The 72089-nt window shown below is 40.3% G+C and overlaps 3 protein-coding genes and 1 long non-coding RNA gene across 6 annotated transcripts in view; 1 reads left to right on the forward strand and 3 right to left on the reverse strand.

Annotated features, from left to right (window-relative positions):
* Positions 1–6133: 6133 nt before the first annotated feature.
* Positions 6134–11570, reverse strand: adra2b (adrenoceptor alpha 2B). Its single transcript, XM_062025627.1, has 2 exons — positions 11436–11570; positions 6134–11331 (listed from the first exon to the last, which is right to left on the reverse strand). Exon 2 carries the CDS (start codon positions 11305–11307, stop codon positions 9742–9744), a length of 1566 nt encoding a protein of 521 aa, XP_061881611.1. The 5' UTR covers positions 11308–11331; positions 11436–11570; the 3' UTR covers positions 6134–9741.
* A 13908-nt stretch (positions 11571–25478) lies between these two features.
* LOC133632865 (uncharacterized) lies at positions 25479–46855 on the forward strand. Its single transcript, XR_009821718.1, has 3 exons — positions 25479–25576; positions 36530–36756; positions 46463–46855. It is a non-coding gene; the product is annotated as an uncharacterized LOC133632865 (long non-coding RNA).
* dusp2 (dual specificity phosphatase 2) lies at positions 31236–42761 on the reverse strand. Its single transcript, XM_062025632.1, has 4 exons — positions 42251–42761; positions 36820–36932; positions 36521–36740; positions 31236–31655 (listed from the first exon to the last, which is right to left on the reverse strand). The coding sequence occupies exons 1-4, from the start codon at positions 42627–42629 to the stop codon at positions 31438–31440; spliced, it is 930 nt and encodes a 309-aa protein (XP_061881616.1). The 5' UTR covers positions 42630–42761; the 3' UTR covers positions 31236–31437.
* Positions 46856–50287: 3432 nt separating the features above from the next.
* The window catches only part of LOC133632863 (izumo sperm-egg fusion protein 1), a 32513-nt gene continuing 10711 nt past the window's right edge, over positions 50288–72089 (reverse strand). For 2 of the 3 annotated variants that reach the window (XM_062025630.1, XM_062025628.1), the window contains exons 7-11: positions 71935–72059; positions 57759–57909; positions 53572–53728; positions 51072–51130; positions 50288–50761 (exon numbers count right to left, since the gene is read on the reverse strand). In XM_062025630.1, coding sequence (XP_061881614.1) covers positions 50706–50761; positions 51072–51130; positions 53572–53728; positions 57759–57909; positions 71935–72059 — 548 coding nt within the window. In that variant the 3' untranslated portion in view covers positions 50288–50705. Of the gene's footprint in view, positions 50937–51071; positions 51131–53571; positions 53729–57758; positions 57910–71934; positions 72060–72089 lie in introns of all 3 variants that reach the window. The other variant, XM_062025629.1, reaches the window with a different exon arrangement.

The raw sequence follows: 72089 nt of genomic DNA on the forward strand, positions 1-72089 counted from the left end.
GTTGTCCGACTTTTTGTGTGGCCATAAACGCACCTGTGGTTTAGTGGTATGCGTGTTGGTGACAGATGACAAGTTGGTTTTGGCCTAGTTTGTACGGCAGAAAATGACTAGTTTTTCGAGATAGAAGTGTTTTACTCATGTTTTTGGAGTGGTTATGGCCGAATACAAACAGTTTTGCTCAATAAAGTGATCGATATAATTCCTGGCCTCGAAACATCTCGATAGGCGTTACAATAATTGAACGGTGTTCAATTGAACGGTGTTGACAAACACCGTTAGGGCCGCTTGTTGTCACTGCCACTCAAAGTTGGATTGCAAAATTACACAGAATAAATGTGTTTATTTTGTTTAGAATTCAGATGGGATTTGATTTGGTGCGCGGCATATACTAGCAGTGCGCAGAAGACGCTTGAGCAGTGCGCAATTGCGCAGGCGCGCACCTTAGAGGGAACGTTGCTTGGCAGTCCATGTCTTGTTGAAAACACGCCATTCGTCATCAACTTTTCTCTTTTTAGCGTTTCGGGTGTAAACCGTGCATCACTTGTCGCTGTGCACCTTCACTCACAGGTTACACATGGACATACGCACATAAATAACACTTTTCAAAATAAAAGCAGCACAGTTGTATTGCGCGCACGACATAGATGTTTTTTCAACTTTATTTTGTAATTTGTGATTGCAGCTGTTCACATTCACTCACAATCACGCACACGCATACGTCCACACGGAAGTAATACAAATAACGCTTTTCAAAACAAAAGCAGCACCGTTGTATTGCACACTCGACATAGATACTTTTTAAAATCTATTTTGTAATTTATAATTGGCCTCACGAGGGCCGGACAGGGACGCACAAAGGGCCGGATGTGGCCCGCGGGCCGCAGAATGCCCAGGTCTGATGTAGTCTCCAATTAACCCAACAGGCATGTTGGAGAAAACCAATGCATGCAAAGCGAGAATAAAGCAAACTCCCACACACACAGAGATTTAAACCCCCAACCTCCTGAAAATGCGGCCAACAGGGTAAAAATCAGTGGCGGGCCTTTCATTTCCCACCTAGGCCTTCAGTGAGGTCTTGCTGAGTCCGACTTCAATAAATACCTCTCAAAATACAATCATGTATGTCGCCACATGACCACGGCTTGAAAAAACTATACAGAAACACACTTGCGCATTGCTGGGCATTGAATCGCCTCAATTTGTCACCAGTGTACAAAACGGGCTATTTTTTGGCACATTTACAAATCATAGGACGTGGTACTGTCAAAACAAAAATAATTGTAAAAAACATATTGGATGTGAAAAAATTTATTTGAATTCACAATTTGTAACGGCCGTTAGATGCCGTATAAGCCATTGGTACGTAGTTGGTTGATTCGAGTGGAAGTGGAAGCCAAACCATTTCACCGCCAGGACAGCTTAACTTTTCCAGGGTCGGCTGACCTCGTTTCACAAGATCTAGTTTCTCTTTAAATATCCTTCTTTAAAATGCCCTTACAAATATATATCTGCCACTTAATCAACGTTTTGCTTTGCTTCTTTGTTTGGTTAAAAAAGTGAGTGCCGCTGATTTCTCCGCTGGCCGGGTATGGCTCTGGTGCCACTTTCTGCTTTCGTAAATCACAACTTGTGATTGGATACTTGGGAGTGACAAGTGAGTATCCAATCACAGTCACGTTCAACGTAAGGCTACCTGGATGGGCTACTGTCAACATCTTGTGATCTGATTGGCTATCGCAACTGTCTGTTAACTGAATGTCCTCCGTTCGTTAAACTGCACAGCCGCCGCTAATGTTGGTTCAGAAGGCCTCCGGCAGAATTCACACAGCGCTAGCAACAAGCAAGCTGAATTCAGATTGGATAAAAGCTCTAACTTAAAAACAGCAACACTGGAGCAGAATATGACATGAAGAGAATATGATGAATACTTGTATATATGTATGGAAAGTCAATTAATAATAAAATCAACCTCTATTAATTTATGATCATGATTTATGTTAGGCCAGCAGAGAAGGCCTTGCTGGCCCTGACGGCACACCACTGGTCAAAATTAGGCCATCTGTAGAATTAACAAGCAATTATATGCAGCACACAAATGAACTCTACCAAGCAGGTGCTAACATACAGCAAATAGCATGGACAATACAATATAGTTTTACTGTATTTTAGTATTTGGTGTTTTATTGTGCAACTTAATAAAATGTTACTTAACCCTTGTGTGGTGTTCGGGTCTGTGGGACCCGTTTTAATTTTTTATTAAAAGAAAAATGATACAATTAATTAATTTTTCAAACTGAGACTCACTGACTTTGGCTCATTTTTTGTGAAGAACATATACCAGAATACATATTTAATGACCACACACCATACACCCCCCCATACATTTCTATTACATATAAGATGTCCGGGTCCACTGGAAGTGTGGAAATTGATGTTCTGTGTATCACACACACACACACACACACAGCAGGCCTAGATAGGATGAGGACAGAGTGTAGGTACACAGAACATCAGAGGGTCAAATGTGCGAGAAAATGAGAGCAGACAGTGTTGACAAACAATGTTGCAACTTTGTGTGGGAACCGCAGGTGCAGAAACACAAAAGAATAATCCCTGTGGGATGCAGAAACTGGCAGAGAAATTTACAGTGCAACATTCATATTGTTGTTACTCAGCCAGCGTTTGTGGGTCTGATGGACCTGTTGCATTTTGTGGCTTTTAATGCCTCACAATCAAACACTTTTATGTTAAAATACTGCATAACAATAAAGGACACCAGGGATGCTTTTTCCAAATAATTTTATTTTTCAAACAGAAGGGGACAGGGCGGCAATGATCACAGATGCAGGGATGACAGCGCCAACGCTCAGAGCATGTGTCTCGGTCAAAACGCAGCAGGGGAAGGCTACTGTACACGACAGGCACTTTCCAGGGAAAAGATGCCTTTAAGAGCCAAGTTACTGCACCTTATATGTCTACTGTTTTTTGTTTTGTTTGCTTGTTTTAAGAAAAGCCGTAGATTCACTACAAAAAAAGCAATGAAACAGGGACGGGCAACTTATAATGAGCTAGAATGGCCGCTAGAGTGATTGAATTGCAGTTTTTCTGGAAAGAAAATTAATTAGTAAGTCAAAGTGATAGCCTTTTGTTCATTAAGCGATACTCACTACAGGTATTAACATCTTTTTTTGCAGATATTTCTGTAAAATGTGCTTTTATTTACTGTATATTAAAAAAAAAAGGATGCTATATGTAAAGTTTCCTTTCACGTAAATCTCCATCTCACAAAAAGCCACAGTTTAATGTTTAAAATCAATAAGGCTCTCGCTCGTTGAAAAGTAATACAATATTTTTTACCCTCTGAGCAATCCGATATTGTTTGACCCTCAGAATAAAAGCTCTGCAATGGAACAATAAATAGAGAGAAAACAGCCACTAATTTGAAATAAATATTACAGTCTTATATCGTTACCTCCCATCACACACACACACACACATTCAAAATATGACTTAGTAAAGCAACAATGGAGCCATATATCAATGAGACAGGCCTTCAGTGGTCAGAAGAATGCGCACATGCACACATATGAACATGACTCTCTCAGTGCGTTGACATTAGTCTGATAATCACAACTATAGAAGAAGCAGTCACGTGACAAGCAAAGCCTCTTCTCTATTTTAGAGCTGTATAGTCGATTGTAACCGGAAGAGGTACACACACACACACACACACACACACACACACACACACACACACACACACACACACACACACACACACACACACACACACACACACACACACACACTCATTCAGGTCAGCAGAATTAGACTATGTGCCGCTGACAGCCCTTGTCCCATTGAGTCAATAAGCATGTGTGCCGTTTAGAACAGTGGTCCCCAACCTTTTTGTAGCTGCGGACGCTTGAAAATTTGTCCCACGGACCGGGACATTTTTTATTTATTTATTTTTTGTCATAAAGAAATACAATCATGTGTGCTTACGGACTGTATCCCTGCAGACTGTATTGATCTATATTGATATATAATGTATATATTGTGTTTTTATGTTGATTTAATAAATAAAATAAATAAATAACTTTTTTTCTTTTTTTTTTTTTCTTGTCCGGCCCGGTACCATTTGGTCAACGGACCGGTACCGGTGGTCGGGGACCACTGGTTTAGAACACACACATCTTGTCAAGGAAACGACAAAAAACACCAGAGAAAAACAAATCCAGTTGCAGTCAGAAATGTGCATACACTCGTCATAGATGGACTTCATATTAATTTTAAACCACTAATGATTTATTTGAACTGTGCTTTGTTCACTGTAGAATAAAAGCATCAACAATTTATATGACATGCTGTAGAATCTAAATTATATGTACAAGTCCTTAAGCAGTGCTAAATTCCAAAATGTCTTTGGACCACTAGCCTTATTCTAAAGCGAGGGTCAGCAACCCGCGGCTCGAGAGACGCATGATGCGACTCTTTAGCTCCCTGGACCTCTTTCAGAGATGTGTGAAAATGGAAAAAGATGCAGGAAAAAAAAAAAAAATTGTTTTAATATGTTTTCTGTAAGAGAACAAACATGACACAAACCTTCCTAATTGTTAGAAATCCCACTGTTTATATTAAACATGCTTCACTGATGAGAGTATTTGGCAAGCACTGTTTTGTCCTACTAATTTCAGCGATCCTTGAACTCATCGTAGTTTGTTTACGTGTACAACTTTCTCCGACGCTGCCACAGAAAGACGTGTTTTATGTCACTCCTTCTTTGTCTCATTTTGTCCACTAAACGTTTTATGCTGTGCGTGGATGCACAAAGTTGAGCTTTGTTGATTTTATTGATTTGCTGGAGTGCTTATCAGGCATATATGGTCAATCCATGACTGCAAGCTAATCAATGCTAACTGCTATGCTAACATATTGCATCATTATGCCTCGTGTGTAGGTATATTTCAGTTCATTTAATTTCCTTTACTTACGTCCTCAGTGTATTTAATTTATATTTGCATGTATCATGACACATTATCTGTATGTAATATTGGCTGCATTTCTCATAGTTGTTTGTGTGCCATGTTGTTCCAGACCACAGCAAATGTTACCCAGCTTGCAAATATTGTAATAAATCCATTAGAAGAAGACAGCATGTTGTTTCCTTAAACTTGGACACACACATCTGTCCCTTTGGCCATTCTGAGCCAGTAATTTCCAGAAGTTATCTCATCCTGTGAGAAGTCTCCATTTTACTAATGATTTTTAATGTTGCAAAAATGTGTAGAATAAAAATCAAAATACAACATTTCTGTCAACAAAGATTTGCGTTAGCCTTTGATAGTAGGCTAATATAGACACGTACATCATGTGTTGCCTTCATTATAACATTTACATAAGGCTTTTAATTTTGGGGGGCTCCAGACAGATTTTTTTGGGGAATTTTTGGTCCGATATGGCTCTTTCAACATTTTGGGTTCCCGACCTCTGCTCTAAACTGTGATCATGGTTTTGACTATTGCTGATAGTTTCTCATAACTACAGCAGCCTATTGGAGAAAAACAACCCATTTCAACAAACTCCACCAATTCTGCCAAGAATAGCGGTCAAATATGCAGCCAGAATTTTGCCAGATGATCGGTGATGGTGTCTGGTCGGGGTGAAACATGCTAAGAAACTTTTAGTCAAGGATACTTGGCGTTGTACTGTATGTACACTACCGTTCAAAAGTTTGGGGTCACCCAAACAATTTTGTGGAATAGCCTTTATTTCTAAGAACAAGAATAGACTGTCGAGTTTCAGATGAAAGTTCTCTTTTTCTGGCCATTTTGAGCGTTTAATTGACCCCACAAATGTGATGCTCCGGAAACTCAATCTGCTCAAAGGAAGGTCAGTTTTGTAGCTTCTGTAACGACCTAAACTGTTTTCAGATGTGTGAACATGATTGCACAAGGGTTTTCTAATCATCAATTAGCCTTCTGAGCCAATGAGCAAACACGTTGTACCATTAGAACACTGGAGTGATAGTTGCTGGAAATGGGCCTCTATACACCTATGTAGATATTGCACCAAAAAACAGACATTTGCAGCTAGAATAGTCATTTACCACATTAGCAATGTATACAGTGTATTTCTTTAAAGTTAAGACTAGTTTAAAGTTATCTTCATTGAAAAGTAAAGTGCTTTTCCTTCAAAAATAAGGACATTTCAATGTGACCCCAAACTTTTGAACGGTAGTGTATATCCTGCAGTGTCAGTGGACATACAGTACAGGCCAAAAGTTTGGACACACCTTCTCATTCACAACACAACTGATGGTCCCAACCCCATTGATAAAGCAAGAAATTCCACTAATCAACCCTGATGAGGCACACCTGTGAAGTGAAAATCATTTCAGGTGACTACCTCTTGAAGCTCATCGAGAGAATGCCAAGAGTGTGCAAAGCAGTAATCAGCGCAAAGGGTGGCTCTTTTGAAGAAACTAGAATATAAAACATGTTTTCAGTTATTTCACCTTTTTTTGTTAAGTACATAACTCCAAATGTGTTCATTCATAGTTTTGATGCCTTCAGTGATAATCTACAATGTAAATAGTCATGAAAATAAAGAAAACACATTGAATGAGAAGGTGTGTATAAACTTTTGGCCTGTACTGAATATTTTTGGTCTTTTTCTTTTGTCAGGAAAATAAAAATAACAAAACACAAATGTCCAATGCAGACGAAGCTGGTTCTGAGAAGGACATTTTTGAGCATTTGTAATGAGAGAACATTTCAAAATAAATTGGATATTTTACCTGGCTTCATACTTGACAGAATTCATTTAAAATTGGTTGTTTCCCCCCAAGAGAAACCACCAAAGAGAAACCACCATTTGCAGTCAATCTTGATCACGAATGAGAATAACAGGGCCTGCATCCATCAATCCATTTTCTACCGCGTGTCCCTTCCGGGTTCGCAGGAGGTGCTGGAGCCTATCTCAGCTGCATTTGGGCGGTAGGCGGGGTACACCCTAGACAAGTCGCCACCTCATTGCAGGGCCAACACTGATAGAAAGACAACATTCACACTCACATTCACACACTAGGGCCAGTTTAGTGTTGCCAATCAACCTATCCCCAGGTGCATGTCTTTGGCGGTGGGAGGAAGCCGGAGTACCCGGAGGGAACCCACGCAGTCACGGGGAGAACATGCAAACTCCAAACAGAAAGATCCAGAGCCCTCGGGACCTTCGTATTGTGAAGCACATGCACTAACCTCTGTTCCACCGTGCTGCCCCGTTAATAGGGCCTGTCAAATTAAAATACATTACAATATGCATAGGCGCCGATCCCGTGGGTGCTTCGGGGCCCGAGCACCCACGGACAATGCCGAACACCCACGTGGGATTGACGCCAACTTTCAATTTTTATAATAATTGTTTTTTTTAACCTATCTTTTTGTAGTTAATTTTGTGTCGAGTTTGGTCTGTTTTCCAAAATAATAAAGCCACATATGGGATATTAACTTCGCTGAACATCTTTTTTTTTTTTTAATACACACACAACGAGCAGCCACTGGCATAAATGTAGATCGGCGCCTATGACAATATGTAAGTAATTGTAGGTCAATATTTTAGCCTGATACATTTTGACACAATGTAAAAGAGAGAAAATCTTAAATGAAATAAAAAGGATGCAGCCAATTTTAATGTACATTGTCATTCCACCCTGTAAAAAGTTTTTTAAAAACTCATTAGGAGCCCAGCATTGACAAGCGTATGCAAACTTGTGAGCGCACCTGCAGACATATTCTGTGCCGCTGTAATGAGAGGAAATGCGAGTGAGTCAGGCAAACAGTCGGCCTAAATGGCTGCCAACGTTACACCAACCTCACTACATTGTGTCCTTGGAAGAGGGGAAAAAAATAATTTTTCAGTGTGTATTCCCCTCCTCACTCTGGAATGGCGCGCATAAATCGGCGGATGAAACTCCCATGACATGGTGTGGAGAGCCTCTTAAAGAGGCCCGTTGTTGATCCTGCTTTGATTAGAACATTGCTTAAGTGTTCTCGTCCTTCCAGTCTGTTTTAGGTGCTGACAAAAAAAAAAAAACAATAACCTGAGTGTCCGCTATGACTCGCTGGCAGCTAAGAGCAGAAGCATCTGACACTTTTCTAACACGCATGTCCTTTTTTTTTTGAAGGATTCCTCCCTCCCTCCTTTATCACATAGTGGGTCTTCAGATGCTTCTTTTTGTTGCTCTTTTAGATAGAAATCAAGGAACACATGTTTGCCCTGCAGCTGCGCAAGAAATCACCACTAACCTTGTGTGCTCCTTGTGCTCTTTGCTGATAAACAAAAGGACCCCCGGGCTTGTCGGAATCTAAGGTCAGTCTGCCTCCTGTTTACCTGTTTTCTCTCTTCAAAAGCATCACCGTCCTAAGTAATAAGTGCAAACAATACATTATATGTTTGTATTTCACAGATCTCTTTGAGACCTTTTGTCGACATTCATTCCGTGTGATGTGGTTCAAATGAGTCCTGAACCACACCCTACTCTTACAGGGTTTCCCAAACCGAAGGTCTTTGCACTGGGTCTGAGTTAAATGCTGTAAGGCAAACCTTTTTCCACCAAATAAACTTGTTCTCGGATCAACGATAACATTTCATTTGAATTCAAATTCAGCTTATCTTTGGTTCATGAATATATTAACTAATTAATATATTGTTATGTCTTTCGAATATAATTCTATATCCTGAGGTTCGTCTAATTCAGGCCTGGGCAATTATTTTGACTTGGGGGCCACATTTAGAGAAAATAATGTGTCTGGGGGCCGGTATACCTATTTTTAGGAACACTAATACAAAACTTCACAATAATGTCTGATTGAATGCTAAAAACGTTACGACAGACCGCCTTAAAAAACGTAATGGAATTTTTACATTTTTCTATGAATGATAAAACACTGAATATTGACATAATATGAATGTCACACCCCAAAAATGCAACAAACAGTGAAATATAAACGCGAAGGGTACAACATAAACCCACCTACTGAAATTTGCTGAATTTCCCCCAGGGATTAATAAAGTACTTTATATTCTATTATATTCTATATATCACTAAGCTTTAGAACTTTGTTGTGAAAATCTCCTTCCGCGTCTGTGGAAACGCTTCCCGCCCACACGGCTCGGTGCCTCGTCTGAGCTGCTGTGACGTACATTACCATAATAACTCATTAGATGACCATGGTAACTAATTAAATTACCATAGTAACTGGTAAATCATCCATAAGCGCAGATTCCAAACATTGAAATACTTTGTATAGTTCAAGACTTACGGCCATTAGAAAACATCACTGCACATCATAATGGCAGCTACAGTTTCCATCTTAAAGATCTAAAAAAATATTTGGGAATGTCCGGCGGGCCAGATTGAAAAGCTCAACGGGCCGCATGTGGCCCCCGGGCCTTAATTTGCCCAGGCCTGCTCTAATTGGAACTTGCCTACCAACATGTTTGAGAATCAAGACAATCAAGCAGGCACACAAATCTTAAATTCTTGATTGTACACTGTCAAAAAGATGATATATCTGACTAAGTTTGGGAAACCCTAGTAGTCCCAAACGGCAATTAACAGAATTTTATGGCTGTCTCTGAGAAATTTGGAGTTGTACGCGTAAATTTCAATGGCTCATAGTACTGTTAATCCAGCCCTTTGTCGAGAAAATGTGGCAAGCAAGTCCTCACCTGTGTGCGCTAGAAGAAAGTACCCTTAGTGTTGCTGCACAAAATCTTTTTGAAAGCCATCCTAAATTCTTTGTTGAAGATGGTGTAGATGACTGGGTTGAGACAAGAGTTGCAGTACCCGATCCAGAAGAAGAACTTAAAGAGCGGGTCTGGGATAGCGCAGGTCTCGGGGCACACGGCCTGCAGGGAGTAGGAGAAGAAGAAGGGGAACCAGCACACCACGAAGACCCCGATGACCACGGCCAGGACGAAAGTGAAGCGCTTCTCTCTGTTGAGCATGGCTTTGCGCCTGGCCGCCCCGGGGTTGGTCTCTCGTCTGGACTTCCTCCCCGGCACCAGCCGAGCTCCCTTTGAAGTGGCGATCATGTTCCTGTATCGCTTGATGGAGCCAGGGGAGTGGATGCCCCCTCCTGCGGGTGAGCCCGGCATACTGGCGCTGCCCCTGCCCCCGCCGTGGCTGGCCTCGCTGTCCGTGCTGGAGATGTCGCCGTTGTTGTTGTCAGATTTGTTGCCCTTTTGCTGCTTGACCTTCTTGGCGGCCTCTTTAGACTTGGCTGGAGAGGCCTGGGGCGCCGGCAGTGGAGCAGCAGGTGGTGCATGGAGCGAGGTATCTAAGGAGCTGGTGACTGGGCTCATGGCTGGAGAAGGGGGTGGAGGTTGGAGGTTATTAGGGTTGGGGTCCTGGGAGGGTTGCGTCTTCCCCCCTGAAGGAGACGGTGTAATGGCGAGGGTGGGGGGTCTGTCATTGTACATTTTCTTAGGGGCAGACTGTTTTTCGTCCTCGTTCTCCCTGCCGTTGGCTTGTAAGTGCCGCTTCGCTTGACTCGGCGTGGCGCCGCCGACACCCTCCTTGCGAGGCTCCCCAGGGGGGCACCGTGTTCTCTGCTTTGCAATTTGGTAGATTCTCACGTAGACAAGGATCATGATGAGGCACGGAGCGAAGAAGGAGCCGATGGTGGAGTAAAGAATGTACCAGCGCTCGTCGTTGAGCTGGCACTGAGGACCCCTCTCACTCGCCAGGTCGCCTCCCTCGCTCTTATTGAGGGACAGCAAGGGAGGGAAGGAAATAATGGCGGAGATGAACCACACCACCACGATGGCAGCTTTGATGCGTTTGGGAGTCCGCTGGCGACCGTAGGTCACCCTGGAGATGGACAGGTAGCGGTCCAGAGAGATGGCGCACAGGTGCACGATGGACGAGGTGCAGAAGAGCACATCCAAGGCCAGGTAGATCTCACACCACAGAGACTTGAAGTACCAGTAGCCCAGAAGTTCATTGGCCAGTGAGAAGGGGATGATAAGCGTGGCCACCAAGATGTCGGCGGCGGCCAGTGACACCAGGAAAAGGTTTTGGGGACCTTGCAGGGCGCGGCTGGTCAGGACGGCGATGATGACCAGCACGTTCCCCACGATGGTGAAGAGCACCATCAGGGTGATGGCGGTGGCGAAGGCCGCCGTGGCTTCGGGGGAGTAGGGTGCCAGCTTGAGGACGCTCTGGTTGCAGGGGACGGAGGCGCCGCTCACATTCCAGCCGTTTAGCTCCAGAGAGCAGCCGCCCTCTGGCACCGAGCCCATGCTTGGGTCACCTCTCCTGAGGTCCTTACGGATAAAAACGGGACAAGCGGTAGAAAATGGATGGATGGATGGATGATCACTTATTATTTCTATTTGATCTCATCCATGCACAGTGAACAATCATTTACCTCTGTTGTGTCTGCTGCTTCCTCCCAACGTTAGCTCCCTTGCATCCTCCACGACGGTGCTTCCAATTCCATTGTAAGCTGGCAAAAAACACTTGTGGGGTTTTCTTCTTGCGTCAGGACACGGTTCAACGCCTTTTAATTACAAAAAAAAAAAAAAAAAAAAAAAAAAAAGAGCCCTGACTCCATAAAAACACAGAAAGCTCGGACTCCATAAAAAAGAAGAAAAAATGGCTGTGACATTGCACAGTTTGTCCGTGCGTAAATCAAAGTGCGCGACTCCAACTTGTCCCGGCTCGTAAACACACGCGATCATTCAAACTGTCAAGAAGTGGATGAGAAAAGGGAGGAGAGGATTGTCACATTGTCTCTGCGCGTCTTCGCTTGAAAACGCGCCTTGTTCGGTGCGCGAAAAAGTCCGCGAAGCTCATCTTTGGACAATATTTACCGCGTGTCTTCCCCACTTACTCCATGAGCACCTTCTTCCCGCGTCTGCTGGCCACATCAAACCCACGCACACGCATTCAATGATCGGCCCGTTCCTCGATGCGTAGCTGGAGCGGCTCCTGTGGAAAACATCAGCATGCAGCCTCTGAGGCGCATCTTCACTTGAGGAGTGGACTTGGGTCTGGGTTCCTCCCATCTCCTCCCCCCCCCCCCGCCCCCTCCCAACTACCGCTCTCTCCAGTGCCCTTCTTCAGACCCAGTGACGTCACGGCGGAGCTGCAGGCGTCACGGGATCTTAACAACCATCCACCCAACTGATTCTATACCCCACTAAATATATCTATCTATCTATCTATCTATCTATCTATCTATCTATCTATCTATCTATCTATCTATCTATCTATCTATCTATCTATCTATCCATCTATCTATCTATCTATCTATCTATCTATCTATCTATCTATCTATCTATCTATCTATCTATCTATCTATCTATCTATCTATCTATCTATCTATCTATCTATCTATCTATCTATCTATCTATCTATCTATCTATCTATCTATCTATCTATCTATCTATCTATCTATCTATCTATCTATCTATCTATCCATCCATCCATCCATCCATCTATCTATCTATCTATCTATCTATCTATCTATCTATCTATCTATCTATCTATCTATCTATCTATCTATCTATCTATCTATCTATCTATCTATCTATCTATCTATCTATCTATCTATCTATCTATCTATCTATCTATCTATCTATCTATCTATCTATCCATCCATCCATTTTCACCAAGTACCGCTTCAGAAAACACTTGGCTTTCCAAATACCACCATAATGACCAAAATTGAAATACAGTAGCAGTGTAGGCCTAAGTGTTCATTAAAAACAAGGCAGATTTAAAAAAAACAATTTTTAACAAGTATATCAAATATTTTCCGCCATTGTTTGAACAGTAACACCGTGTTTGAATATTAAGTAAAGTGCTCCTTTGATGTAACACCAGTGGTTGGCATACTGCAGTTTGAGAATCCCTGGACGAGAGCAACCGGCGTGGGGTAAAAAACAAACTTCCAGGATAGTTTCGTGCATAAAAGAGTTGAACTTTTTACCAAGAGTATTGCTTTGCATGCTTTTCATCGCTTCCATCTATCATCAATGCTTCTGAAAAGGACCTTGCTGTGAGAATAATGTCCGTCTCTGCGCATTTATAGCCTTTGCTTTTCTTCGCTTCGCAGCCATTTAGGGCCATCAGGCGTCTTTTAATGGCCAAGGACAAACATGTTCACTCTTGTTTTATATGCCATACATTCACTTATACACATATATCCTACCTCCAGGCTCTATATTTCATGTGATTTCTCATGGATCTTATGAACAGGCAGTTTGTTTGTGTCTTCTTGGGACGCCGCGAGAGTGGGACCTCCCAATATATATATATAAAAAAAGGAAGTCTCCTTTATGAAGAATGCCTCCCTTCAGTTATGGCTGTGCTTATTTGTCAGTGATACCAACCTCGCTATGAATCATGGGATATGCTCTGTGTACTTTTCTGGACTGGTCACATTTTTATATGAAAAAACATTATTCTGCAAAAGGAATTGTAAGTACCTCACATATAAGCAACCAACTCACAGTTTATCTTGTCAAAGTATTGAAATTAAACTAGAGTAGTCAATGTATAGCTTGTAAAGACTACTATGCACTAGGGTTGTACGGTATACCGGTACTAGTATAGTACCGCGATACTAATGAATCATATTCAGTACTATACCGCCTCTAAAAAGTACCGGCCCCCGCCCCTCCTTTTTTTTAACGGGCATGAAGGCGCCTCGTCACGTTGTGACATTGTTAGTTTTACGAGCAGAGGAGCATGTTCGGCAACGCACAATCATGGCGTACTTACAAGCAGACACAGTGTGTAGACAGAACAGGGAGAACGGATGCATTTTGGCTTAAAAACTAATGATAAAGGTGAAGTTATAACACTAAAATGCCCTCAGGAAGAGGTGCTTTAAGACATGGCTAGCTAGCTAGCGGCTAATGTCCAGCCGCCGTCTGCAGTGTTTTAGCTACTTCTAAATCACTAATCCTCGCCTCCATGGCGACAAATAAAGTAAGTTTCTTACAAGTATCATCCCTGCAGGACGAGGAATAGCTAAACATGCTTCACTACACACCGTACCTCACCGGCGTGACAATGTAAACAAACGCCAAAAGTGGATCTACACCTGACATCCACTGTAATGATACCAAGTACAGGAGTGTATCTAGTCGATACTACTATGATTACATCAATATTTTTTTAGCATCACAAAATCTTTTTTTGTTTTTTTAAAATGTATATTATGTTTATAAACTCAGGAAATATGTCCGTGGACACATGAGGACTTTGAATATGACCAATGTATGATCCTGTAACTACTTGGTATCGGATCAATACCCAAATTTGTGGTATCATCCAAAACTAATGTAAAGTATCAAACAACAGAAGAATAAGTGATTATTACATTTTAACAGAAGGGTAGATAGAACATGTTAAAAGAGAAAGTAACCACATATTAACAGTAAATGAACAATGAGATTAATAATCAATTTTCTACCACTTGTCCTTAATAATTTTGACAAAATAGTAGAATGGAAAATGACACAATATGTTACTGCATACATCAGCAGACTAATTAGGAGCCTTTGTTTGTTTACTTACTACTAAAAGATAAGTTGTCTAGTGTGTTCACTATTTTATTTAAGGACACAATTGCAATAATAAACATATGTTTGATGTACCCTAATATATTTTGTTAAAATAAAGCCAATAATGCCTTTTTCTGTGGTCCCCTTTATTTTTGAAAAGTATCGAAAAGTATCAAAATACATTTTGGCACCGGTACAGGTACCAAAATATTGGTATTGGGACAGCCCTACTATGCACTAATATGACTCACCACACAGCCACGGGTGTCTAAATAACTGGCAACACACATGAGGACACTTCACTGTGACAATGTGCAAATTGGTGTGAGCATCATTATTATCTTCAAAGATTCTTTATTGGCAATTTTTCCATACGTGCAAAACATAAGAAAGAATCGAGATACCGCTTGTGCTCCTCCACCTTCCTCATGTGGACGCTCCACTTCAGGTTTGGAGGAGACATGCTTGGCCACTCCATCCCCTTCCCTTTCAGCTGCGTCAGCAAGACACTTGTCGTCCTGAAGGTGTGTCTGGGTTCAGTTTTCCACGAGAAGGAACATGGTCTGCTTCACCACTTCACAAAGCTTGTTGGAATTAATGTTTCTGTGTCGGCAGCATGTATGCATTATGATTGGAAAACCACTCTTACCCTGGTACTCACTCAGCCAGCTGTTCAGACAATAATGGCTGTCTGTTGGGTACTTTTTTGTGGACAGTACATCTAAATTATGTTCAGGTTTAATTTCAATACTACAGAAGGGAAGGGATTCATATGGCCCCATTCCTGAGTGGATCTCAGGTGAGATTATATATATATATACTGTATATATATATATATATATATATATATACACATACATATGTAAAGCCTGTTTCGCCGGTTTCCCTGCTCGTCAGGGGATTTTATAATAATAATAAAATCCCCTGACGAGCAGGGAAACCTGCGAAATGGGCTTGTAGGGATGATATAGCCTCTGTGTTTTTTCCTGACCTAACGTGTATTCCTCTCTATTGAGCACTGTATAACGGATAAACCACAGAAACCTCGACTATATATATATATATATATATATATATATATATATATATATATATATATATATATATATATATATATATATATATATATATATATATATATATATATATATATATATATATATATACATACACTGTATATATAATATGTAAATATTACATTTATGTTATACTTTATATTGCTACTATGGTACATTTTTAGTCTACTTAATGCCTGTTTTATCCTTTCCATCCTTATCCTTTCTATCCTTTGTAACTGAGCTACTGTGTGGAACAATTTCCCTTGTTTGTAAAGTTTGTCTAAGTCTAAGTCTAAGTCTAATGTTGCGATGCAGTCTGCTTAAAATGATGGAAAGCGCCACTCTACGTTGTGGTCAAAGTTGGAATTGCCACAAAATACATTTTAAGAAATTTTGTCTGGCAGCTTAACCCTGTAAGACCCAAATATAGAAAATCCTGAAGAAGAAAAAATTTGACCTTTCAAATGTTGTTGTAGGAGGCATTTGATGCAGAAATTGAAGAGTTAAAAAAATGTTTATGTATGTTTTTAGAGAAATGTTGTAATATTGCAACATTGGGCTTTGATGGGAGCAGAATTTCTGTATTTGTACTCACGTTGTCTGAACAACTAAGGGTTCATTTGCAGGGTTGATTGCTTACTTATCCCCATAACGGTATATACCATTAATAATAATCACGCATTAGTTATATTTTTTATGAAGTCATCTATTACAAATATAAAAAATATGAAACAAGATAAAACTCTTAAAAAACACTTTTTCCCCCTCTTTTTTTCTTTTCATGACATTGGTCATGAAGACTTTCATTGGTGGTGAAAGTCCTAAAAACAGTCCGTGTCGTCTGTAAAACAAAGGCGAACATCACACTTTCTGCATTGTGTGTTGGTGTATCCTGTATTGCAGTGTCTGCAGCATCATCATCTCATCCACAGAGTTGTGCTCTTCTGGTACCACCTGCAGGCATTTCTCTCTGAATGAATCAAGCCAGAGTCTGAGTTTCCATAGTTTGTCTTTCTTTTCCATCTCAGATACTGTCATGTTGTTTACAAAATGTAATGACGTCAACAGGGATTTGAATCTGTTGCATGGCATCACATCAGCAACAGGTGGTGGACCAAGTTCTCAGGGTAGACAATAGTGTCTGCCTGGTAAGTCGCTTTGGACAAAAGTGTCCAAATTCCATCAACGTGTAATGTAAATGGTTTAATGGCTCTAATTATTATACTAAAAGGAAAACATGCATACCCCCATTACATCCACACATTCAGGAACATTACTTTCCCCAGAACTGAATTGTCTGTTGATATCCTTGACCAAAGTCATGGATTTTTAGGTCAGGCTGATCAATTAACTACATTTTTTAGAGATAAAACTTTTAAATCAGTCACCAGAACACAACACAAGGGTAAAATGTATACTATCCATGTATAAAGAAAATACTTCAGGCAGTGATGTAGTGGAGGGAATACAACCTGTTTGAGCCCACTGTAACAAGCCAGCTATTTAGACTACCACATTCACCCAGTGTTGTATAATTGCAACAATTATATAACAAGCTCTAAATGAAATGTGATGCATCTGTTCCACAATAACTACATATGTACTTGCTCTAGACATTGTAATAACAACCAAAAAAAATATAAAAGACATTTTACTTACTTGAATCTGATTAATCCAGTCCAATGAAACTAATAGATGTTGTTCGAAGGAAACCTTGAGAGGTTGTGTGAGTTCATGGCCAGAAGGCGTGAGTAAATGTGGTCAAATAAATATATATATATATATATATATATATATATATATATATATATATATATATATATATATATATATATATATATATATATATATATATATATATATATATATATATATATATATATATACTACCGTTCAAAAGTTTGGGGTCACCCAAACAATTTTGTGGAATAGCCTTCATTTCTAAGAACAAGAATAGACTGTCGAGTTTCAGATGAAAGTTCTCTTTTTCTGGCCATTTTGAGCGTTTAATTGACCCCACAAATGTGATGCTCCAGAAACTCAATCTGCTCAAAGGAAGGTCAGTTTTGTAGCTTCTGTAACGAGCTAAACTGTTTTCAGATGTGTGAACATGATTGCACAAGGGTTTTCTAATCATCAATTAGCCTTCTGAGCCAATGAGCAAACACATTGTACCATTAGAACACTGGAGTGATAGTTGCTGGAAATGGGCCTCTATACACCTATGTAGATATTGCACCAAAAACCAGACATTTGCAGCTAGAATAGTCATTTACCACATTAGCAATGTTTAGAGTGTATTTCTTTAAAGTTAAGACTAGTTTAAAGTTATCTTCATTGAAAAGTACAGTGCTTTTCCTTCAAAAATAAGGACATTTCAATGTGACCCCAAACTTTTGAACGGTAGTTTATATATATATATAACAGATTGCTTTTTAGGATGGTTAAATGTAACGTTGTAATTTTACAACAAGGGGTCTTACAGGGTTAAGTGGATATTAAGTGGATAGTGCACCCCCCAATTCGTCACGTTTCATGTGTCAGGTAAACCGTGAGGAATGGCATATGAATCCCCTTCCTGCTGTATTTTCCCTTGAGAATATATGCAGTAAATGTACTTGCTTTGAGATACATGAAGTGCTGATGTGTTCTTTGATATCAGGCGTGTCAAACTGGTTTTCATTGAGGGCCACTTCGCAGTTATGGTTTCCCTCAGAGGGCTTTAACAGTGAATAATATACAGTATGAATATAAATGTGTATATGTAAAACATCTGTATAATTGTCTGTCTTTTTTTTAACGTACGCTGTACAAAACCAAACCTTTAGATTGTACTGTATAAAACTGGCAGCTCGATCGCCACAATTTTACCGTAATATTTGCAGGTTTTTAAATTATTTTTTTTACAGTATATAAAATAAAAAAATAAATGCAAATAAATTAAATGGAATGGAAAAATGGTACCACTGGTTTTTTAACGTAAAAATTCATGCATGTTTTTTATACTGTAATATCTACAGTTGTTGTGTTTTATAGTGCATTAATACTCCATATTGAAAGTGGATTTTACTGTAAAAAAAATTTTTACTATAAAGTTTTGACATGAACAGTTTGTTGGATTATTTGCTTTGAAATCATAAGTCAAGCAGATATTGAAGTATTTATCTTTATTTGAACAATAACATTGTTTTGAAATGTATGATGATATAATATTTTGTTTTATTATGAGAGATGATTAAATTGTAAATATGTGTAATTGTACGCAGTACATTTATTTTTGTAATACATTTATTAAGAAAAGATAAGGCACTTTATTTACACATCGTCATGATTCGCTGCCCAGATCATTTTTGTTTAGTTTTCGATTCCCTCACTTCCTGTTTTGAGCACCCCTGGGTTTGTGTTTTAAGTTGCCATGACTGCAGATTGTTTTCACTTGCCTCTGATTAGTGTTAGGGACGCTCACCTGCTCCTGGGCACTAATCAGAGAGCTATTTATTCCCGCTGTTCTCCACACTCTCAATCAATCAATCAATCAATCAATCAGGCAAAGTTTCTTTATATAGCCCTAAATCACAAGTGTGTCAAAGGGCTGCACAAGCCACGACGAGATCCTCGGCTCAGATCCCACATCAGGGCAAGGAAAAACTCAACCCAATGGACTACAATGACAAACCTTGGAGTGGACCGCAGATGTGGGGACCTATCCATTGCTATTCTTTATAAAGTAAGACACATGCTGAATAAGACATGTCTGCATATGTTATATTATTATTTTATTTTTCCATATTTAACATATTGTGTTGAAGTTTGGGGAAACACAGACCTAATAATTAAACTTCAAAAAAGGGTAATTAGAACAATACACAAAGTGTGCTACTAAGAACCTACCAATCCATTATTTATAAGTTCTAATGAGTTACAATTTTTAGATATGTTTTTAAAAACATTGGAAATTATGTTTTGAGTAAAGAACAACAGCCTTCCAGCTGGTATTCTTAGGTTATTTAAATTAAGAGGAGAAAACTATAATTTACGGGCGATATTGATTTTTGAAATAGGTAAAGTAAGAACGAATATAAAATACAAATGTATTTCAGTTTTAGGAGTTAAATGGTGGAACAAACTCAAAATCAATGGGATGAAAGTAATTTTCCATTATTACACCTTTCAGCTTTCTTAAACCTTAACAAAGAACTACATGTCTTCAACTCATTGAAGACATGTAGTTATTTGTTAAGGTTTAAGAAAGCTGAAAGGTGTAATAATGGAAAATTACTTTCATCCCATTGATTTTTTGAACGTTGATGTTCCAGGTAATCTAATTTTCAGTAAATGTACAGGATAGGCCAGGGGTCGGCAACCCGCGGCTCTAGAGCCGCATGTGGCTCTTTAGCGCCGCCCCAGTGGCTATCTGGAGCTTTTTTTTAAATGTATGAAAAATGGAAAAACATGAGGAAAAAAAAAAGTTTTTGTTTTAATATGGTTTCCGTAGGAGGACAAACATGACGCAAACCTCCCTAATTGTTATAAAGCACACTGTTTGTATTAAACATGCTTCACTGATTTGAGTATTTGGCGAGCGCCGTTTTGTCCTACTAATTTTGGTGGTCCTTGTAGTTTGTTTACATGTATAACTTTCTCCGACTTTCTAGGACGTGTTTTATGACACTTCTTTTTCTGTCTCATTATGTCCACCAAACTTTTAACGTTGTGCATGAATGCACAAAGGTGAGTTTTGTTGATGTTATTGACTTGTGTGGAGTGCTAATCAGACATTTTTGGTCACTGCATGACTGCAAGCTAATCGATGCTAACATGCTATTTAGGCTAGCTATATGTACATATTGCAGCATTATGCCTCATTTGTAGCTATATTTGAGGTAATTTAGTTTCCTTTAAGTCATCTTAATTAAATTTATATCTCATGACACACTATCTGTATGTAATATGGCTTTTAATTTTTTGCGGCTCCAGACAGATTTGTTTTTGTATTTTTGGTCCAATATGGCTCTTTCAACATTTTGGGTTGCCGACCCCTGGGATAGGCAAATATAAGCCTTGGCTTAAGCCTATTCCTTTTTCGGTCATTCTTTTTCTTTTCTTTTTGTGTGTGAATGTGTATGATTGTTAATATGTATAATCTGTGCTGTTAAATTGATCACACAAAATATGACCGAAATAAGCTCATTTCAATCATTCATTCATTCATAATTTGCAGACTATAATTACTGGTTTGCAAAAAAATATTTTTAACCCAAATAGGTGAAATTAGATCATCTCCCATGGCACGCCAGACTGTATCTCACGGCACACTAGTGTGCCGCGGCACAGTGGTTGAAAAACACTGGACTAGAGGAATGGACCTGCCTATTTCAGTGCCTGTGTAATTGAACCACGTTAGCTCCGACCTGGAGCCCTGCGAACGCTGCAGACACATAAGGCACTTGTGGCTCTCTGTGCTCATGCATTTTCATCATTACTTGACTCCCGTTCGAATCCCTATGCATTAAGCACCCTGCAGCACCCCCGCCATGCCTCATCCCCGCCCCACCACTAGCCCTAAAAAGCACCCCTCGCAGAATCCCTGGGTCAAGTATGTGATTGCACATTTAACAAGTCTGCTTGCGTCATGGCCCTAAAACCAAGCCGAACGATGCTGCGAGTTTGTGTTGTGCCAGAGTGCGTAGGTTGCCTGTGCGACATAAACACACACTAAGCTTCCCACGCATCCAAACACCTCATGAATGGTCCGTGGGTAGGAGGTCCTGTTTGTTTGCTAGCGCTCCCACCCTGCACACATTATTCATTAAATTAAAGAGAAGCCCTCCTGTGGAATGGCAGCTGGAGGCCCTGTTGAAGTAGGCTCCGATAATGGTTATTCATTTCCCCCCTCTCCATGCTACTCATTCTGGCTCAAAGCTTTTAAAGCGCCAAGCGCACTCCAGTGACGTTTCTCATGGGTGGATTTGCCTTCGGCGAAATATACACGAGGAGGTGTGCATGGTGACACCAATGGCACAGCAGTCAATGCACAATTCCCTGCTACTCAGGAGCCTTATTAGACTTAGACTTAGACTTAGACTTAGACTTAGACTTAGACTTCCTTTTTTTTGTCATTCAAATTTGAACTTTACAGTACAGATAAGAACAACATTTTGTTGCATTAGCTCATTGTAGTGCAGGATAAAAGAGTAATAAGGTGCAGATATACATAAATAGATTACTGTAAGATAAATATATTGCACTTTTGCATATGCATCCACGTTTATGGATGTATGTTATATTGTCTTTATATTCCAGCGAGTTAATCCATTTTTGGGGGGAATTGAGGGGATTATTATGATGCGTTCAAGAGTCTTATGGCCGGAGGAAAGAAGCTGTTACAGAACCTGGAGGTTCTGCTACGGAACCTCTTTCTAGGAAAAAATGCATTCTACTATTTTGCCACCACACAGTGGAATACACTACCAGCAGACCTTAAAATTCGAACTCCATCCATCCATTTTCTACCGATTGTCCCTTTTGGGGTCGCGGAGGGTGCTGGAGCCTATCTCAGAAGCCTTCGGGCGGAAGGCGGGGTACACCCTGGACGAGACGCCACCTCATCACAGGGCCAACACAGATAGACAGACAACATTCACACTCACATTCACACACTAGGGCCAATTTAGTGTTGCCAATCAACCTATCCGCAGGTGCATGTCTTTGGAGGTGGGAGGAAGCCGGAGTACCCGGAGGGAACCCACGCAGTCACAGGGAGAACATGCAAACTCCACACAGAAAGATTCCGAGCCCGGGATTGAACTCGGGACTATTCAGGACCTTCGAACTTCCCTGCTAAATTTTAAAACTGCCATAAAATCCTGGCTCAGCTCAACCTCTACCTGATCTGAACCAAAATTGATCCCCAGCAACTCTTCGAAGCATCAGGCAGGTATATGTGGTTATAGTGTATAGATATTTTCTCATTCTGTTTTGCACACTCTTGGAGTCAACATGTGCATAGTCATGTACATAGTGTCATGTACACAGTGTATATACCCCCCGACCCGATTTTTTGTATATATTGTTTTTCAAATCACCTGACATGTATACTGTGTATATGTACGTAATGTATCCATTTTTTGAACATATTTTTTAATATACATGTTACAGGTTATATATCTTTTATTATTGAATGTATCAAATGTGATGAATATTTAATGGACCACAATGGAAATAAGCCTTTTGGCTTTTTGTGCCATCCATTTGCCTTTTTAAAGCATTACATGGATTCAATTCTTTAAGATGTCAATAAACTTCTCAATCAATCAATCAATCAAAAGTCCAGCAGTGAAAACATTCCTTGGTGGGGGTGAGAGGAGTTTTTGCAGATTTTCTGAGCCCTGGTCAGGCAGCGGCTTTTTGCAATCTCCTGGATAGGAGGAAGTGGAGTCCTGATGATCTTTTCCGCTGTCCTCACCACTCTCTGCAGAGACTTCCAGTCTGACGTACCCATGGAGGCCATATGAAGCATGCAGGGGACCCTTTTGTCCTGGATCATGGAGTCACGTTTTAGAAAAAGCTATTTCCTCTGACACAAAATGTTCCTTCGTAAAGTAAATTGGAGATTTTTATCCCAACATCCTGAAGGACAGTTGTAGTTATCTCTGTGTGTGCGCGCACACACACACACACACACACACACACACACACACACACACACACACACACGACATCCAGCTCAGCTCTTTTATGAGCTTTTATTCAGATTATTTTTGAGTTGTGCAGTCGAGTGCTCTTGAATTTGTACCTTTGTCAGGACAAATGCTTGTCGTTTGACCGTGGCGCTTGCAGGAAGCAAAAAGGATTTGCTGCATATTTTGCATTGCATTACTGGCACAACACTGCATTTGAGGTGACGACTTTTCCAGGGTGTACCCTGCCTTGGTAGAAAATACAGGAAAAAACATGCACTCTCCAAAAAAACATAATAAAATAAAAACAAAGCGGTGCACGGCAAAAAGTGCACTTAAAAAAAAAGCAAGGCCAGCAACACTTGTGTCCTTCTTATTGTCACGGCCCGGGCGCATGGCAATGCGCATTCATCTATGAGCCCCACGGAGCGCACCTCGGGACACGCCCACGGCCGCTCATCTCCTCCACGCGTCACTCCGGCGGCAGCAAACTACTGCAATCAATCTGCACTCCGCGCTGTGATTTCTGAGCTTCCTGGGCTTCTTAAGCCAGTGCAGACTTGCGTTCCAGGCCAGAACGTAATCATCTGTTCCTGTACCGTAAGCGATCTAGCTCTATGCAACCTTGCTCTCTCTGTGTTCCCCACCATCGTGTTTGATTGGTCTTGTGTCTTCCTTGTCGTCTTTCCTGCAGTCTGCCTTCATTCCACGTGACGAGCTGTGCGTGTCGTCTTCCCCTGTGATTCCCTGTTCTTCCTCTCTGGTTCTCTGGCTGCCCCTTTTGGATTCTCGACCTCCCGCTTGGACACGGACCTTTTACGCCCCGCTTGGCCCCCGACTTCCTGCTTCTCTGACCGATCTATGAGCCTGCCCCTTTTTGGACTGGCCTCTAGCTCAACATTTACGGTAACCCTCAACAGCTAATTCATACACATAGTCGCACACACACACACTTTTAAATGTAGTCACACTCCATTCGCTAGTTGAATATATTATATTATTGTTTGTTATTATATATAGATATATATATATATATATCTATATATAGATATATATATAGATATATATATATATCTATATATATATCTATATATATATATATATATAGATATATATATATATATACTGTATATAGTTATATACATATATATATATACAATAAATACAGAGTTATACTACGCCGCCTTGTTGTCTGTGCCATCTACTCCCCCCGTACGTAACACTTATAATTTTAATATAAACTGCACAGGCGCTACCAAACACAGACCGGTTTCGACAAGGTCTACGTCAGTGTGCAATTTTTTTAACAGGAAGTGATGCACTTAAATGGTCACAGCTGTGGTCAATCAATTGATATAATAAATCAAGAACAACTTAAAAAATCAAAGTGCACAAATAATAGACAAAATTGACAATTTTCCTAAATAAATAAAAGACTCAGTACAGCATCATAGGAAAATACACTAATAAAAAAAAAAATTAAAAACATTTAATAAAAAAAATGTGCAGCTGGGATAGGCTCCAGCAACCTCGGCGACCCCGAGAGGGACAAGCGGTAGAAAATTGGATGGATGGATACTGCTACACAACAACTGCATGTGCGTGAGTGCAATATCAATCTATAGCCAACGTGATGACATCATATCCTGGAACACACTTATTGCATTCCTACACACTAAAAAATGCTGGGTTATTTTGATAACCCATTTTATTGGGTTAAAATTTTGAGGTTTTTTTTATGAAGAGCAATCATTTTTTGGGGTTATAAAGGTATTATTTTAACTCCATTTCTGGGTTTTCAAAATTATGTACCATTTTTTAGTTGTTTTTTCAATGAGTAACGCCTTTTTGGGTAAAGGGCTTTTTTTTTTTAATTAAAAAGTTACTTTTTTCTTGAAGGGAATTTTATAATGGATTAATCTCATTAACGTTATTTACAATCACCAAAATTGAGTTAGCATAACTGTGAGGATCTGTTGCCCGGATCATAGTTTGTTTACGTTTTGATTCACTTGTTGTTTAAGTTCTGTTTCAGCACCCCTGTTTTGTGTTTTAGTTGCCATGACGGCAGATAGTTTTCACCTGCCTCTGATTAGTGTTCGGGATGCTCACCTGCTCCTGGGCACTAATCAGAGAGCTATTTTATTTCATCGGCTCGCCTCACTCGGCCTGGTGGTTCTGTTACGGTACCGTGGCATCGTGATGCCGGAGGTCATCTTTCCAAGCTGCAGAGGAACGTCAGGTAGCAGCTTGCAGGTAAGAAGAATGATTTATTCTTAAATGCAGACAAAAATATGCTCCGCGGTGCCCACGGCATGGAAAACAAGAATGGGTTACCGTTAAACAAAAGGATGCTAGTCAAAACACGGACTAGGAGCATGAACGAGAACGTAACTTTGTTGCATGGGAGCAAACAAAACCACCGAGTGGATGGAAACAATAGCTCTTTGATTAGTGCCCAGAAGCAGGTGAGCGTCCCGAACACTAATCAGAGGCAGGTGAAAACAATCTGCCTTCATGGCAAATAAACACAAAACAGGGGTGCTGAAACACAACTTAAACAACAAGCCAATCAAGACGTAAACAAACTATTATCCGCTCAACGGATCATCACAGTAACTCAACTTCTGGGTTAAATAATTCAACCCAATAGTTTGGTTGGGAATAACCCAACATTAAGTTATTCTAACTCAACTTTTTGGTTAAATAATTGAACTCAAAAGTTGGGTTGGAAAAAATTTACCCAAAATGTTGGGTTAAAATAACCCAAATAAGGGGTTTGTCCTTTTCTGAACCAGCAGTTGGGGGGGAATTGGGTTATTTTTTTTGTATCGCCTCACGTGACATTTTGATGACATCACGCAAACACCTCTGCCTGTGATGCCACGTTCATCTGTTGTAAATATGTATAGTTTGACTGGTGAAGAAGTAATTTCATGTACATGCACGGCACGCTCAAATGGGGGGAAAAAGAAGGTGGTACAAGCTTCTTTGGAATACATGAAGTGCAAGGTGGAACTGCACTACAAGTCACTGGAGTGGCAAATCATTTAGGATTCAAGTGTTCTTTTAAAAGAGTTCATTTGTGTTTCAGCCACCGGCCTTTAAAAACTGATGCCCACCATGTTTTGTAAACAGTGTGATAGCGCCATCTGCTGGATAATTTTTAATGACGTAATTTCAAAACAGGATCATATGAGCTGTTCAGCTTCCAGCAACCTTCAACCTAAATTATTTATCTGCTTTTTATGCTTTCCTGCATAAAGCCTTAATATTTAATTTACTTAAATAGATTAACATAATTTTGTGTGTAACCGTGTTATTTATTACTATATTGTTAATATTGTAGCGGCTGGCTACGGGTTTTAGCCAATGACTTTGGCTGGGGGGCGGGACTTCCGGAAGAGATAGGGAAGTGACGTTGTTGATAGGAAGTAAGCCTTCGAGTTTTGCCGGGAAAAGAGGGACACGTTGGAGTTGTTGTGTGGTTGAATTGCATCTTGTGCAATAAAGACAAGACAAACAAAGAACTTGTATGAGCCTACATTCCTGGGATTATTACAATATAATTTTACTCAAACGTTACATACAGTAATGCTGGACAAATAGTTACAAAATACTTTTCCAACTAGTGTAATGTTTTTCTTACTGGTCGTCGTTTGTGAGTTTTGTTTTATTTGTATCATTGATCGATCCAAAATGGTGTCAAACAAATAATTTCATGCTAAACATTTGACTGTCTATCATTGCAAAAAAAAGAACCTGGCATTTACGCTATGTCTACCCAGCGCTGACCTGTGGTGACAATTTTGTAAACTTTAAATTAGAGATGCCGATATTATCGGCTTTACAATGTAATATCGGAAATTATCAGTATCGTTTTTTGTTTTTTTTTACAATTATCGGTATCGTTTTTTTTGTTTTGTTTTGTTTTTTATATTAAATCAACATAAAAAAACACAAGATACACTTACAATTAGTGCACCAACCCAAAAAACCTCCCTCCCCCATTCACACTCATTCACACAAAAGGGTTGTTTCTTTCTGTTATTAATATTCTGGTTCTACTTCCTACATTATATATCAATACAGTCTGCAATTGGGATACAGTCCGTAAGCACACATGATTGTGCTGGTCCACTAATAGTACTAACCTTTAACAGTTAATTTTACCCATTTTCATTAATTACTAGTTTCTATGAAACTGTTTTTATATTGTTTTACTTTCTTTTTTATTCAAGAAAATGTTTTACATTTATTTATCTATTTTTATAATTTTTTTTATTACTCGGGACTCATTTTCTAGTCCAGTTGCCAGACGCGTGGCACAGCATGCACCGCATGTACCGCATGCAGATACATGCGCTGTAATCTGCATGCGGTGCATAAAAAACAGCTCCGAAACAAACGTCTCACACATTGGCGTTGTTAGGCCTATTTTAGGGGGGCTCAAGCCCCCCTAAAATGTTCTTAAGCCCCCCTAAATAATTTAGTGTTAAAAAAAAAATTAAAAAAAATTCAATTTTTTTTTTTTTTTTTTACAAATCCATGCTGACATATTCATTATAAAGTGGCCCGAATATGAGTTTAAATACATAATCATATAACCTGTCATTATTCACTCAGTTTCCCCTCACTTCATAGCGTGAGGTAGAGAGCCCCTTTAGTGCGACGGTATCCAATCCATTCCACTTGTTCATATAGAAAATGCCCACATCACTCAAAGTCCAGTCCGCATTTTCTCTGCGACCTTTCTTGCGGTCCTTGGACTTGTTCATATAGAAAATGTCCACATCACTCAAAATCCAGTCCGCATTTTCTCTGCAACTTTGCTTGCGGTCCTGCAGGTGTACGAAGCACATTAGCACACAGCCCTGCAGAACAAGAACCTTGTTTCTGCAATTGTAAATAATTTAGTTTTTAAGTTTTGTGTTTCTTGTAGAATCTATATAAAGTAATATACATTAGCCTATTGTTAAAATAATGAAAAAAACATCATTAAATATATTTGTTTTATTGTATTGTTACATTAATAGCTGTTGTATTATTATAGGATGGCTTGTTAAACATTTCATAGGATTTTCAGAGGGTGGAAAAACCAAGACATTTAATATAAAATGAATAAATACATAAAAAGAAAAAGAAAAAAAATGTTTAAAAGCCATCGTCCCGGGGAGCATTTAATTTCGTCCCGTGCATTTTTTTTACCGTCCCCGGGACGACGGGAATACGTTAATCTCAAGCCCTGGAAGTTAAATGTTATTGTTTGCATTATTTGTTTCAGCATTGCACTTTGAAGATGGTCCCTCAGCTCTTTGACAGCTTTGGGTTTTTTTTCAGATCAGCAGACAGACTCTAAGTCTTTCTTATTTACAGTTTATATAAAAGTTTCTCATTTCTATTCAGACTTCCATATGTATTTAATTTCCTTAACGGCTTGCCATAAAATATATATATAAATATATTATATACAAGCCAAATTATCCCGATCCAGATATTACTTTAATTCAAGTAATCAAGTAATATTTCCAGGGCTTGAATTTACAACCATTTTAGTCACATATGTGCCCAAAATGTAATCTGTGCAACTTCAAAATATTTGGGAACAAACAATTATTGTATTGTGAGCTAAAGTTGTGGCATTAGCCTCTATGTTGTGAATTAATAACATAGAGGCTAATGCCATGAATTTCATTGTGTTTCAGTGTATCTTGAAGGATCATGCAAGTAATTGTTTCTTGTTGATGCTGTAAACAAAATGTCACTGTGCAAACCCATGTTTGTTGTTGTACTGAATACAGATTGAAAATAAACCGACTGAAATAATAATAATAACAATGATTAATTTCTGAGTCTTTGTTAGCCGTTTGTGAAGTTTTGTGCTCGTGCGCTACGTTCGCTCGCATCCTGTGCATCTCCTGGGGCAGGGGTCGGCAACCCGCGGCTCCGGAGCCGCATGCAGCTCCTTGACCACTCTGATGCGGCTCAGCTACAAACATACCGACCCCCCCGATTTTCCCAGGAGACTTATGGATCTCAGTGTCTCTCATTCATAGATTACTCCCAGGGAAAAAATAATCCTACTTACACCCTAATTACTAAATAAAGGGCACGCCCTAATTGCACTGCAGTAATTGTCCTCTATAGCATTTACATACAGCGTGCCAGTCCAGCCACATGTTGCATGTTGTTATTACTTGCACACACAGGAGACAGCAAAGCATACTTACTCATCAGCCACCCAGCTTACACTGACGGTAGCCATATCAAACAACTTTAACATTGTTACGTTACAAATATGCGCCACACTGTGAACCCACACCAAAAAAGAATGAAAAACACATTTCTGGAGAACATCCCACCGTAACACAACATAAACATAACACAACCATTACCCAGAATCCCATGCAGCCCAACTCTTCCGGTCTACATTATACACCCCGCTACCACCAAATCCCCCCACACATCAAACCCCCCCCCCCCCCCCCCTCTCCGTGAGTTGGTTGAGCGGAAGAGTTAGGGCTGCATGGGATTCTGGGTATTGGTACCGTCAGTGTAAGATGTGTGGCTGCTGAGGTAGTACGCCTTGCTGTCACTTACATGAAAGAAATTGCATTCTACATGTAATCGAGCAGGTACACTGTTAGGGCAGACTGTAGAGGGCGCCAAATGCAAGTGTCATCACACTCTGATATTCGGGAGTCTCCCGGGAAAAATGAGAAGGGTTGGCAAGTATGACCCTATCAAGCGCCATTCATTTGTAACTCGCGGTCTGCACTAACATCAAATTTCCACATTGAAGTGCGTGCCGGTGCGTGTGTCGGAGACCCCTGGTTAACATAGCACAAAGCATTTAAGCATACTGGTTAACATAGCACAAAGCATTTAAGCTTTGTATGCAGTGTTTTTCATTTAAATTTTTTTTTGTGGCTCCCATTACTTTCTTTAATTTGTGAAACTTGCCAAAATGGCTCTTTGAGTGGTAAAGGTTGCCGACCCCTGTCCTGGGGGCTAAGCCCCCCTTGTCCTTAAAAGCTAGTGACGCCCCTGGTCTCGCAACTGCTAAAACTTAAACGAGCCGTTCGACCCGATACCCTGGCGAACGTCACACCTCTAATAGGAAGTAACATACTCTTCTAGGCGGGTCAATCTGGTCATTTGCTTTTCAGTCCGAACAATTTGATGGATTAGTTCTATGTGAGTTCATCAATTGAGTACAATCATCTGTATAACAGAGTAATGTAGCATACATCCTGTGGTTGTTGTGTGTAGACCAGGGGTGTCGAACTCCTTTTAGATCGGGGGCCACATGGAGAAAAATCTACTCCCAAGTGGGCCGTACTGGTAAAATCACGGCACGATAACTTAAAAATAAAGACAACTTCAGATTGTTTTCTTTGTTTAAAAATAGAACAAGCACAAATGTACAAATCATTTGTTGTTAGTTTTTTTTTTACACTTGTGTGTTGCGGTTAAAAATGTATTTGTCGTTATTTATATTTTCCGAATAAATTATGTGATAATGTTCATCAGTCAACTCATTTGTGTTGATTTTCAATCTATCAAGATAAAAAATTATATCAAAATCAAATTACAGTATGTTATTTATGTAGTTTGCTCATTTTCCTCGACCGATGTACTAACATTATGTGATTTATTTTGTACATATACAGCATCATCTACAAAGATAAAAATAATTGCTATTGCGACATCCAGTGGACACATTTAGAACAGCTGTTTCTTTCATTCAAAAATTTCAGTTTCATTTCTATACTTTGCAAACTCATCCCGCGGGCCGGATAAAACCTGTTCACGGACCTAATTCTGCCCTTGGGCTGTATGTTTGACACCTCTGGTGTAGACGTATGATGGGAATATTGTGCATGAAATAAAGACAAGGACAAGCCTCCGTGTTTTTTTTTTTATCTGATTGAAAAAACCTTTTGCAAGTGTAGGTATAAAGTGTATGAACAATCGTGTCAACAAACTGTTCCATCAAACAGGTATGGAAATAAATATTTATATAATCATCTGCAGTTTCGCCACAATAAGAAAACACAGTAGTGATGCCAGCACCACTAAGCTACGATAATGAAAACAACGGACATTTATGGACTTTAGCCCTGACACAGGACGTCGGTCTCAAACAGCAGCAGCTGCCCCATGAAGGCCAGGTTAGGCGAGATGACGTGACGCCTCTGCTTCACAAAGTCGAAGGCCTCATCCAGCCGGACCCGCTGGGTGTGCATGAGGTAGGCCAGGCAGATCGTGGCCGAGCGGGAGATACCTGCCTGGCAGTGCACCAGCACCCGGCCCCGGTTGTGCTTCACTGAATCTGTGGGTGAAGAAACAAAAGTTTATGATCACAATGTGTTGCGTTTTCATTTGAAATTCTGCACAAAGACACTTACAAAATAAGCATTAGTCATCTATTTTCTATACAGCTTATGCTAATTAGCGCCCTGGCTGACTTTACGGATGGCAGGACATCCAAATGGCATCAGTCAGTCAGTGTTGCCAGACTGGAAATGGTGACTTCCCATAGAGGAATCTTAAAATGTTGACGTTGATCATGACAAGCTACAGTAAAACATTACCACAAACCATCTATGCCAGTGGTTGTAAAACTTTTCTCAACAATTCAGAAAAGACTTTACTCTCCAAGTGCAACCATAATGACCAACATTAAAATACAGTTCTAGGCCTACGTATTTATTAAAAACAAGGCAGAGGTTTTATTATAACAAGTACATTTAATATTTTTGGCCACTGAAACATTACCCACACTGCACAAACATCAACAATGATACTCCATATACAGTACATACTTTCAGACTTCTTTAGTGTACCACTAGATGGAGTCCGGTACCACCGTTTGAGAATCTCTAGTCCAGTGTTTTTCAACCACTGTGCCGCGGCACACTAGTGTGCCGTGAGATACAGTCTGGTGTGCCGTAGGAGATTATCTAATTTCCCCTATTTGGGTTAAAAATATTTATGCAAACCAGTAATTAATTAATTGCTGAGTGTCGGTGCTGTCTAGAGCGCGGCAGAGTAACCGTGTAATACTCTTCCAGATCAGTAGGTGGTAGCTAATTGCTTTGTAGATGTCGGAAACAGTGGGAGGCAGCGTGCAGGTAAAAAGGTGTCTAATGCTTAAACCAAAAATAAACACAAGTTGAGTGCCCCTAAGAAAAGGCATTGAAGCTTAGGGAAGGCTATGCGGAACGAAACTAAAACTGAACTGGCTACAAAGTAAAGAAACACAGAATGCTGGACTACAGCAAAGACTTACTGTGGAGCAAAGACGGCATCACAGTGTACATCCGAACATGACATGACAATCAACAATGTCCCCACGAAGAAGGATAAAAACAACTGAAATATTCTTGATTGCTAAAACAAAGTAGATGCGGGAAATATCGCTCAAAGGAAGACATGAAACTGCTACAGGAAAATACCAAAAAAGAGAAAAAGCCACCAAAATAGGAGCGCAAGACAAGAACTAAAAGACTACACACAGGAAAACAGCAAAAAAACTCCAAATAAGTCACTTCGTGATGTGACAGTACACCTACTTTGAGACAAGAGCTATAGTGATGCATGCTTGGTTATGGTTTAATTAAAGTCATATCCAACAATTGCGACGACGACTTTTTACTGTCAACTGAGTTTCGTTTTTTAATGATTTCTGCTGGTGGGGTGTCCGAATTTTTTCAACGCAAAAGATGTGCCTTGGCTCAATAAAGGCTGAAAAACACTGCTCTAATCTATTGCAGTGGTTCTCAACCTTTTTTCAGTGATGTAGCCCCTGTGAACATTTTTTAAATTCAAGTACCCCCTAATCAGAGCAAAGTATTTTTGGTTGAAAAAAAGAGATAAAGAAGTAAAATACAGCACTATGTCATCAGTTTCTGATTTATTAAATTGTATAACAGTGCAAAATATTGCTCATTTGTTGTGGTCTTTCTTGAACTATTTGGAAAAAAAGATATAAAAATAATTAAAAAGTTGTTGAAAAATAAACAAGTGATTCAATTATAAATAAAGATTTCTACACAGAAGTAATCATCAACTTAAAGTGCCATCTTTGGGGATTGTAATAGAGATCCATCTGGATTCATGAACTTAATTCTAAACATTTCTTCACAAAAAAAGAAATCTCTAACATCAATATTTATGGAACATGTCCACAAAAAATCTAGCTGTCAACACTGAATATTGCATTGTTGCATTTTTTTTCACAGGTCTTTTTGATAGACATTTAAAAAAAATCTCACGTACCCCTTGGCATACCTTCAAGTACCCCCAGGGGTACGCGTACCCCCATTTGAGAACCACTGGTCTACTGTATGCTATTATAGATTCTAATGCAACTTCACATTAGCATTATCGGGGGGGAAAAACTGCAACAATTAAAACACCGCCATATAAAGATGTATGTGAAACGGGTAGGTATTTTGGACAATATTGGGACATTTGACCATTTTGGACGCCTTTTCCCCTCTTCTTCCCCGCCTTCCTGTGCACCATTGCTGGGTGTGTTTTGGACAATTTGCGCCTCCTGGCTGCCGGCGGGATATGTGGGACACAACATCAGGCGAAGTGCAGCATGTATACTGTTAAATCATAACCATGTATCCAAGGGGTGAAATTATCATACATTTTGGGATTTTTTATAAAAAAAATGTATTGTTAAAGTCCCAACGATCGTGTCACACACACACACACACACACACACACACACACACACACACACACACACACACACACACACTAGGTGTGGTGAAATTTGTCCTCTGCATTTGACCCATCCCCTTGTTCACCCCCTGGGAGGTGAGGCGAGCAGTGGGCAGCAGCGGTGCTGCGCCCGGGAATCATTTTTGGTGATTTAACCCCCAATTCCAACCCTTGATGCTGAGTGCCAAGCAGGGAGGTAATGGGTCCCATTTTTATAGTCTTTGGAATGACTCGGCCGGGGTTTGAACTCACAACCTACCGATCTCAGGGCGGACACTCTAACCCAGGGGTCGGCAACCCCCGGCTCCGGAGCCGCATGCGGCTCTTTGATCACTCTGATGCGGCTCAGCTGCATACTTGCCGACCTCCCGATTTTCCCAGGAGACTTATGGATCTCAGTGCCTCTCCTAGATAACTCCCAGGGCAAATATAATCCTATTTTCACTCTAATTACTAGATTAAGGGCATGCCCAATTGCACTGCAGTAATTGTTCCCTATAGCATTTACAAACAGTGTGCCAGCCCGGCCACATGTTGTATGTAGCTTTTACTTGCACACGCGGGAGACAGCAAAACATACTTAGTCATCAGCCACACAGCTTACACTGACGGTAGCCGTATAAAACAACTTTAACACTGTTACGTTACAAATATGCGCCACACTGTGAACCCACACCAAAAAAGAATGAAAAACACATTTCTGGAGAACATCCCACCGTAACACAACAGAAACACAACACAACCAATACCCAGAATCCCATGCAGCCCTAACTCTTCCGGTCTACATTATACACCCCCGCTACCACCAAACCCCCCCACACATCAACCCCCCCCCCTCCGTGCGTCGGTTGAGCGAAGAGTTAGTGCTGCATGGGATTCTGGGTATTTACTTACACCGTCAGTGTAAGCTGTGTGGCTGCTGAGCTAGTACGCCTTGCTGTCACTTATGTGAGCAAGCTGAAGCTGCATTCTACATGTGATCGAGCAGGTACACTGTTTGGGTAGGCTGTAGAGGGCGCCAAAAGCAGCGCCATCACGCCCTGATATTCGGGAGTCTCCCGGAAATAATGAGAGGGTTGGCAAGTATGACGCTATCAAGCGCCATTCATTCAAAACTCGCGGGCCGTACTAACATCAAATTTCCATATTAAAGCGCGTGCCGGTGCGTGAGTCTGAGACCTCTGGTTAACATAGCACAAAGCAATTTAAGCTTTGTATGCGGTGTTTTTCATTTTAAATTTAAAAATTTTTTTTGTGGCTCCCATTATTTTCTTTAATTTGTGAAACTTGCCAAAATGGCTCTTTGAGTGGTAAAGGTTGCCGACCCCTGCTCTAACCACTAGGCCACTGAGTAGGTAGAAGAGACAGGGCTGTGGCGCTAGCGTTGAGCGTCAGGATGGACAAGCTTCATGGACCCCTGGCTGAATAAGCATGTATCTTACACTTCAGACTCCCCGGACGGATTCTCACCGGATTCGGACCGGACATTAGCCAAGAGCTAGTGGGTAGCTTTGGACGGAGTTAAGCCAGAGTTGTGTATAAAGAGAGTATGGCCAACTAAACAAAGCTGCCAAGAACCTGCAATTACGATCATTCTGACGTTAGTTTTTCCTCACGAAATAAACCAAAACAATATGTCTAAATATAGGTCTAAAACTAAATAAACCAAAAGTTCTAAACATACTCCAGCTGATAAACATACAAATAAAACATGCTTTTATTTTATGAAAGTATAATTTTGAGGCCGTATTTGACACGCTGTGCTGCTACATTCCTGCAGTGTTTCGTGACCAGCAGGCACTCTAACACGCAATCGGTGGCACAATAAATGTAAAAAATACACAGAACGACCCCCCAAAAAAAGTTATTACCGTCATTTTGATAAAATCTTCATTAGCTTTGGACCAGCAATCACGAAGAAATTGTGACTTTTGTTTAAAGTATGTCAACTGTTGTGTCTGCCTCTATGGAGGTTCATTTGTCTCTTCATTACGTAAGCTTTTTTTTGACACTGTCATAAAATTCAGTAAACAAAAATAATTTTGTTTACAGATAAGGTAACACTTGCAAGCAGTTGAGAAGATGGAGTGATTTTTGGTCTCGAACATGTTTTGCTTTATTCATTATTGACGTGTTTCTTGCTACATAAAGGTATGGCTATTAAACATTGATGTATTGTTCTTTTTTTTTAAACAATACACATACAACAAATTTTCAACTTAAATATTTTCCTAATACCGTATGAATACAGCGCGTGCTTTGACGTCACATTCACGCGACACAAAAAAACCCAAAACAACCTTCTTTTTTTTTTAAATGTAAATGAAAAAACTAGGTAACAGGCTATGTTTTCATGCATTTAGTTCTTGTTTACCAGCTGAAGATGACATTTAGCTAACACAGTTTTGATTTGACTGTCATGTATGTGTTTTATGGAAGTTTATGAAAAAATGTTCTCACCAATAAAAGCGATAGCTGTGAAGAAGCAAGCGCGGATATCTGCAGCGAGACTGTCCTCCACGTCAAGACGAAGGTATTTGAAGTCCCCTTCGAAGAAGTTGGGACACGAGGAGGAGACGTTGAGGACTGCTGTGACGCCGGCTGCCTTGAGGGTCTCTCGGCGGGATGAGTGGACGGCACTGCCCAGAAACAGGAAGGGAAGCAGCTCAACGGGACCGTCCTTTGGTGGACAAGAAGTAAACATTGTTATTATTACTTGCATATTGTTTTATACTTTAACTATTTGAATATGATCTGACCTGGTCGTATGCAGGTGTGCTGCGGCCTGTGTTCACTGGCTCTGGTTCCACTGCAGATAGTTGTTTGCTGTAACAAAAATCTGGGTAGGCCTCTGAAAATCCTTCAAATCCACCTGAAAAGGATGTCACAGTGTTTTAATCATCCACACAAGCATTAGAGATGTGTGTATACATCCTGAACTTAAGTGGCGCAATATACATGACAATTATTATTGTAAAGTTCAAATTTGAATGACAATAAAAGGAAGTCTAACTCTAATTTTTAATACCTTAAAGGCCTACTGAAACCCACTAATACCAAACACGCAGTCTGATAGTTTATATATCAATGATGAAATCTTAACATTGCAACATATGCCAATACGGCCGGGTTAACTTATAAAGTGCAATTTTAAATTTTCCGCTAAACTTCCTGTTGAAAACGTCTATGTATGATGACGTTTGCGCGTGACGTTAATGGTTGAAACGGAAGTATTCGGACACATTGTATCCCAATACAAACAGCTCTGTTTTCATCGCAAAATTCCACAGTATTCTGGACATCTGTGTTGGTGAATCTTTTGCAATTTGTTTAATGAACAATGGAGACTGCAAAGAAGAAAGCTGTAGATGGGATCGGTGTATTAGCGGCTAGCTGCAGCAACACAACCAGGAGGACTTTGAGTTGAATAGCAGACTGGCTATCCGACGCTAGCCGCCGACCGCATAGATGATCGGGTGAAGTCCTTCGTCGCGCCGTCGATCGCTGGAACGCAGGTGAGCACGGGTGTTGATGAGCAGAGGAGGGCTGGCGTAGATGGAGCGCTAATATTTTTATCATAGCTCTGACGAGGTCCCGTAGCTAAGTTAGCTTCAATGGCGTCGTTAGCAACAGCATTGCTAGGCTTCGACAGGCGGCACAGCATTAACCGTGTAGTTACAGGTCCAGTGTTTGGTTCGGTGTCTCCTGATAGTAGTATTGTTGATCTTCTGTCTATCCTTCCAGTCAGGGGCTTATTTATTTTGTTTCTATCTGCATTTAAGCACGATGCTACCACGTTAGCTCCGTAGCTAAAGTGCTTCGCCGATGTATTGTCGTGGAGATAAAAGTCACTGTGAATATCCATTTCGCGTTCTCGATTCTCATTTTCAAGAGGATATAGTATCCGAGGTGGTTTAAAATACAAATCCGTGATCCACAATAGAAAAAGGAGAAAGTGTGGAATCCAATGAGCCCTTTTACCTAAGTTACGGTCAGAGTGAAAAAAGATACGTCCTGCACTGCACTCTAGTCTTTCACTCTGACGTTCCTCATCTGCAAATCTTTCATCCTCGCTCAAATTAATGGGGTAATCGTCGCTTTCTCGGTCCGAATCGCTCTCGCTGCTGGTATAAACAACGGGGAAATGGGAGGAGCCCTTCAACCTGCGACATCACGCTACTTGCGGTACAGGCAAGGCTTTTTTTATCAGCGACCAAAAGTTGCGAACTTTATCGTCGATATTCTCTACTAAATCCTTTCAGCAAAAATATGGCAATATCGCGAAATGATCAAGTATGACACGTAGAATGGATCAGCTATCCCCGTTTAAATAAAAAAATTCATTTCAGTAGGCCTTTAATCAACAAATGAAAACTGTTTGGCATCTACAGGGTTGGTCCTACACTTCAAACCAGGCAACACCCTGAGACAGAGACTGGTGCATCCTAAAGACCGGAGACTTCACACCAACAAAACTGTCTACTTGCACCTCAGGGAGAAACAGCACTCTGTTTGAGAACAAAAAATGTACAGATTCTGGACAGGGAGGACGGGTGGTACGAAAGAGGAGTGAGGGAAGCCATCTATGTCAAGGTTGAAAAACCATCCCTGAACAGAGGAGGTGGTCTGCGACACCACCTGTCTCCCACATACAACACCGTCCTTTCAACCGTTCTTAAAAGACTCTGCAGAAGCTACTTAACCAACAGGAAGCAATACGTAAAGCTATGCGAACAAACGTTTGCAACTCTAAATATATCCTGTGGACTACCCCAGGAATAAATACCCGGACCAAAATGGTTCAATCTCTATATTAACGACATTTGTAAAGTTACAAAGGACTTAAAGTTAGTAGTACTTGCAGACGACCCAACTGCGTTTTGTTCAGGAGAGAACACACACAAGCTGATACAAATAACAGAAGAAATGAACAGATGAAAAAGATGGTTTGACAAAAAAAGGGCAATCTTTGAATCTCAGTAAAATAATGCTATTTGGCAACAGTGGAAGAGAAAGTCAAACACAAATACAAATAGACAGAATTGACATTGAAAGAACAGAAGAAACCGCATTTTTTGGGTGTAATAATATATGACAAAATGAACTGAAAATCTCGTTAAAAAATATACAACACAAGGTACAGGCAAGAAATATTTCAATAATCAACAAAGATAAATATGTTATGAACCACAAATCACTCCATAGTCCCTACTGCTCGCTTATGTTACCATATCTGAGTTATTGTGTCGGCATGTGGGGAAATATAGTAACTACACAAAAGTATGCTTCATTCAATAACTGATTCAATAACAAAAGAGATCAATTAGAATAATACACAACATTTCATATAGAGAAACCCTTTATTTATTGAATAAAAAATATTGAAATTCAAAGATTTGGTGAAAACAGTTAAAACAATGCAAACTATAACCTGCTACCCAACTATTCTTCTGATCAAAAGAGGAGAAATATAACCTTGGAGAAAAATACAATTTAAAATATCGGTATGCTCGCACAACACTATGAGAGATTTAGTATATCAGTATGTGGATTTAAATTCTGGAATATATAGCAAAGGAGTCAAACAAGGTACTGATATATGTATATGTACATGTATATGTAACAGCTGTTGCTACAGCTGTTACATATACTGTAATATTGTACATGGTAATTGGGATTTGTTATATATTGTATATATTATATAATAATATAGTATATCAGTATATATTATATACTGTAAATATAATATGTAAATATGACATATATGTTATATTTTATATTGCTACTACGGTACATTTTTAGTCTATTTTATACCTGCATTATCCTTTCCATCCTTACACTTTCCATCTTTTGTAACTGAGCTACTGTGTGGAACAATTTCCCTTGTGGATCAATAATGTTTGTCTGAGTCTAAATCTAAGTCTATATGATCCAGTTTAGGAAATGGTCAAACTCAAAAGTGTTCACAATGTACGAGGAAGAAGAATCCTGATAAACATCTTAAACCAGATTGATGAATGACACATCTATCACATATTCAGTACATTTTGTGAACCACACAGAAAATTAACGACCTATTCAAACTGTATTGATGTGCATGTATTCATTGTTGTTGTTTATAGCAGTGTTTTTCAACCACTGTGCCGCGGCCCTCTTGTAAGCCGTGAGATACAGTCTGGTGTGCTGTGGGAGATTGTCTAATTTCACCTATTTGGGTTAAAAATATTTTTTGCAAACCAGTAATTATAGTCTGCAAATGATGTGTTGTTGTTGAGTGTCGGTGCTGTCTAGAGCTCGGCAGAGTTACCATGTTATTCTCTTCCATATCAGTAGGTGGCAGCAGGTAGCTAATTGCTTTGTAGATGCCGGGAACAGCGGGAGGCAGCGTGCAGGTAAAAAGGTGTCTAATGCTTAAACCAAAAATAAACAAAAGGTGAGTGCCCCTAAGAAAAGGCATTGAAGCTTAGGGAAGGCGCAGAACGAAACTAAAACTGAACTGGCTACAAAGTAAACAAAAACAGAATGCTGGACGACAGCAAAGACTTACTGTGGAGCAAAGACGGCGTCCACAACGTACATCCGAACATGACATGACAATCAACAATGTACCCACAAAGAAGGATAAAAACAACTGAAATATTCTTGATTGCTAAAACAAAGTAGATGCGAGAAATATCGCTCAAAGGAAGACATGAAACTGCTACAGGAAAATACCCAAAAATTAGAAAAAGCCACCGAAATAGGAGCGCAAGACAAGAACTAAAACACTACACACAGGAAAACCGCAAAAAACTCCAAATAACTCAGGGCGTGATGTGACAAGTCGTCACAGTACACCTACTTTGAGACAAGAGCTATATTGATGTCGGTTATGGTTTAACATACCCAACAATTGCGACAACGACTTTTTACTGTCAACTGAGTTTCGTTTTTTAACGATTTCTGCTGGTCCGGATTTTTTCAACTCAAAAAAATGTGCCTCGGCTCCAAAAAGGTTGAAAAACACTGGTGTATAGGATCAAAAACGGAAGTGAACAATTGTGTTACAAACTGTTTCCAGACAGAAAAGGGGTAGGATTAAATAAGCTCGGCTTCTTCCTACTCCTTTTTGGCCATAATAGAATGTGAAACTGTAAACATGTAAAACATGTAACTGTAAACATTAGGGCTGTGAATCTTTGGGTGTCCCACAATTCGATTCAATATTGATTCTTGGGGTCACGATTCGATTCAAAATCGATTTTTTTTTTTCAATTCAACACGATTTTCGATTCAAAAACGATTTTTTCCCGATTCAAAACAATTCTCTATTCATTCAATACATGGGATTTCAGCAGGATCTACCCCAGTCTGCTGACATGCAAGCAGAGTAGTAGATTTTTGTAAAAAGCTTTTATAATTGTAAAGGACAATGTTTTATCAACTGATTGCAATAATGTAAATTTGTTTGAACTATTATATGAACCAAAAATATGACTTATTTTATCTTTGTGAAAATATTGGACACATTGTGTTGTCAAGCTTATGAGATGCGATGCAAGTGTAAGCCACTGTGACACTATTGTTTTTTGTTTTTATAAATGTCTAATGATAATGTCAATGAGGGATTTGTAATCACTGCTATGTTGAAATTGTAACTAATATTGATACTGTTGTTGATAATATTCATTTTGGTTTCACTACTTTTGGTTTGTTCTGTGTCGTGTTTGTGTCTCGATCCTCTCAATTGCTCTGTTTATTGCAGTTCTGAGTGTTGCTGGGTCAGGTTTGGTTTTGGAATTGGATTGCATTGTTAAGGTATTGCTGTGTATTGTTTTGTTGGATTGATTAATTAAAATTTAAAAAAAAAAAAAAAAAAATTATACAAAATAAAAATAAAAAAATCGATTTTTTAAAAACGATATTAGATTCTGAATCGCACAACGTGAGAATCGCGATTCGAATTCGAATCGATTTTTTTCCCACACCCCTAGTAAACATGTTCTAAACATCACTCAGTTGTTGTTTTTTTATTACTCGTTTGTTATTGTTTTGTTTTGGCTTTCTTTCTTTACTTCTTTTTTTTTTTTTTTAACATGTCCGAAATAAATATTTACAATACAAATGTTTACATTAAGTCTTCAAATGTTGGAAAGATACATGAGTTATCGGTTAGTTCGTGTCAACATATGCAAAATGTTTTCCAATTACCTCTCAGGAAGCAAATTTGCGCGTTCACTTCGCTCCGCAGGGCAGTGAGCAACATCTGGCCCACGCTCTCCGCCCTCAACTCGGCCACGGAGCGGCTCGCATCGTCCACCACCACCACCGGGCTGAACTCCCCTCGCCGCAGCTGGCCCAGGAGCGCCCTGTCCGGGATCAGCCACTCGAGGGCCACCTCCGCGCTCTTGGATCTGCGGCGCAGCACCGAGTTCCAGTTGACGTTCCGGGACCGGAGTATGTGTGACCGGGAGAAGTCCAGGAAGGGTCTGCAGTCCAAAAGCACGCAGCCGGCAGAGACAGCGCTCTCCCTGAGGATGTGGACCACCTCATGATTGTTCAGTTCCAAAGGCTCCCCAAGTGACGTCATGTTGGAAAGTACCTTCAACAATTATTTAAACATCCAAAAGCAAAAAAAAATGTTATAGAGCAGAATATTGTTCGGTCAGTTCGTGGCAATGACTTTAAAAGAGTTCCACACGCTCATTGATAAAACACCGAGGAATGGGCGTGGCCACGTTGGCCCGGCCTTGTTTTCCATCCGGAAGGAACTGCACCTCAAGGCGGAACTCCATATATAGACTGCCCGTCACTCCTTATATGGACAATGACGGGCTCCCTCCACCAAGCTCAAACATGCTGGTCCGGGGTTATCCCGTGTTTTCATGTTGAGTGACGTTAGTTACCGGGGGCTAAAAGCCAAATATAACATGCACGAACAAAGACACATTTCATATTTGGTGTAACTTCAAACCAACATTACACGACTTTTGCCTACTGTATACGATCAACAGTTAGCACAATCCAGCCACAACAAACACATACTTCACGCATCTAGAGCAGTGTTTTTCAACCCTTTTTGAGCCAAGGCCCATTTTTTGCGTTGAAAAAATCTGGAGGCACACCACCAGCAGAAATCATTAAAAAACGAAACTCAGTTGACAGTAAAAAGTTGTCGTCGCAATTGTTGGATATGACTTTAAACCATAACCAACCATGCATCAATATAGCTCTTGTCTCAAAGTAGGTGTACTGTCACAACTTGTCACATCACGCCCTGACTTATTTGGAGTTTTTTGCTGTTTTCCTGTGTGTATTGTTTTAGTTCTTGTCTTGCGCTCCTATTTTGGTGGCTTTTTCTCTTTTTTTGGTATTTTCCTGTAGCAGTTTCATGTCTTCTTCCTCTGAGCAATATTTCCCGCCTCTACTTTGTTTTAGCAATCAATAATATTTCAGTTGTTTTTATCCTTCTTTGTGGGGACACTTGATTGTCATGTCATGTTCGGATGTACATTGTGGACGCCGTCTTTGCTCCACAGTAAGTCTTTGCTGTCGTCCAGCATTCTGTTTTTGTTTATTTTGTAGCCAGTTCTGTTTTAGTTTTAGTTCTGCATAGCCATCCCTAAGCTTCAATGCCTTTTCTTAGAGGCACTCACCCTTTGTTTATTTTTGGTTTAAGCATTAGACACCTTTTTACCTTCACACCGCCTTCCGCTGTTCCTGACATCTACAAAGCAATTAGCTACCTGCTGCCACCTACTGATATGGAAGAGAATAACATGGTAACTCTGCCGAGCCCTAGACAGCACCGACACTCAACAACAACACATCATTTGCAGAGTATAATAACTGGTTTGCAAAAAATATTTTTAACCCAAATAGGTGAAATTAGATAATCTCCCACGGCACACCAGACTGTATCTCACGGCACACTAGTGTGCTGCGGCACAGTGGTTGAAAAACACTGATCTAGAGCAAGTAATTTCCATTCTGCCTTTTTTAGTAAAGTAGTTGTAGTGAATCTAAAGAAAAACTTAAAAAGTTGCAAGAATATTTTTGGATTTAAAAAGAGTTACAAAAAGAGACAACTGGCATTATACAAACGTATCCAACTGGACTTTTGATTTTGATTGGACGTGTCATTGTGAAAATGCCTAAACGAAAATTTTAAAGTGAATGTTGGAGTTCGGGTGTTTGTGGAGGTAACAGTGATAAAGTCATCTAAAATAATTTGTGTTAAAAAAGGGGGGCAGATAAATACAAGAATATTATTCTTCCATCTGCTCTTTTCTGATCATTGAAATGTATAAAAAACAATGAGAGTGTGAACTGTACGTGGCTTGTTTATATGCATTTTCATGAAAGGAATAAAAAGAAATGATGATGATGAATACAAAAAAATAATGAATAAATAAGTAAACCAAAATGTCCACAATTCACATTAGAATTCCTCTGGCTTTGAAAAATAAATGTAACATTAACAAAAAGAACAAATATAATCAGTGTATTTCATTTTGATCGTGTCTGCATATCTCTGTCAATCCATCGATTTGTCTGTGCGCTTCATTCTCTATATCCCTCCATTTATTTGTGCTTGTTTATTTATAGTATATATGTTTACTACATTAAACATAACAAACAAATATAGTATTTGATATTACAAATAAAACATTTTTCAGAGTAGCTAAAAATGTACCATTTGGTTAAGGTCTTACTATCTTTACTCATAGGGACAAAAGGTCTGATATGTAAACAAAATGTGCATAATTCAGTCAAGAAAATCACTCTTAATAATGATTTTGCCCTTCAGGCATCAACATTTAATACATATACGAATACCAGAACAAATTGATATTTTATATCAATATCCTAAAAATGAAACCCTTCTGGTTTAGGCATATCTAATTTACAATTTGGAGAGCGGCTATTTCATTTATCTATTCTCTTAGCGACAAAAAAAACTGAATAAATAAGCCCCAAATTTTAAAATGTATTAAAGAAAAAAAGAAAATGACTTCTATTAAAAGCAGAATTCTTCTTCTGGCATTAAAATGAGTCGAATACATTTAGAAAGTCATGATACAACAGGTCCAAAAGTTAGCCAAAAAATACTGAATTTGCATTCAGGTTTTAAAATGTGTTTAATAACTTCAAAAAATTTAAACTGTTGAACTATTTTTAAATCCTACAGCAGTGATTCTCAAACTATGGTAGTATACGCGGGCTCTATCTATAGTACGCCAAATATTTAATTCATTATTTAAGTAGTGTTTAATTTTCTTATATTCAAACATTGTTACTGTTGAAACTGTGTGTAATGTTACAGTGGCCAAAATATTACATATACTTGTAAAAACCTTTGCCTTGTTTTTAATGAATACTTAGGCCGATACTGTATTTTAATGTTTGTCATTATTGTACTACTTGGATAGCCAATTGTTGGTACCACTGTCCTATGGAATAGCACATCTGTAAGGAATAGCACAACATCATTGAGTAATGTATCCTCTTTACTTGCATAAATATGCAGTTAAGTAGGTATAGTTAACTTATATTTAGAAAATTAAGTCCACAAAAAATCTGCAATGGTATTATTATATTCGACCTGTTATTTCCCATCTGTTATACATGTGACATCCTATAAGATGTTTGTGTGTCACTGACTCCCACTTACTTCCTCACATTCCCACTTCCTTTCTTCCTCCGCCTTGTTTTTCGTCCTGGCTGGCTGCTAGTCAGCCACTCATCATCGCTTAGCTCTCTTTACTTGGTCATGCTTTTCCCCAGCTTAGGCTGCAATTCCAGTCCACACAACCACGCTTAATTGGGAAGACTTTCAGTGTATATCGTGACATTGAGTATAGCCGAGCGTGCATTTATTGTAACCTCAGCATGAACACATGACAAACACAAAAAACCTCTCAGGATGTCTCTAGAGTTTGTGGTGTGTCGGCACTTTTTTTTCTAAACAATTGCCCCAATCTCATCTTACTCCAACAGGAAATGAAATAGCACAGCACCTACAATACATCCTGCCATCACCACCCACACACCCCCTTGGGTAGCCCTTCCCCAACACTGTATCATCACCTGCTTTTTTAACCTTATGGCAATCACACTGGTAATAGTTTACTCAGTCCAAGTGACTAACAGACCATGAACAAAGTGAGCAATGATTAACGGATGTTAATGGCTCTAGCTACTCCTACACAATCAGACATTATGTCATTTTCTCTTTGCTTCAAATGTTTCAGAAGTTGGCACATACTGGGTGCCAAGGACAAAACTTAATTTTTTCTCTAATAACAAAGAGGCAACAATAAAACAATTGTAAGTGGGAGGGAACAATAACAGTACGTGATTCTATCTGAATGTTTTAGTACATACTGTACTATGAATACTGAACTATACTACTTTCCACAGGGAGGAGTATCTGGGATGAATTGTATGACTATAATCCGGATGTTGACATGATCCGAGATGCATATCATAAACGCCCATGTGACCGCACAACACCCTGATTCTGAGGAGCATGTCCCTGCTGTGGAGGCAGCTTGGATACAGCTGGCGCCTAATGTTCCGGAAAGCTGAGCAGTGTCTGGGGATTTACTGGTGCACGTGGGCACTGTGTGTTTGTGCTTTGATTCACAATGAATCATATATGTTGGCTATTATTGATGAAAAATGTGCAGCATTCTCTGTATACGGTGTTGCTTTGACAAATGAAGTTACATTTGGGTCTGACAGAGCTTGTATCTCAAAACATCCGTATCTCCAATTGATATTCCACCCATCCATCCATTTTCTAACGCTTGTTCCCCATTGAAATGAATTACAATTCATTAATTCTGGGTACACCAAACACACCCCGATTTTAACATTAACATGCTTTTTTAATAAGAAAAACAAACGACTAAATCAGAATTATTGGACAAAAAAACAATACAATAGAATGTACTACAAACAACTAATGAAGTAAAAAAAACTCATGTGGATGTACTACCAGTCTGTGGTTGTCAGTGTTCTGTACTACATCGTAGTGTGCTGGGGGGGGGGGGGCAGTACATCTAAGAAGGACAGCTCCAGACTGGAGAAACTGATCAGGCGGGCCGGTTCTACGATTGGAATAAAACTGGACTCACTGGTGACGGTGGCAGAGAAGAGGACTGTGGAAAAACTAGTGAGCATCCTGGATGATGCCAGTCACCCTCTGTATACCGTTATCAGTAGCCAGAGGAGCCTGTTCAGTGCTAGACTGCTTCATCCTAAGTGCAGGACTAATAGACTAAAAAACAATTTTGTCCCACACGCCATTAGACTGTACAATTCCTCTTTGGGGTGTAGGGGGGGTACTAGGATGACAGGGGATGCAAAACAATAACAGTGCAATACTTTTTCATAACATGGTCACTACTGCCTAGTTTCTCTTGTTATATTCTTATTTTACTGTTATATTTTTATTCTCATTGTTGCTTTTTATTTGTATTCTTATTGTAATATTTTTGTATTTTGTTTCCATTTATACCCCCCATTAATTACTTTTTAAATTCGATCGGAGGGTTGCTGGTTACTGGGGTTCAATCCCCACCTTCTACCATCCTAGTCACGTCCGTTATGTCCTTGGGCAAGACACTTCACCCTTGCTCCTGATGGGTGCTGGGTGCTATATTTTACAGTAATGTGTTAATAATTTCACACATAAGTCGCTCCTGAGTATAAGTCGCACCCCCGGCCAAACTATGGAAAAAACTGCGACTTATAGTCCGAAAAATACGGTACATAAATACATACCCCATTCATCTAAATGAATCACTATGTCTGTTTCAGTCTGTTATTTAGTCACTACAGTAATTACAACGTGTGTTCACATCCACAAGAACCACATGGGTTAGCCTACTCTATACAGTATTCACAACCGTAGTAGTGTTCACTTCAGAGCCACAGATGGTCCGTCTAGTTATTTACATTATTTACACATTACTTTGGTTCATTCACACATTACTTTGACATTTTTGCTTTGATGGCTCTGACATGAGCCTTCCCGGCAAATTTCTGAGCAGCTTGCATTTTCCTTTTTGTTTCTGCTTTAGTGGATTCGGCTTTGGATTTTATAGGCAATTTCTGTCTCTGCTACTCCCTCTCCACTTCTAACTGCTCCAAATGCAAAAATCATAAAGAGTACAAACAATGTTTATTCTATAAGCTAACTTCCTTTATCTGAATAGCCATTTGTGATTTATAGCATGAAATTACAAATATCTTTCAGTCGTGTTGTTTATGTTTCAAAATGATTAAACTATTCAATGTCAAAATATAAACAGTAGAAATAATGGAAAAATAGTCAGCTACGGTCTTGCTGTAAAACACCAATGCAAATTTAATTTAGCATTTAGACAGGCTATACTGTAGCAAAAGTCATCACATGTCTGCCACAATCACGTGTGTTCTTAAATGTGTATTTCACGTCTTCCATGTCGAGAGCAGTTTTGATTTGGGCTTACATGGTAAACAACTCAAATGAATGTTTTGGGCATTGTTTTATCCAGACGCATACATTTGTCCATATATGGCCAAGTATAGACACATTGTGGGTTTCCCGGACGTCGTCTACATCAGTGTTTTTCAACCACTGTGCCGCGGCACACTATGCCGTGGCATATTGTCTGGTGTGCCGTGGGAAATTATGCAACTTCACCTAATTGGTCCAAAAAATGCAAGGCACTGCAGACGGAAATTAGCCTTTGGCTACATTTTGGCACATTGGGTAGGCCTGTATGTGTTGCTGTCGGCAGATTAATCTCCTGCTCAGAGCGAAAATGTTGTACAAACCCCAAAACCAGTGAAGTTGGCACGTTGTGTAAATCATAAATGAAAACAGAATCCAATGATTTGCAAATCCTTTTCAACTTATATTCAATTGAATATACAGCAAAGACAAGATATTCAATGTTCGAACTGGAAAACTTTGTTATTTTTTGCAAATATTAGCTCATTTGGAATTTGATGCCTGCAACATGTTTCAAAATAGCTGGCACAAGTGGCAAAAAAGACTGAGAAAGGTAAGGAATGCTCATCAAACACTTATTTAGAACATCCCACAGGTGAACAGAAAACATAAAAAATGAAACAAAGCAGCCAATAGAGACAATAAAAAGTCGTTCTCGCAGTTGTTGGGTATGAATTCAAACCATAACCACCCATGCATCACTATAACTCAAAGTAGGTGTGCTGTCACGACCTGTCACATCACGCCGTGACTTATTTTGAGATTTTTGGTGTTTTCCAGTGTGTAGTGTTTTAGTTCTTGTCTTGGGTTCCTATTTTGGTGTTAATTGTCATGTACGGAAGTACTTTGTGGACGCCATCTGCTCCACACGCTGTAAGTCTTTGCTGTCGTCCAGCATTGTTTTTGTTGACTTTGCTGCCAGTTCAGTTTTAGTTTTGTTTTGCATAGCCATCCTTAAGCTTCAATGCCTTTTCTTAGCGGCACTCGCCTTTTGTTTATTTTTGGTTTAAGCCTTATATACCTTTTTACCTGCACTCTGCCTCCCGCATACTGCGATCACGACAAACCGTGTTCCCGACATCTACAAAGCAATTAGCTACCTGCTGCTACCTACTATGTCGAGCTCTAGACAGAAGACACTCAATGGCACATTATTTGCGGATTATAATTACTGGTTTGCAGAAAATATTTTTAACCCATTTAGGTGAAATTACATAATGTCCCACGGCACACAAGACAATATCTCATGGTACACTAGTGTAGGCAATAAGTCAAGTAATGTTACTGTAGTCGCATAGCTGACTTTCATGTAGCTGGTGTGGGACTAATTTCCACTTAGTGCCTTTCGCTGTTGGTAATCTACAGAACCCTTTTGACTGTCAACAAGTAGCATGGCAGATGGAAAGATGAATACCATAGGATTTGTTAGTGTGATTGGTTGATAGGACTTATTGACTGGTCTGTTTTTTTGAGGACTTATTGACTGGTCTGTTTTTTGTGTATGTTGTGTAGTGGAGGGGGCACAAAAAAGAGGGCAAAAATAGAATAGAATAGAATGCCTTTTATTGTCACTATACACCGGTACAATGAGATTAAAAGCAACTCCAGTATCAGTGCGACAGTCTATAAATATGCAAAACATAGGAAGGAAAGAAAATAAATAGTACAAAAGGAGGTAAGGTGCACAGTCCAGTCCTGAGAACGAATGTTCTGAATGTTTAAATATAAAATATTATACTATATACATATATACAGAAGCATTCAGACTGTGGGTGGAAAGTAAAAATTGCACACAGAGAGGTGCTAAAGTATAAAATCAGTGCCTATGAGGGTTCACCGTGGTTATAACTTTAGGGAAAAAACTGTTCTTGTGTCTGTTTGTCTTAGACCTGATGACCCTGTAGCGCCTTCCTGAGGGCATCAGGTCAAACAGGTCACAGCCAGGGTGGGAGATGTCCTTGATAATGTTGGTTGCTCTGCTGAGGCAGCGGGAGGTGTAAATGTCTGTCAGGGAAGGGAGAGGGCAGCCGACGATTCGCTATGCTGCCTTTACCACTCTCTGGAACCTCTTCTTGTCTGCAACGGTGCAGCTGCCGTACCATGCTGTGATGCAGTATGTCAGCAAACTCAATGGATGAGCGGTAGAAGGTCAGCAGCAGGTTAGAGTCCAGGTTGTACTTCTTGAGGACTCTCAGGAAGTGCAGCCGCTGCTGAGCCTTCTTAGTGATAGGAAAGAAAGAAAGAAAGAAAAAAGGGAAGTGGAAGAATTAGAAGGTAAACATCTTGCATCCATCCATTTTCTACTACTTATTCCCTTCGGGGTTGCGGGGGGCGCTGGAGCCTATCTCAGCTACAATCGGGTGGAAGGCGGGGTACACCCTGGACAAGTCGCTACCTCATCGCAGGGCCAACACAGATAGACAGACAATATTCACACTCACGTCTTCTACTGTACATTTCCTCTTACAGATCATATTATTTACAGTCTGCAGCTTCTGTCTCACTCAATATTGAGTGTGTTATTACCTTCCTCATCTTTCCTTCTCGTTGTCTGCCCTTTGGTTCTTTGCTCTAACAGCATCTTTCTGTAAAGCAAAGGTCACATTGAAACATCAACCACAGCATCTACTTATCCTTACGAAGGCCACGTTACTAGGCACTGTAATAACCTCTGTGAAGAGTTTGTTTTAGCTTGTTTATTTTATTCCGGACATGGAAACCAATTAGAGCAGATATGCAAGTCAATCATCTTGTTCGAAAAAAAGTAGGACAAAGCATAGCTTATTGAATCCCACCCTTTATCCACATCACGACAATCACCAAACATAGTGTATTAGGGCTGTCAACAATAACAAGTTAACTCATTTTATTAGTCACAAGAAATTATCACATTAATCATATACTGTATACATGGATTAATCACACAATTTATTTTGACAGCAAATTTGACAGCAAATTGAATTGTTATACATTCAGTGATCAGGTCAATGCATACATCAGTGCAAAGATGAGTAAGAAAACTCAGACTGGCGTGCTCGCTGGTAAATTTCACTTCAAAATACACCCTGATGGGACTTTAGCTAAAACTGTTACCAAGTTTTGAGCAAATAAATGATGTGCATTCAATTTAAATATTTTTTTAAAATAATCTGACAAAATAATTATATTTGTTTCCACACCGGGGGTCTTTTTTAAGTTAATTTAAATAATACATGCCTGTAATAATCTGTGATTAATCATAATTAATCAAAATTCAAGCGTGATTAACATGATTTTTTTTTAATCATTCGACAGTACTAATAGAGTTATATATTTTTTGTTCACTCCCTGTGTTCATTATATATACCACTCAAGTTTTAGGACATTGGGGCCCATTTCCAACATTACTGATGCATTATAGACAATATTTGCTGTTCAGATTTGTGCCCATAGTTTTTATCTTATATAATAACTCTATATTTTTCTATGCTACCAAGTGTATACATATTTTCATCTTTTAATTGAGGTGCTTCATTTTAGTTCATCATCCAGACTATTCCATAATGTTATCCTTGTAACTGGTATACACATGCTTTTTTGAGTAGTCTGTGATTTAAATTTTTGGAAAACACCAGCACCTCTTAAATTGACTGCTTCAGCCTGAACTGGAAACAGTTTAGAAGCATGCTTTATAAACTGCTCAGTGGTTGGCTGTCAGGGCCAGCAAGGCCTTATCTGCTGGCCTAACATAAATCATGATCATAAGTCAATAAAAGTTCATTTTATTTTTAATTGACTTTCCATAAATATATAAAAGTATTTCTCATATTCTCTTTATGTCATATTAGGTGCCAGTGTTCTGAATTCAGCTAGCTTGTTGCCAGCGCTGGATGAATTCTTCTGAATCAACATTAGTGTGCAGTGTAAACCAACGAGGGACGTTCAGTTGATAGACAGTTGCGATAGCCAATTACATCATGTTGACAGTATCCTATCTAGGAAGCCTTACATTAAACGTGGTTGTGATTGGATACTCACTTGTCACTCCCTAGTGAGTATTCAATCGCAAGTTGTTATTTGCGAAACCGGAGCCAGAAGAGAAATAAGCGGTACTCACTTTTTTAACCCACAAAACATTGATTAGGCCATTTTCAAGAAGGATATTTAAAAGACAAAACTACATCTTGTGAGACGAGGTCGTCCGACCCTGGAAGCTAGCTCAGCGGTCCCGGTGGAGAAATTGTTTGCTCGCCACTTCCACTCGAATCAACCGACTACGAGCAGTACAAATTGTGTGTTTAAATATGTAATTTCTTTATTTTTTCACATATTATGTTTTTTACAATTCTTTTCATTTTGGCACTGCCATATAAGATGTTTTTATTGCTGATGTGGGTTTATTGATTTTTAAATGCGCCAAAAAATAGTCTGTTTTGTACACTGGTGAGGTGGTTCAATGCGCAGTAGTGCGTAAATGTGTTTCTGTATAGTACTTCTCCAGCAATGGTCGTGTGGTGACTTAAATTATGGTATTTTGAGAGGTAATCATTGAAGTCAGACATCACTGAAGGCCTAGGTGGGAAACGCACGGCCCGCCACTGTAACTGCTATATTAAGATCAATCAGGTCGAGAAATTTCAATGTGTTTGTTTAATTACGTGTGGGTTTGTTGGTGGGTAACAATTTTAATGGCTTTCTTTTGAAGTAAAAACATGGTATTAATGTTTGATTTACAATTGTTTCCCCATATTTCCGCATCATAGCTTATGTATTGTAAGCAAGAACAAATGGACTTTAAAATGTAGCCATTTTTCAATTTTCAATTTAATTTATTGTCAAGAATTAATAACCTGTAGCCATTTTCGTTTTTTATTTCACTCAATATAGCAATAACTTTTGTTTCTTCATAATTTGTTTATATGAGATTTCTAATTTCATTTACTATCGATGGTAACAATACCCAGGAATGTATTTTCATGTACCTTTTATTACTATGTTATTAAGAGCGCTTACGCTACTGTGCACACATTAAGGCTTACAATCTTACCCTAGGAAATAAGCGAAGAAAAGGCTCCCTGCCAGACTCAGAGTTGTAACCACAGCCATGAGCGGCATCAGCACGCCAACAGAGTGTTGAAAATCGCCAGGAGCCAGTGAAGGCAGCGTCATGATAGGTCGGGACGTTTGAGTCAGCTTTGGAGTGACTGTGGAAAAAAAAAATTAAATTCCAACTCATGTCAAGGTAAATGGAACATCAGAACAGGTTATTACTTTGAGACTTTTTGAAATCTGATTTTAGCACATACATTTTAGTGTCTTGGCCCATTTCCATCTTTTTTGCTTTGAAAGCAGGATATAATCTACTTAGATAAAAATATAAAGATTTAGCTACAATTATCAAGATAATACAGTTGTAATTCAATTTCAAAACTCAAAAGCGAGTATTATTATTTTGTGCAGTGCACATTTTCTTTCTGGTCCGGGGGCATAGCACCAAATTCTGGGCCCCCATACACATACACCAGACTCCTAAGGGGCCCTCCATCCCACCCCAAACCCAACATTGCTGCCCCATACACACACAATTGGTACTGCATGGTTTTGGTTGAACCCATCTTTTTAAAAACATTAAGTTTTTACTATTACTATTTTTTGCTATTTACTTATTCCGAAATAGAATACATTCATTTTGTCCTTAAAATTATGCACACAATACCCTATAATAAAAATGTGAAAAAATGTTTGGTGACATTTTTAAATGAACATTTATTAAAGAAAACTAAATAGTCATACGTAAATACGTATTCACAGCCTTTGCCATGAAGCTCAAAAGTGAGCTTAGCTACATCCTGTTTCAACTCATCATCCTTGAGATGTTTTACAGCTGAATTGGAGTCCACCAGTGGTAAATCCAGCTGGTTGGGCATGATTTAGAAAGGCACACACCTGTCTATATACAAGGTCCCACACTTAAAGGCCTACTGAAATGAAATTTTCTTATTTAAACGGGGATAGCAGATCCATTCTATGTGTCATACTTGATCATTTTGCGATATTGCCATATTTTTGCTGAAAGGATTTAGTAGAGAACATCGACGATAAAGTTTGCAACTTTTGGTCGCTGATAAAAAAGCCTTGCCTGTACCGGAAGTAGCGTGACGTCACAGGTTGTAGAGCTCCTCACATCTGCACATTGTTTTCAATCATGGACGCCAGCAGCGTGAGCAATTCGGACCGAGAAAGCGACGATCACCCCATTAATTTGAGCGAGGATGAAAGATTTGTGGATGAGGAAAGTGAGAGTGAAGGATTAGAGGGCAGTGGAAGCGATTCAGATAGGGAAGATGCTGTGAGAGGCAGGTGGGACCTGATATTCAGCTGGGAATGACTAAAACAGTAAATAAACACAAGACATATATATACTCTATTAGCCACAACACAACCAGGCTTATATTTAATATGCCACAAATGAATCCGCATAACAAACACCTCCCCCCTCCCGTCCATATAACCCACCAATACAACTCAAACACCCGCACAACACACACAATCCCACTGCCCAAAGTACCGTTCACCTCCGTAAAGTTCATACAGCACATATATTTCCCCAAAGTTATGTACGTGACATGCACATAGCGGGACGCACGTACGGGCAAGCGATCAAATGTTTGGAAGCCAAAGCTGTACTCACGGTAGCGCGTCTGCTATCCAACTCAAAGTCCTCCTGGTTGTGTTGCTGCAGCCAGCCACTAATACACCGATCCCATCTACAGCTTTCTTCTTTGCAGTCTCCATTGTTCATTAAACAAATTGCAAAAGATTCACCAACACAGATGTCCAGAATACTGTGGAATTTTGCGATGAAAACAGAGCTGTTTGTATTGGGATACAATGTGTCTGAGTACTTCCGTTTCAACCATTGATGTCACGCGCAAACGTCATCATACATAGAAGTTTTCAACCGGAAGTTCCCCGGGAAATTTAAAATTACACCTCATAAGTTAACCCGGCCGTATTGGCATGTGTTGCTATGTTAAGATTTCATCATTGATGTATAAACTATCAGACTGCGTGGTCGGTAGTAGTGGGTTTCAGTAGGCCTTTAAAAGACCTTTGCTTGCACTTCGTCCTCCCGTTTCCTGCATCTTGGGGTCACAACCACAGCAGTCATGCGAGTACATAACACATGGCAGATCATAAACCAAGAATGAAGTCAAAGTAATTGTCTGTAGACCAACGAGACAGGATTATTTCGAGGTAAGGGTACCAACAAATATAGTGGTACCAAAAAAATATCTGCTGCCTTGAAGGTCCTAATGAGCACAGTGACCTTTACCATCTTACTAGATTAGAGATGGCCGGCTGTCTAAACTGAGCGATCGGGGGAGAAGGGCCCTCGTCAGGGAGGTGAACAAGAACCCGATGTTCACTCAAAACTACAGCATTCCTCTGTGGAGAGAGAACCTTACAGAAGGACAACCATCTCTGCAGCAATCCACCAATCAGGCCTGTATTGTAGAATTGCCAGATAAACCATTCCTTCGAAAAAGTTTGCCAAGATGCACCTGAAAGACTCTCAGACTGTGAGAAACTAAATTCTCTGGTCTGATGAGACATAGATTAAACTCTTTGGTGTGAATGCCAGGCATCATTTTGGAGGAAACCAGGCTCCGCTCATCACCAGGCCAGTTTAATCCCGACAGTGAAGCATGGTGATGGCAGCATCAGGCTGTGGGGATGTTTATCAGTGGCAGGAACTGGGAAAATAATCAAGATAGAGAGAAAGAGGAATGCAGCAATGCACAGAGACATCCTCGATAAAAACCTGCTCCGGAGCATTCTTAAACTCAGACTGGGGCGCTGGTTCATCTTTCAGCAGGACAATAAAACTAAGCACACAGCCAAGACTTAAAAGGAATGGCTTCTGGTCAATTCTATTATTGTCCTTAGGGGGCCCAGCCTGAGCTCAGAAAATAATCCCATTTAACATCTCTGGAGAGATTTGAAAATGGCTACGGACCAACGCTTCCTATCCAACCTAGAGTAGCTTGAGAGGTGCTGCAAACAGGAATGGGTGAAACTACCGAAAGATAGGTGTGCCAAGCGTGTGGCATTGTGTTCAAAAAGACTTGAGGCTGTAATTTCTGCCAAAGGTGCCCCAATATAGTATTGAGCAAAGGCTGTGAATACTTATGTACATGTGATTTCTTAGTTTGTTGGTTTTTTAATACATTTTCAAAAAATTCTAAAAAATACGTTTTCACATTGTCATTATGGGGTATTGTGTGTATAATTTAATCAATTTTGGAATAAGACTATCGTAACACAAATGGGGGGAAAAGTGAGGCACAGTGGATGCCCTGCAATTTTCTCCTATGCTGCCACAGATAGATTTACTATACAAATACCCCCTGGTGCTCAGGTACAATCCCCATTTATCCCCCCCACTCTGACGCCCCTGTTCAGGTTTATTTATGATGAATCACGCTTTTCCATCTGGCAATCTGATGGACGAGTCTGGGTTTGGAGGTTGCCAGGAGAACGCTACATTTCGAACTGCATTGTGTCGAGTGTGAAATTTGGTGGACAAGGAATTATGGTGTGGGGTTGTGTTTCAGGAGTTGGGCTTGGCCCCTTAGTTCCAGTGAAAGGAACTTTGAATGCTCCAGGATACCAAAACATTTTGGACAATTCCATGCTCCCAACCTTGTGGGAACAGTTTGGAGCGGGCCCCTTCCTCTTTCAACATGAGTGTGCACCAGTGCACAAAGCAAAGTCCATAAAGACATGGATGACAGAGTCTGGTGTGGATGAACTTGACTGGCCTGATCTGAACCCGATAGAACATCTTTGGGATGAATTAGACCGAAGACTGAGAGCCAAACCTTCTCGACCAACATCAGTGTGACCTCACCAATGCGCTTTTGGAAGAATGGTCGAAAATTCCTATAAACACACTCCGTAACCTTGTGGACAGCCTTCCCAGAAGAGTTGAAGCTGTAATAGCTGCAAAAGGTGGACTGACATTATATTGAGCCCTATGGGTTAGGAATGGGATGGCACTTCAAGTTCATATGTGAGTCAAGGCAGGTGGCCAATTACTTTTGGCAATATAGTGTAACAACATACTAACACTGGTTTCTCAAACTTCCACTTTGAGACCCCTTCCAAAATCTCTATTGTCATGTAATCTGAAGGTCAAAACAACATGGCTCCTCAATGTTCACACTTTACCCTTGAGGAGGTATGTAACTTGGTAGAACAGGGTTCCATCCTTGGCCCGCAGGGAGCACTTGTACCTCCCTTGTTCGTCCAATCGGAGCTGATTCAACACCATGAACGCGTCGTCCATCACTACCAAGTTTTTAAAGTCACTCCCACTGAGCTGCACACATACATAGAAAGTGATGAAGTGCACAAAGTTAGGGAAGGTGGTCGACATACACTAAACTGCGGACTGCTGGTCACAGTCATGTTCGTGAGTTAGTTTATTTGGAAAATGTTTAACAAAGTTAGTTTAAAGATACTTTTCAGGACAATTCAACATGTCTGAATAGGGGTTGGCAGAAGCAGAGTTAATTTATCCGTAACCGTTCTTTGTCTGAGCAAATACGGTCGTCTATCATAATCGGACCATTATTCTGCTCACTTCCTGTGTCGAACATGCTTCCATGCAAAGTAGGAATGCTCGCACTTGGAACGTTTTAGGTCAAAAGTAAACAAGAACATGGCTTAAGCTTGTCTTTCTTTTCTTGGTAATATATCCAGTACAGTAGATCACTACTCCAAGGGTAGAGTTACGATCTGAGACCACTAGTAAATAGTAAAAATACATGAGACACCCATAAAAATTGTGATTTTAGACACTCTTAAAGCCTTGATAATGCTATGCTCTGCCAGCTCGCTCCTCCCCCTCCAAACCCTGCTCCGCAGCTTGATATTGACATTCTCCTCCGATTTCGGCTCAATATTTACAATAAAAGTGACATATCACTTAATTCTAGCTACAACAATAATGTCCGTGGCTCTTTAATTGCAATTGTTCGCTTTTTGGTCTGTTTTTTTGTCTGTACTTCATTTTAGAAAAGTACTGCTACTATGTATCTAATGGAAAGTTATCCATCCATCCATCCATTTTCTACCGCTTGTCCCGTTCGGGGTCGCGGGGGAAGTTATCCATATCAGGTAAAACGTGTCTATACATATAAAGTCAAAGACTAACCTTCACATCGTGCTGTAACTTTGCACCTTTGCAAAATACTTCTGGACCAAACATCTATCCTTATTCTATACTGTTTACAATGCTACCATAATCTGAGTTCAAATCAATTTCCCCTCGGGGATTAATAGAGTATTTGTGATTCTGATTGTGTGGAAATATGGGGAAATACACTAGTGGTACACTGGCTCCATCTAGTAGTAGTCCAAATAATCACTTGATTAATTTTCCTATATTCAAACACAATGTTACTGTTCAAACTGTGTCTAATGTTACTGTGGCCAACATATTAAATATATTAAATAAAACATCTGCCTTGTTTTAATGAATACTTAGGCCTACTTTGCTACTGTATTTTATTGTTGGTCATCATGGTGGTACTTGGAAAGCCAGTTTTTTTCCTGAGGTGGTCCTTAGTGAAAAAAGTTTGAGAACCACTGATCTACTACAACTACAAAACAGCTAACTAACAAAATGCAAACAATAACCTGTTAGCCAAGAATGTACAACAATTGTTCTCAACCAAAGAGGAGAAATCTAACTTTAGAAGCAAATTAATTTAAGAACTTTCAGTTTTGGTTGATTTTGGCGGCGCCACTGAACCCAAGTGGTAGTGTTTTGCCAGGAAAAGACCACATTCCTCCTGATGACTAGCGCATATAGCATCATACTGACATAATGTTCACTGTGATATTGGCACAAATATCACACCTCTAATGGCTGTGCTTATGTTAAATAGCAGACACTATCAATAAATGATCTTGGATTACGCTGCAAACAGGACGCCACTAGCAAGAACATATCGGGCGGATTCAGGTCTGAAGAGATTTTTTTCGAAGGAAGTAGTAGCGAAACTATCACACTGGTATCGATTTATTGTTACCACACACATTTCCGATACCTAATGTAACCCATATGGAAATATAGTGTCACTAATATATTCTCCTATTATTCATTTCTAATCTATGGTGTGCCAAAGTCACTTTGGTCACTTAAAAAATGTTAAACTTGATGTGTCAAAGTCATGTGGTCACTACAGGGTTAAATTAATGATACATGCACGCAGCACGTTATTCACATGTTGGCCGGTAGAGGTCGCATGCACCTTTCTCATTCCAGACATTCCTTCACTGAACGTCAAAGAGTGAAGGCACGAGTCATATCGTTGTGTTACAAAGACAAGGTTTATAAGTTAAAATACTTGTCACTTCTCAAACCGAGTGTTGGAAAGGCAGCATAAGATAGCCTGGTTCCAGTGGGAGCTGGATTGCTGTGTTTTGTGCTGCTGAGAACTTCAGTAAGTGTTACTTTGTGAGTGAGGCCTACTAGCAAGCCTGTTAGCCTAGCCATCCTGTTAGCGCTAAAGAGAGGAGTTTGATAACAAGACACAGAGTTAAAATGTACAAAACCAATTGGAGTAATATGATGTCTTGAGAGAATGCCCTGTGACATGTTAGCATGTTGCAGTTGGATAACTTTATTGTATTTTCGTTTTGTGTAAAAGAGAGGTTTATTTAATGTTACTGTGTTCAGCCTTAGCAGTGAGCAGAGGAGCTGCATTCATTTCAATGCTGCTAAAAGCACCCTCGTCATTCTGCTTAAAGGGGAACTGTTGATACATTTCATTTATTAAATTGATACAGTTAAAATGATAACCATTATAATACATGATGACCAAAATGTGATTTCAGTTAAATAATCATTTATTTTATTTTGTGATGGTTTAAAAAGTGATAATTCACAGTTCATAATTTAAAGATAAAAGGGTAAAAATCCTTAAATGGACGTAACTCATTTCATTCATTGAAGTCATAAGTAAGAGGTGAAGCTACTATAGTTTTCATGATTTGATGCTGCTGTTAAAGTCTTACAGACTTATATGGAGTACAGTGTGAACCGACCAGTATTCATATATCCATAACTAAATGGTTAAAATGAGTAACTGTGTTTATTGATTTAAAATTGAAGTTAACATGGTACCATATGGAAGAGAACTAAGAGTAAAAAGAGTATTCTAACTGATTACATTCTGTACTGCTATGTGCAGATTGGTTTTTGTATGATCCTGAAGTCTGGTTCCAAACTGGACTTGAGTTATGATGGCGAGCCAGTCCCAGTGAGTGAGAGTCTGCGGAGAGGGAGCGTTTGGATGTAGTGTGGCCAGCTGCATCGGTCTCCACACTCTGCAGCGACCTATAACTGAACTGATCCACCATCAGAGTCGCAAGTATCGAACCGAATCAGTATGGAATAACGGATTACAATAGAACTAAGGATTCCCAACCAAGGAATATAGACAGTGTTCAATTCATTACTACCCGGGTAGAATTTACTTTTTCAAAGGACAATTTAAAAAGGACATTTCTTCTATTTTGCTACTTTTGAATTTTTGCAACAGAGCTCTATTTTTATTTATTTTTGGGGGGTATTTACAATTCAAAAAGCACACTGTTCATGTGTTATTGTTTATTATTGTGCAATAAATTTGCCAGCAGTTGTTCTGTGGTCCACTAAGTACGTAACGTCTCATTGCGAGTCTCTCAATTATACAGCCAAGAACCTAGTAATCTTAATTGTTGTACTAACCTGCTATCCTACAGTAGGGGTGCTACACACTTGGCGAGCCAGCCAGGAGCGCTGTGATTCCGAATTCATACTGTGCGTACAATACAGAACAGCTCTGGCAACGTTTATTCACAAATTTTGTAATACCTCTGACTTTACACTTGAAATATGGATGTCATTAAGTCTGAAAACATTAAGGTACCCAGTTCAGTACTGGTCAGTGGCATGTCTGGTACTGAAGTAGATGAGGAGGTATTTGACTTTTTGAATCAATATGGGTCCATTGAAAGAGTGGTTAAAATTGACAGTTCCGATGCTAAATTCCCAAATTCTGCTATTGTTGAGTTTAAATCTGGGGAAGGTGTTAGTGTTCTTGCACGTGATTTACCATATAACAGACCTTCTTCAGATGACAAAATTACACACTATGTGCAACTTTTATCTAGTGTTTATGCTGCTAATGCAGGTTCGAACATAACCAAATTCTACCTGTGTGAGCTTGAAAGCATTGCAAAATTGAGTGGCACAGACTTTGAGAAAATCCTGCGAGAGGAGTTGGCCAGAATTCAAGAAAGCAGGCCAGCTCAACGAGATGAGGATGTTGAGCACCAAACCCCCTCGTCTACTCCTCACAAGAGTGGAGTTGAACCAGCATCAGTCCAAACCCCAACTCAGTCCACTCTAAATATGAATGCGGTCCCACTTAGACAAACCCTGCCTATTGGTGCCAGATCACCCTTTCAGCTACCACTTGACCAAATTAACACACCTGAGGTGCAGAGAATGGTCGTGGAGCATATTGTAAAGAGCAGTGACATGTCGTCAACACACCATGCCAGGTTGAGGCCTTTCTCTGGGAAAACTCCCTGCCCCAGCCTGGAAGCCGATTATGACACTTGGCGTAGTAATGTCGAGTTCTACTTCAGCGATTCCACAATCCCTGACAAGCAAGTGGTCAGAAGGATTGTAGAAAGTCTCCTTCCTCCAGCTGTAAATGTTGTAAAGCATCTTGGGCCCCAGTCGAGCCCACGTGACTATTTGCATGCTCTTGACTCAGCCTACGGTACTGTGGATGATGCTGATGAGCTCTTTGCAGCATTCCTTACCACCGACGCAGAGCCGGGTGAAAAGGCTTCTGCTTATTTACATCGTCTACAGTCAATACTGAGCAAAGTAGTCAAGAGGAATGGCATTCCTGCCAGCGACGCAGACCGGCAACTGCTGAAACAGTTCTGCAGGGGATGTTTCAACAATAGTTTAATCACACATCTTCAGCTGTCCCAACTGCAGAAGGATGCCCCACCCTCATTCTCCGAGTTGTTGCTCTTAGTGAGGACGGAGGAAGACAAGCAGGCTGCCAGATCTCGTCGTATGAAGCAACATGTTGGATTCCACAAAGCTAAAGTGCAGTCTAATAATGTGAACGTGTACAAATCTGATACAGATGAGAGGGACGTAGCAGCCGTTGCTGTAAAGTACAACCATAATGAGAGTACAAAGAAAATACAAAAACAACTTGCACAACTTCAAGCCCAGTTGGCAAACCTGAAAGCGTCCATGGATGAATCTTCCACAAAGGCTACCTCCAAGGGAGCTAAGCAAAAGAAACCCAAGGAAAGAGAGCCTAAGACTGAGGCTGTCCTAAGAGGCAAAAAGAGACCACGAGCGTGGTATTGCTTTAACTGTGGCGAAGATGGACATATAGCGCCAGCTTGTCCCAACGAGCCCAACCCGGAGGTTGTTGAGGGTAAACGCCAAGAACTCAAAGAGAAACAAAAGCTGTGGGACGAACAAAGCAAACAGGATTTATAAATCATGTTCCTGTTGAGGAGCAAACAGGAACAAAGACTAACACAAGCTCCAAACAAAATGTTTCAAGTTATTCTCACAGAACCAAGCACCAATCTAAAATACCAAAAGGTTTAATTGGCAACAAATGCATCAGTAATGTGACTGTGTCAGGTGTAAATTGTAACTGCCTTCTTGACACAGGGTCTCAGGTGACCACAATTTCAAACTCATTCTACACAGAGCACTTGTCAGAACAGCCTATCCAGCCATTCAATCTTCTTGATGTGGAAGGTGCTAATGGTCAGTCTGTCCCATATTTGGGCTATGTAGAAGTCAGTATTAGGTTGCCAAAAGAGTTTATTGATACTGCACCCGAAGTGAACACTCTAGCATTAGTTGTCCCTGATCAACGCTCCAACAGTGACCTTCCTGTTCTAATAGGGACCAACTTACTTGATGTATTATATGATGAAGAGTGCCAATACAACACTCAAAAGACCACTTCAACTGTTCATGGCTACAAACAAATCCTCAGTGCACTTGAATTTAGACAAAAGCTAAAGAGCACTGGGCAAATAGGTCTAATGACACTCAAAGCGAAACCGCAGAAAGTTATTCCTGCACATGATAAAGTCCTTGTGGAAGGCCAGGTCAATGTCAATCTTGCAAATACGGAGAAATTGGCAGTTCTGGAACAGCCAAGAAAGTCTGTCTTACCTGGTGGCATTTTCGTTGACTGTTGCCTCGTCACTTTGCCCCAGCAGCCTCAGCACAAGTTGGCTGTTTGGCTGAGAAACGAGACAGACCATGACATAACACTACCCACAAACTGTATTGTCGCAGAACTGCATGTTCCTGATAAGATTGTTGAAAAAAGTCCATTACCTGACAAGAATGCAGCTACTGTGAACTGTTGTAGTGCAACATTTTCTCCAAATCAGTCCACAAACAACACCCTGACATTTGACTTCGGCAATTCTCCTCTACCAGAGGAATGGAAAACCAGAGTCACAGAGAAACTCAATGGTTACTCTGATGTGTTCGCACATCATGACCTTGATTTTGGTCATGCCACCAAAGTCAAGCATCGTATCAAGCTCAAGGACGAGACGCCTTTTAAACAGCGTTCAAGACCCATACATCCCAATGACTATGAGGCTGTGAGGAAACACCTTAAAACACTGCTAGAAGCTGGTGTGATACAGGAGTCCGAGTCACCCTACTCGTCACCCATAGTCGTTGTAAAGAAAAAGAACGGTGATGTCCGACTTTGTGTCGATTACCGTAAGTTGAATACGCAAACCATAAAGGATGCTTATGCACTACCAAACCTCGAAGAAGCATTCTCCGCCCTCACCGGGTCACAGTGGTTTTCCGTAATGGACCTCAAGTCCGGATATTACCAAATTGGTATGGAAGAGAGTGACAAAGCCAAGACTGCTTTTGTCTGTCCCCTGGGGTTTTGGGAGTTCAACCGTATGCCCCAGGGGATAACCAATGCGCCGAGTACATTTCAGCGCCTAATGGAGAAATGCATGGGTGACATTAACCTGAAAGAGGTGCTTGTCTTTCTTGATGATCTCATTGTGTTCTCTGCCTCCCTGGAGGAACATGAGGCCAGGCTTCTGCACGTCCTTCAACGGCTAAGAGAATATGGTCTCAAGCTTTCTCCCGAGAAGTGCAGATTCTTCCAAACGTCTGTACGTTATCTTGGACACATCGTCTCAAGAGATGGTGTCGAGACTGATCCCGAGAAAGTCATTGCACTGAAAACGTGGCCAAGGCCACAGACCCTAAAAGAATTGAAGTCCTTTTTAGGCTTCGCCGGCTATTATCGCCGCTTTGTCAAGGACTATTCTAAAATAGTGAAGCCCCTAAACAGTCTCACTTCTGGCTATCCACCTCTCAGAAAAGGCCAGAAGATGACGACATGTAAAGGGAAATATTTAAATCCAAAAGAGCCGTTCGCAGAACGATGGACACCTGCTTGTCAGGACGCTTTTGAATGCATCATAGAGAAGCTCACATCTTCTCCCATCCTGGGGTTCGCAGATGCAAAGCTCCCCTATACACTGCATACGGATGCTAGTACTACTGGTTTAGGAGCTGCTTTATACCAAGAGCAGGACGGCCAATCAAGGGTCATCGCCTATGCCAGTAGGGGCCTTTCATCTAGTGAGGCCAGATATCCAGCACACAAGCTGGAGTTTCTAGCTTTAAAATGGGCAATCCTAGAGAAGTTCCAGGACTATCTCTATGGTAACAACTTCACTGTGGTAACGGATAACAATCCGTTAACTTACATACTCACCTCAGCTAAGCTAGATTCTGCCAGTTATCGCTGGCTAGCAGCCCTTTCTACGTTCAATTTCAACATCAAGTACAGGGCTGGAAAGAGCAATCAAGATGCCGATGGTCTCTCCAGGCGACCGCATGGAATGCTGGTTGAGGATGACGCTTCACTGGAAGAAAGAGAGAGAATAAAGCGGTTCACCTCACATCATCTGTCATCGTCACCTGACCATCTAAACTTACCTGAAGATGCAGTTACAGCCCTTTGTCACCGACACCTGATAAGAGAAACCGACAACTTACCTTCCATCACGTTGGTTGAATCCCTAGCTCTCAACGCCAACGCTGTTCCAGACATCTACAGTGATGAAGAATTATTAGGTCATGTGACAGTACCCATCTTCAGTGAGGATGACCTCCGAGAACGTCAGGAAGCTGATCCTGCCATCAAACATGTTATTCATCTGTTGGAATCTGGAGGCCCAGTACCTCGGAACATTGGGCCTAATTCTCCTGAACTCACACTGATGCTCAAGGAGTGGAAGCGCCTTGAGATGAGAGACGGTCTCCTGTACAGGAAGCGGAAATGTGAAGAGGAAACGATCTATCAACTCGTTCTTCCAGAGTCCCTCAGAGTCACTGTACTCAAGTGTCTCCATGATGACATGGGACACATGGGCATAGACCGTACCATTGACTTAGTACGGTCAAGATTCTACTGGCCACGAATGGCTGCGGATGTTGAGCACAAGGTCAAAACCTGTGGCCGTTGTGTTAGGAGGAAGACTCCGCCTGAGAAAGCAGCACCGCTGGTCAGTATCCAGACAAATAGGCCAATGCAATTAGTCTGCATGGACTACCTATCACTGGAGCCTGATTCCCACAATACTAAGGACATTCTGGTCATCACAGACCACTTTACAAAATATGCAGTAGCCATACCCACGAAAGATCAAAAAGCTACTACTGTTGCAAAGTGTCTGTGGGAGCAGTTCCTGGTTCACTACGGCTTTCCTGAACGCTTGCACAGTGATCAGGGAAGAGATTTCGAATCCCACACTATTAAAGAACTGTGTGCCATAGCCGGTATCAAGAAAGTGAGAACCAGTCCTTATCACCCGAGGGGAAACCCGGTTGAGCGGTTCAACCGCACGCTTCTTGGCATGTTGGGTACTCTGAAAGAAAAAGAGAAGAGTCACTGGCGTGATTTCGTTAAACCACTCACACATGCCTACAACTGTACCAGAAGCGAGGTCACCGGGTTCAGTCCCTATGAGTTAATGTTTGGGAGACAACCCAGGCTTCCAGTCGATATTGCATTCAACCTACCCGTAAGGGAAGGAACACCAGTATCTCACTCCCAATATGTGCGAAATCTCAAGTCTCGACTGGAGGAGAGTTATCAAACAGCCATTGAAAACTCCCAGAAGGTTGCTGAGAGGAATAAGCAGCAGTGGAATAAACGAGTCAGAGAGTCTGCACTTGAAGTGGGAGATAGAGTACTGGTGAGAAATGTCCGTCTGAGGAACAAACACAAACTCGCTGACAAGTGGGAGTCCGCTGTGTACAGTGTCTTACAACAGATGGGCGACTTACCTGTTTACAAGGTTCAGCCAGTAGATGAAGATTGTCCAGTCCGCACTTTACACAGGGATCTTCTGCTGCCATGCGGGCAATTGGTTGAAGTCGAGGATGAGGAACCCAATCAGCCAAGGCCGATTCGTCGTCCCAGGACAAGACAATGTTCTCCTCAGGTCCAAGAAGAGGAAAGTTCTGAGTCTGAAGAGGAGTACACAGTCCTTCCCGAGGAAACCTCAGCTCTCACTGAGAAGAGATTTACAAAGGTCTATGACATCCCTAAACAGCTGGTTGTAGCTGACAATCCTCCCACAGAAAAGGAAGTGGGCGAGACACTACAAACCCAATCACAAGTGGAGTCCTCTGCTGGTAATGAGCCTGCGTTGCCAGTTGAAAAAGAAAAGGAATTTCCTGAAGTGGTTGGAGATCACCAGTTGGAGAGTAATGAAAATGGAAAACCGGGAAATGACACTGAAATTCCAGAAGCTCAAGATACTCAAGGCGAGGGAACCGACTTACCTGATGACTGTGGGGAAGGCAATATGGTACGCCGATCTATAAGGTCACGGCGGCCACCAGACCGATTGAACTACCCACTGTTGGGTAAACCCTTCATCTCTTTTGCTCAAAGTCTTTTAGACAGTTTCAATCACGCACTCATTTCCTTAGGTGACTACGACAGTCATGAGGTTATAGCAATTTGAGTCAAGATGTTATAGCACATGAAGGGACTCATGCTGACTTAAGGGGGGAGTGTGTAACCCATATGGAAATATAGTGTCACTAATATATTCTCCTATTATTCATTTCTAATCTATGGTGTGCCAAAGTCACTTTGGTCACTTAAAAAATGTTAAACTTGATGTGTCAAAGTCATGTGGTCACTACAGGGTTAAATTAATGATACATGCACGCAGCACGTTATTCACATGTTGGCCGGTAGAGGTCGCATGCACCTTTCTCATTCCAGACATTCCTTCACTGAACGTCAAAGAGTGAAGGCACGAGTCATATCGTTGTGTTACAAAGACAAGGTTTATAAGTTAAAATACTTGTCACTTCTCAAACCGAGTGTTGGAAAGGCAGCATAAGATAGCCTGGTTCCAGTGGGAGCTGGATTGCTGTGTTTTGTGCTGCTGAGAACTTCAGTAAGTGTTACTTTGTGAGTGAGGCCTACTAGCAAGCCTGTTAGCCTAGCCATCCTGTTAGCGCTAAAGAGAGGAGTTTGATAACAAGACACAGAGTTAAAATGTACAAAACCAATTGGAGTAATATGATGTCTTGAGAGAATGCCCTGTGACATGTTAGCATGTTGCAGTTGGATAACTTTATTGTATTTTCGTTTTGTGTAAAAGAGAGGTTTATTTAATGTTACTGTGTTCAGCCTTAGCAGTGAGCAGAGGAGCTGCATTCATTTCAATGCTGCTAAAAGCACCCTCGTCATTCTGCTTAAAGGGGAACTGTTGATACATTTCATTTATTAAATTGATACAGTTAAAATGATAACCATTATAATACATGATGACCAAAATGTGATTTCAGTTAAATAATCATTTATTTTATTTTGTGATGGTTTAAAAAGTGATAATTCACAGTTCATAATTTAAAGATAAAAGGGTAAAAATCCTTAAATGGACGTAACTCATTTCATTCATTGAAGTCATAAGTAAGAGGTGAAGCTACTATAGTTTTCATGATTTGATGCTGCTGTTAAAGTCTTACAGACTTATATGGAGTACAGTGTGAACCGACCAGTATTCATATATCCATAACTAAATGGTTAAAATGAGTAACTGTGTTTATTGATTTAAAATTGAAGTTAACATGGTACCATATGGAAGAGAACTAAGAGTAAAAAGAGTATTCTAACTGATTACATTCTGTACTGCTATGTGCAGATTGGTTTTTGTATGATCCTGAAGTCTGGTTCCAAACTGGACTTGAGTTATGATGGCGAGCCAGTCCCAGTGAGTGAGAGTCTGCGGAGAGGGAGCGTTTGGATGTAGTGTGGCCAGCTGCATCGGTCTCCACACTCTGCAGCGACCTATAACTGAACTGATCCACCATCAGAGTCGCAAGTATCGAACCGAATCAGTATGGAATAACGGATTACAATAGAACTAAGGATTCCCAACCAAGGAATATAGACAGTGTTCAATTCATTACTACCCGGGTAGAATTTACTTTTTCAAAGGACAATTTAAAAAGGACATTTCTTCTATTTTGCTACTTTTGAATTTTTGCAACAGAGCTCTATTTTTATTTATTTTTGGGGGGTATTTACAATTCAAAAAGCACACTGTTCATGTGTTATTGTTTATTATTGTGCAATAAATTTGCCAGCAGTTGTTCTGTGGTCCACTAAGTACGTAACGTCTCATTGCGAGTCTCTCAATTATACAGCCAAGAACCTAGTAATCTTAATTGTTGTACTAACCTGCTATCCTACAGTAGGGGTGCTACACTAACATAGCATTATCATTTTGATTTGAGCATCGAAATTCACGTACAAGCCCAGCAGGAACACATGCAACCAAGGCAGTGTCAGTTTGAAATTCCTCGTCTTTGAGCTCACGCCAGCGAGGGAAAGCCGGGGCAATGTTGATCCTGACTATCCTATTATTAAGCTCATTTTTTCTTTGTGTCTCCTCAGACAAAACTTTTTGTTTTTTTGGTTCTTTTTGGCGCTTTAACCATGATAGCAGTAATTGCACGAAGGCGTTCTTCTTCTTTTAGTTTTCTTGCGGCACGCAAGCTTTAATATAGACTTCCGTATTTTTAACGAATGGAGAAAGGCGGAGTGATGTATGCCGTAAGGCAGGGGTCCCCAAACTTTTTGACTCGGGGAACGCATTGGGTTAAAACTGTTTGGCCAGGGGCCGGGCTGTATATATATATATATATATATATATATATATATATATATATGTGCCGTACCCCCGCGACAACACCTCCAGTGCCATCTCCCTGAGCACCAGCTCCCCCCAGGGCTGCGCTTTGAGTCTGCTGCTGTTCACACTGATGACCCATGACTGCTGCGCCAGGTCCACTACTAACCACATTGTGAAGTATGCGGACGACACAACAGTAGTGGGCCTCATACGTGACAACAACGACATGGACTACAGGGAGAAGGTGAAACATCTGGTTGACTGGTGCAGAACCAACAACCTGGTCGACTCCAGGAGGCACCAGTCCAGCCACACTCCACTCTTCATCAACGGCACAGCAGTGGAGATCGTAAGCAGCACCAAGTTCCTGGGGGTGCAGATAACTGACAATCTGACCTGGCCTCTACACAATGGAACTCTTATAAAAAGAGCTCAGCAGCGTATGCCCTTTTTACGTCGGATAAAAAGAGCACAGCTCCCTCCCCCCATTCTCACCACATTCTACAGAGGCACTAGAGAGCCTACTGACCCAACTGCATCTCTGTCTGGACTGGAGCCTGCTGTGCTTCAGACTCGAAGTCTGCAGAGAGTGGTGAGGACGGTGGAAAAGATCATCAGGACTCCTCTTCCTCCTATCCGGGAGATCGCAAAAAGCCGCTGCCTGACCAGGGCTCAGAAAATCTGTAGAGTCTCCTCCCACCCCCACCAAGGACTGTTTTCACTGCTGGACTGTGGAAGGAGGTTCCGCAGCCTTTGCAGCAGAACCTCCAGGTTCTGTAACAGCTTCTTTCCTCAGGTCATAAGACTCTTGAACGCATCAAAATAATCCCATCAATTCCCCCCAAAAAACAGATTAACTCACTGGACTATGAAAACAATATACCGTATTTTTCGGACTATAAATGGCAGTTTTTTTCATAGTTTGGCTGGGGGTGCGATTTATACTCAGGAGCGACTTATGTGTGAAATTAACACATTACCGTAAAATATCAAATAATATTATTTAGCTCGTTCACGTAAGAGACTAGACGTATAAGATCTCATCGGATTTAGCGATTAAGAGTGACATATTGTTTGGTAAACGTATAGCATGTTCTATATGTTATAGTTATTTGAATGACTCTTACCATAATATGTTATGTTAACATACCAGGCACGTTTTCAGTTGGTTATTTATGCGTCATATAACGTACACTTACTCAGCCTGTTGTTCACTATTCTTTATTTATTTTAAATTGCCTTTCAAATGTCTATTCTTGGTGTTGGGTTTTCTCAATAAATTTCCCCCAAAAATGCGACTTATATGTTTTTTTTCTTCTTTATTATGCATTTTCGGCCGGTGCGACTTATACTCCGGAGCGATTTATACTCCGAAAAATGCGGTAACATAAACGTGGATGCATATGGAAAACTGCATTATATTTATCTGTACAGTAACCTATTTTTTTATATATGCACCTTATTGCTCTTTTATCTTGCACTCAAACGAGCTAATGCAATGAAATTTTGTTCTTATCTGTACTGTAAAGTTCAGATTTGAATAATATAAGTATAAGTCTAAGTCTCTAAGTGTAATATATATACACAAACGTTTGTATATGTATATATATATATATATATATATATATATATATATATATATATATATATATATATATATATATATATATATATATATATATATATATATATATTCCTCACGCATTAATTGACTGAAAGAGTGCGTACTTGATGTCACGTCATCGATGGAAAAATGCATTTTTAGACCATAAGATTTGCCTGAGCGGCTAGGAGACACGAGAGTAACAAGCGGTAAAAAAAGTTATTAGAAAGGAAAGATTTTTTTAAAAGTGCCAGTAAAGGCGATACCGACGCCCTCAGGCCATGACAGAGGTGTCGTTCAACTAGTTTTTAGTCGATGTATCATCCCAAAAGGTATGGAAATATTTTATGAAGGTTGAAAAGTTACTTAGCGCTGCTTCAAAACCGATTGTAATGCTTGGAGACCACATGCACAGCAATGACATGAGACCAATAGTTCAATGTGTGAAGATCAACCAAAGGGCCAGTCCACCTTGTCTCTCGGCACAGCAGGGGCCCAGGAGTAGTGGTACTCTCGGCTCACCAACAGAAGAGAATGCCATGGTTGGTAGCAGTCCAGTACAGCCTGACCTTCCTCCTTAGCCACCACCGGGTATTCTGCAGAAAGGGTACATGGAAAGGGGAGGA

This window comes from Entelurus aequoreus, linkage group LG17 (assembly GCF_033978785.1).
Source record: "Entelurus aequoreus isolate RoL-2023_Sb linkage group LG17, RoL_Eaeq_v1.1, whole genome shotgun sequence".
In the NCBI taxonomy this organism is placed as follows: domain Eukaryota; kingdom Metazoa; phylum Chordata; class Actinopteri; order Syngnathiformes; family Syngnathidae; genus Entelurus; species Entelurus aequoreus.

Coding starts and splice junctions, on each gene's coding strand:
- adra2b (XM_062025627.1), bottom strand. CDS start 11,307: ATGGGCTCGGTGCCAGAGGGCGGCTGCTCTCTGGAGCTAAACGGCTGG.
- dusp2 (XM_062025632.1), bottom strand. CDS start 42,629: ATGACGTCACTTGGGGAGCCTTTGGAACTGAACAATCATGAGGTGGTC. Junction 36,741..36,819: donor GCACACCTGCATACGACCAG/GTCAGATCATAT, acceptor TGTCCACCAAAG/GACGGTCCCGTTGAGCTGCT. Junction 31,656..36,520: donor CACAGCTATCGCTTTTATTG/GTGAGAACATTT, acceptor CTTCACCCACAG/ATTCAGTGAAGCACAACCGG.